This window comes from Hypomesus transpacificus, chromosome 17, assembly GCF_021917145.1.
Source record: "Hypomesus transpacificus isolate Combined female chromosome 17, fHypTra1, whole genome shotgun sequence".
NCBI lineage: Eukaryota > Metazoa > Chordata > Actinopteri > Osmeriformes > Osmeridae > Hypomesus > Hypomesus transpacificus.
In genome coordinates, this window is record NC_061076.1 from 6,747,907 (window position 1) to 6,816,828 (window position 68,922).

Genomic DNA, 68,922 nt, shown 5'->3' on the forward strand with positions numbered 1-68,922 from the left:
ATGTGAAACCAGAGATCAACGTTTCAGCTTTTATTTCCAGGTATTTACATCAGGATCTGATGCACAAATTAGAAAATATCACCTTTTTGTTCGAACCCACCCATTTGTCACGTGAGCAAAAGTATTGGAACATATGACTGACAGGTGTGTTTTGTTGCCCAGGTGTGTCCTATTACATACATTATTCAATCAATAAATACCACTGAATGTCTACACTCAGGTTCAGATTGGGTAAGATAGGTTTTGTCTATGCAGACTGTATTCAGAGGTGAAAACAACATGAAAACCGGAGCGCTGTCTTTGGGTGAAAAACAAGCAATTGTGAGTCTTAGAGAAGATGGAAAATCAATCAGAGCCATTGCAGAAACATTGGCCATAGCCAGTACAACCATTTGGAATGTCCTGAAGAAGAAGAAAACTACTGGTGTACTAAGTAACAGACGTCGAACAGGTAGACCAAGGAAAACATCAGCAGTTGATGACAGAAACATTGTGAGAGCTGTAAAGAAATACCCTAAAACAACTGTTAGTGAGATCAGCAACAACCTCCAGATGGCAGGAGTGAAGGTATCACTATCTACTGTTCGCAGAAGACTTCATGAACAAAAGTACAAGGGCTACACCAGAAGATGCAAACCACTCATTAGCAAGAAGAATAGGAAGGCCAGGCTGGAATTTGCCAAAAAGTACAGAGATGAACCTCAAAAATTCTGGGACAAAGTTTTATGGACTGATGAGACAAAGATTAACTTTTACCAAAGTGATGGAAAGGCTAAAGTTTGGAGAAAGAAAGGAACTGCTCATGATCCCAAACACACAAGCTCATCTGTGAAACACGGTGGAGGTAATGTCATGGCTTGGGCTTGCATGGCTTCTTCTAGGACGGGCTCATTAATCTTCATTGAGGATGTAACACATGATGGCAGCAGCAAAATGAACTCGGAAGTCTACAGAAACATTTTGTCTGCCAATTTAAGGAAAGATGCAACCAAACTGATTGGCAGAGCCTTCATCATGCAGCAAGATAACGACCCAAAACACACTGCCAAAACAACAAAGGAGTTCATCAGGGGCAAGAAATGGAAGGTATTAGACTGGCCAAGTCAATCTCCAGACTTAAACCCTATAGAGCATGCATTTTACCTGCTTAAGAGGAGACTGAAGGGAGGAACCCCACAAAACAAACAACAACTGAAAGAGGCTGCAGTGAAAGCCTGGGAAAGCATCAAAAAGGAAGAATGCAAAAGTTTGGTGACGTCAATGGGTCACAGACTTGCTGCAGTTATTGAAAGCAAAGGATTTGCAACTAAATATTAAGTCTTATTCACTTAAATATGTTTTAAGTATATCTGTTCCAATACTTTTGATCACATGACAAATGGGTGGATTCAAACAAAATGTGATATTTTCTTAGTTGTGCATCAGATCCTGATGTAAATACCTGGACATAAAAGCTGAAACGTTGATCTCTGGTCTCACGTTCATTATTTGATGTCAAGCCCAAATGTTTTCAGTCTACAGCAAAAATAAAGGAATTCGCCTCACTGTTCCAATACTTTTGGAGGGCACTGTATTGACCTTTTTGCATCATACACAGGGGCAAATAGTTGATCACAAATAACCCTAAAAAGAAAATAAACGCGCAGGAAATCCACGTACAGGAAAACAGGTCCGTAGCTTCTTGAAATGTATACATGTAAAAGCCTCTAAGAGGCTTCGCACAGCATGTTCCCATTATTTAATAAATAGGCCATATTCTGAGAATTGTCAATGTGATTGTACATGGATGTTCAAAAAATCAATGTGTTATGGCTTTTAGATAAATAGGCTTTCTTCCTCCAGGCTATGACTAGCGCAGCTTGAAGCCTCGGAAAAAAATCATTAAACCTGCACCATCAAGCATCAATAACCTGGGGCTCCGCGTGGTTCAATCCAGGAAGTGAAGGAGGGGACAACGCCATACCATTAGAGTTTTCTCCCTCTCCATAACCCATCACTGACAGAGTCAACAGTGGCTCCTGGAGTCAGGCTGTCTAATCTGTGCTCCCTGTAAAGCTACTGTCAAGGGTGGTTGAAGTGTTGGTGTCTGTTCACAGTCTGCGAGGCCAAACCGGTCTCATTCCCCCAGATTTAGGTATAGTATTACCTCACTTCTTATCTCTGCCACATCCTTCTCACTGCACAATAGAAGTCCAAGTCTTTAAACACTGAAGCTATTCATTGCGGTGTGAGATTCGTTCTATTGTCCACACGTAGGTTATTTCATCTACAAACAAAAAACGAACGACACGACCATATCGGCCACGTGTGGACACTAACTGTGTATGTAGGCATCAGGCTTTTGGGGGTGTCTAGGCGTGCACTTTAGTTATGTAATTTTATGACAATTAGTCTCACAGGGTTGAAAAGAACATCATATGTGTTTCCTTCCTGCGTGCTTCTTCCTGTGTGTGTGTGTGTGTGTGTGTGTGTGTGTGCACGTCTCTGAATGTACGTGATCTCTCTATCTGTTGTGATTCTACAGCTCTGTGGTTCGACGGGTGTCTCTGTGGTGCTGTGGATGCTAGTGCTTGACAAATATCTTAGAGGCCCACCCCTTTTGCCCAGGAACCTCTCACAGGAGTATAGAGTTACCTTATTATTATAGCCAAGACTGAAGCGACTGTTCCCATGGTCCTTTGCCTGTTGTTGTGTGTATGTACGTGTGTGTGTGTTGTTTTGGAATCTGTACTCTTCTGTTGGATAGCATTTCCTATTGTGTTTCATGCGATGTTGTATGAATTGTCCGCCATCCCTTGTCCATCCAGGTTGTCCAAGAGATGGGGAGGGCAGGAGGTCCTGTCTGGGGGAGTGACACAGGGGTTGGGGGGAGGGAGCCGTGAGGTTTGTGGCTTCCTGGAGATCAAGCCTGGGTGTTTATAGAGCTTTGCTTAAGTACCCTTATCAAAACACATTTTAGTCCACACATCCATGATTACACTATGCTCCATTAACATTATAACTGGGAGAATGATGTTTTCATAAGCCGGGCCTGTCATTTGAGCATTGATACAAGCCCTGTTAATATGTTGTCATCCTATGTGGACCTGCATGAATGGAGGACACACACACCCACCGTGTGTTCCACTACAGAGAAGCAGAAACACAGGCTGGACTTTCAGCAGACGGCCCAGCCGGTGACGTGACACAACTTTGGAAAAGGCTATTTCATCTTCACAGAGTACGGTTGAGAGCGAAAGGCACAATCGGTTGTTTTGACCTGAAACCATATGGCAACCCAACACTCCTTCCAGGCATCTTCTTTGACCTGTATGGGAGGTCAGGAAGTCTGCTCGGAGGTTTAAATCAGCGTTTGGACTTTGTGTTGGACAGAGGACAGGGTTTCCGTTCTTGTCTCAAAAGCAAACCAGCTATGGTTGCATTTGACTGTGTCAGTGACACACCGTCTCTAAAGAGTTTAGAAATTGATCAAGTCCTTGTTTACTCATCACTGATTTAGCTCTTATTCACGGAACAATTTCTACGATTGTGTGGTTTCTTCATTTTCCGTGTGTTCAACAGAATGACTATTGCGCAAGATTCAAGTTATTTATTTTTATGTGTACGGTTTAACAAAGCTAGTCCGTACAATGAAACGCAAGTGCTATTGCGCATGCTGGGCCTCATGTCTGATTTACTAAGAAACATCTGTTCCCATCCCTTGACCTCTCCATTAACTGGATGGCCAGTCTCAGTGCCTGCTAAGTGCTTACTCAGGTAAAAGAGAAAGATGAATTGGAGCACAGATGTTCAACAGCAATGGCTCAGCAGGACGGCATGAGATGCCAGGACCGAGCCTCAGAACGCAGTCATGCAGACTGTTGCTACGCTGAGGATATGAGCTGGCGTGGATGGAGAGACGGGAGTGCTGGGGGAGAATGGTGGAGAGGGGAGTGATGGGGGAGGGTGGAGAGGGGAGAGGGGAGGAGTGGGGGAGGGTGGAGAGGGGAGTGATGGGGAGGGTGGAGAGGGGTGGAGTGGGGGAGGGTGGAGAGGGGTGTGATGGGGGAGGGTGGAGAGGGGAGAGGGAAGGAGTGGGGGAGGGTGGAGAGGGGAGTGATGGGGAGGGTGGAGAGGGGTGGAGTGGGGGAGGGTGGAGAGGGGAGTGATGGGGAGGGTGGAGAGGGGTAGAGTGGGGGAGGGTGGAGAGGGGTGTGATGGGGGAAGGTGGAGAGGGGAGGAGTGGGGGAGGGTGGAGAGGGGAGGAGTGGGGGAGGGTGGAGAGGGGTGTGATGGGGGAAGGTGGAGAGGGGAGGAGTGGGGGAGGGTGGAGAGGGGAGGAGTGGGGGAGGGTGGAGAGGGGTGGGTCATTGTGAACTGAAGAGGTGGAAGCTGAGAAGGGGGGGGACGGAGGGGTGGGGGGGGGTCACATTTACTAAAAAGGAAATTGAGCAAGCATGGATGGGTGAAGGCGCAGGACTGAAGGAAGTGAAGTTGGTCAGTAGAGGGTGAACTGAGCTTTCAGCAAGCAGGTCAAGCATACGACTATTGGAATCTCACCTCAAGGAGTTGTTTGCACGCATGCTTCTCGTTTCATGCCTGAGAAACAAAGAGCAGACGACTCTTGCTCCAGTGCATATGGATCTGTGGATTTGCTCCAAGCACTATTTGTTTGTATTGGTGGGTTTACCGAAGAGGGCTTTTGCCAACAAATGCATGAAAAAAACAAACACATTTCTCACATCCCTCCCTCTTATCTGGTCATTCCCATGGGGGAACTGCAGAGTCGGCTGCAGGGGTCAATGTTGAGGGGGCATCAGATAACCAGGACCAGGGTCAGGCTACCACAGCAGTTATAGTCTACCTCTTCAAATCAGGCTCTCTTATGGCCCCCTCTGAGCTTAATTTGTGTGTGTGTGTGTGCACGTGCATATGCAAGTGAGTGTGTGTGCAGGCATGTGTGTGTGTGTGTGTGCATGACAAGCAGCGCGGCAGGGTGGTCAAAATTCCTATATCGTAAAATGACAAAGGCTCTGCGAGGAGATGACAGAGAGACAGCCAGGGTCTAGATGTCACACCGTCCTGACACAGCCCAAAGCACCGCCGTCTATTGGACCAATCAGGCCCACAGCGTGGCGGGACGTGATCCAGACAGCCACCACTAAACCAGGAAGTGGCCACACAGGGGACCTAGCGTCCAGCTGGGCTGACGTCAAAGCCACTCTCGAGTCCAGACCTCTGGCAAGTGGACGTGAAAAAAGAACCATAGTTCTTCCCTCCGGTGTCCGTCCGTCCGCGTTCGATCACGAAGGTCACGCCGTGGCGGCACCCTCGGCCGCGCCGAATCACCATGTTGGGGTGGGGAGAGCTTCAGCGGCTTTACTGAGCGTGCTTCGCCCCCCCCCCCCCCTCACTCTTTGATCCCGCCAGACCAGACGCTCTTCCCATCTCCATCTCACCTCCCTCCCTCCTTGCTCATTACTGGCTGCAGGAACCCCTCCAGTCGCTCAGACCTCTCTGTCTCCACCGAGATCCCTCTGACGGGACGCTGCGGTCCGTTTACGAAGGACCCTCTTTCTGACACTTAATCCTCGCGGGATCGCCGGAGGACACGTCGAGTACAGCTTTGAATCAGAGCAGCCTTGTCACCGTTTCATGGCCATCTTGTCGGGGCAGCGGTATCAACAGTCATCAACAGTGTTGTCCCCTCGCTCTGGGTTTCCCCTCGGGTCACTTTGGAACGTTAGGGAACATTTGACTTTCTAGCTACGAGGACGGATCAGGACGCATGTACTGCGTTTGGTTTTTGCCACTGCCTCCGCTGAGTTCTTCTGCAATGACCCCTGACCTCAGTCTCCAGACGGTGCCATGGAGAAGACAGACTTGGCGCAGGACAAGTCTCCAAAGCCCCGATGAGGTGGGAGGGAGAGTGGGAGGCAGACCCCAGTGGAAGATGGGGAGGGGGGAAAAGTGTTTTAGCTCTAAGTTTGGTGATGTTGATACAGCTGTGCAAGAAATACATTATGACCTCACTGGTCACATCCAATCCAATTTAAAATAACACATTGGCCACAACCAATCAAAACTGCAAAAACACTGGTCGTTAAAGAAATTGAAAAAGAAAACCCCTAGAAAAGTGAGCTTAGAAAGTTTGGCTTCTTGTAGGCACCACTGAACACCACTGTATAAACGCTTTAATTTGAAAAAATGTAAACAACCACTACACAAGAAACTCAAATGATTCTACCAACACACAGAAAATCGGAATCAGAATCATTGACCAGTAAGAAAACTTGACCAGTGTTTAGGCATTACTCATTCCCCGCTGACATCCAGAAGTGGCCAACACACTTCGTAAACTTAAAGAGATGAGACTTCATGAAATGAGGATGGATGACAAAAGCATGCTGCCCGAGATAGAATTTCTCGTTGAATAGTTCAAAAGGAGTCATGATGTCAAATGGAATCGGTCTCCCTTTAAATGCAATGGGACTTCAGTTTCAATATGATGACTGATGCTAGTTTGTGTGCTCAAGCTGCAGTCTGGGACTGTCATGCTCAGAGAAGAAGAAAAGTCAACGACGTCCATTTACCCGTGGTAAACAATGTCAAAGCAGGCATATATACCTTAGTTAAACACAAAAAACACACGCACACGACTGCACACGAGTGCGTGCATCCACACATGCAGAAGGTGCCGTAGATGTGAACATGTGGGACCGAGTACATTGTGAAACGGGCTAAGCTCTCATTCCCCTATGGAGTTATGGGAACTTCCCTTAGCAGGAATTAGGATGCAGTGCGTGATGGGAAATTCAAAGGACAGGGCCCAGGCTTGTCAGACCCAAGCCTGCTCAGCCTCATGCTCCTCCTCTACAAGACAGTGTGCATGTGTGTGTGTTTATGGATGTGTGTACATGCAAGTGTTTTTCTTTCAGTGTGTTTGTCTTTCTGTTTGTCTGTCTGTTTCTGTTTAAATGTGTGTTTGTGTGTGTGTGTGAGTGTTGTAGCTTTTAGAGGTACCAGTGGTTCATGACCATGGAGCAAGCAGTAATTCTGGATAACATCCCATGTTTATCTTGAAAGTCAGAATTTGGCAACACTGCAGCCGCCTAGAAGAATGCTCCATGACATGACGAACACTGCTGCTGGCTAACACAACGAAAAGCTGTCTTCAATTAAATTAACAGCTCACACAAGTTCCTCTTCTGCAGCTATTGGGAATAATTAAATGTAAGGTAGATTGGGTGAGTCTCGCTGCATGGTTTTATCCTGGTCAGCAAACTGCAAAGGAAGTTGGTGTCATGGACATGCAGAAGATTTGGTTCTTTTCTTGTTGTCGTGTAGGAGCTTTTGGTCAATAACATCTTCATGGGTATTGAGAAATTGGTTCAAAGGCTGTTTCTCGTCATTCCTCTTTGATTTCCTGCTCTTTCTCCTTCCCTGTGTTTCTCTTTCTTTTTGCATTTCTCTCTCTTTCTCTTTTTCTTCCTCCCTCTGTCTCTCTCTCACACACACACGCACACACACGCACACACACACACACACTCACACACACACACACACACACACACACAAAGACACAAATGGATGAGTGTAAGTGACTCATTGTACTGAATTTGATACACAAGCTATCATAATCTAATAGACGGCTGCAAAACTGGTCTCTTATCTCTTCAGCAGCCATTTGATGCAGCTGTGGTCAGTCCTTGTTACCCAATCCTTTGCACTGTTGAACTCCTTGTTCAAATAATGCAGTTTTACTGTAGGTGTCCAACTTTGAGAAACAATCCTATTCTCAAAGGAGTTCCCCTGTAACTCGATGCATTGTGCAGGACTGGAGGGAGTGTTCGTTAGCTTTTTGGACTCCGCTCCATCTGGAGGTGAATTTACTTAATGGCCACAGTGAAATATAGCTTCCTCGGCCCCCACCCCTGTACCCCCCCTCCCTCCAAAGGCCCAGAATTCCAGGAAAAGTTGGACTTCAGTTCTGTCTGCCATAAATCACAGTTCCACTCCCTAGCCTCTCCCTCCCCAGGACCAGAGGTGAAATATCACCCCCCTCCATTCGGCCCTTGCCCCCCCCCCCCTCCCCCCTCCCCCCTCATCCCCTTCTTCTGAGCAGCAGATGGGGGGATGGTCACCTGACCAGGTGCTCCTCAGCTTTGAACCATGACACTCAATCCTCCGGCCTTTACGGCTCTGTCTGTCCCTCCACAGTGGCGTCAACATTGGGCTGCTTTCAATAAACCCTTATTTGACTATTAGCGCCACTGCACTAACCCTGGTGCTGTTACTCTTTTATGGCCTACCATCAACTGTGATGCTGTTCATCTTAACAGAGAAGGGACACACTTACAGATGTGACAGACACTTTTGTTGCTATGAGGAAAGTCTTTTTCTAAATGATAAAAAAAAGCACAGCTAAACTTCAGCCAGGAACTACACGGAAAACGTTGTGAAGCATACTACCTGCCAACATTACTAAACATTAAGTACTTTTTAGGAATGGAGGAAAAACGTTTGAGGATTGGTTTGTGGATTGTGCGCGCGTGTGTGTGTGTACATATGTGTGTAGGTGTGTGTGCATGTGTGTATGTGTTCCAACATAACCTTAGTCCATGTGAGTGATAGACCTGCCCGCACATGCCCATTAGGCTAATCCAGGCAGATTAATAAGAAAGGCTAGGTTCACATGTGAATGACTCATCCATCACAGGGGAGTAGATTCTCTGCAACAGGCCAGTGGCCCCGGCAGAACCTCTCAGCTCAGCTCTCAGAAATAGCACAAACACAGAACATCCGTAAACAGTTTAGAAGTGCTGCCCTAGTTGGTTCCAAACGGGTGGGTGGGAAGTTAGTCAAGAGATGGGGAGCGGGGACTGGATGGGGGGAGACAGAGAGCCACTGCTGATATTTCCTCCACGGCAGCCCAACGGGGAGGAGCAACTTCAGCCTCCGAGCTCCTCTGGGACGTTCTGCCTGTACAAACAAACCAACCCCCGGGCCTCTGGTCTAATGGGAACCAGATCTGTCCGGGCACCGAACCCCGTCTCCCTCCTTTTCTCCCTTGTGCCCCTGCTCTCTCTCTCTCTCTCTCTCTCTCTCTCTCTCTCTCTCTCTCTCTCTCTCTCGCTCGCTCTCTCTCTCTCTCTCTCTCTCTCTCTCTCTCTCTCTCTCTCGCTCCCTGCCTCTCTCGTAATGGCCCCGCACCCCACCCACGCACACTCCAGCCGAGGGACGCACTTCAATTATTACAAACAGACCTGAAACTATGGCCTCTCCCTCCTTTCCCACACGGCGCTGACTCATGACGCTCCACCTTTTCTCCGTGACCCCGCGGCACACAGCGGCCTTCGCTTGCCTCCTCGACTCCTTTTTCTCTCCCTTTCACGTGACGTCTCTGGACTCTGCGTCCTGTCCCGTACTCGTGCTCACTCCGTGTGACACTTTCCTTTTGGCACGTTGATCTTTCATAGGTCATTTTTCTCCGCCTTGACTCTTGTTTCTTTGAATGACTTTCCAGAAAGTGAGATCATGTCATTAGGGTAGTGATGCATCGCACGACATGCTTTGGCAGCGGGAACACAATCTGATAATCAGCTGGTGAGTCAAACTTGTTATCATCACGCGCTGCTTCCAGGCTGCTCGGGGAGAGGAGGCCCCATCTTGCGCAGAGAGTCGCTGAGCGAGCGTCGTTCGTTTCGACGAGGACGTCTGAATGTTCACATTGTGTGGGTTCAGAGTTTATCTGCGAATGTCCTCCCCCCGTCTCACGGCTGGTTTTATCTGAATGCTCTGTTTCACTGGAGCATGAATAGTCAGGGGGAGTGGAGAAAGACCCCTTAAGCACATCAAGTCTCCACATGGACTGGATGTTCAATACAGACTCGTTGTGAGAGGAACTGATGACGGCTATTTCCCAATACACAACGTTCTGTTTTCTCTTTATGAGTAAGCCATTCCTGTGTCTGAACAATTTGCATGTCTCAGGGAGAAAGAGTGTGGGTTACAGCTGCATGTGTGTGTGTGTGTCTGAGTGTGTGTGTCTGTGTGTGTGTGTGTTTGTTTGTCAGGGTGGATGTGAATGCTCTTCAGTTCTGCCTGTCAGAATCGGCACAGGGTCAGTGATGAAGTGCCTGGAAGCTGCAGATCTGTTATGTAGGGAGAATGGCTGGAGAGAGTGGCAGGGATCCACACCCTCTGGATCAGACTGCCAGTTCAGTGTCCCTCCCTCACATCTGGGCACAAGCCCACCAATGTCCCTGCGGGCAGAAGGCCAAGCTGAGCTGGGGTTGGAAGCACCAGTGAATGCACCTCCAGTTCCTCCATCTCCTCCCTGGCCTGCCCCCCTCCCCTCCCTCTGGGCGCTGCTGTGGGGCTTCTGGCAGAGCTGCTCTCTTTGTGTTATGCAGACCGGGAGTGGCCAAGAGCGGACGCACCCCTCTGGAACTGTGAGTGAAGCTTCTGCAAAGTCAGCTGAAAGCCACCGGTTACAAACCTGTTGCAACTCAGTCACGATTCCCCTTGACGTGGAAAGACAGGCAGGTGTGTCTGTGAAATGGCACTGATAATGAGGATTAGTCAGTGAGTTATACTGTATATTTGAGCTAGTGTGAACACACCAGCCACATGATAAAACAGGGAACGGTATTTTGTAATTGCAATACTCACTCAAAGACACCAAATCTATCGAGAAGACAGGGCCAGGTGGGTGTTTTTGTGCCTGCTGAGGTCTAGTTGAGCTGCTAGTGTTCTTCTGACGTCATATTTTGAGGCATCTGGACTGGCAGGAACAGGCGAACAGTCAAGGTCGTTGACATGTATCACATTGAAAAGTTCTCAGTCTGTCTTTGAGTCTCCCTGATTTGGGGCTACCCATAGAAATGATCCCACAGCGCACTACAAACTAAAGCTAATGCTCAGCTATCGGTCTCCAACTCAACTTTTCATACTGGACAGACCCCCTCTCCCTTCACATTGTTCCATCGCCACGTGGCACTCTGCCGTCTGGAAGTTAAAGATACCTGGATCCTGCTGGGTTTTCCACAGTCTGCTCTCTGCTTCCAACACACTCCTACACTCTGCAGTCATGTGATAATGATGATGATTATGATGTGGTGTGTGCGTGAGCCACTATTGAGAATCAAGAGTTAGGGGCCTCCACACCCCCACAGCCCGCCCCTGCCAGCCTCCCCGCTGGATCGAATATTCAGGGAAGTGTGGGATTACTCTCACAAGAGGAACACGAACCCCCTGACTTCCTGCCCACTGATGAGGTCACCCGTCTCCGAGGGAGTGTCTGTGAAATGCCTGCTCAATAACAGCCGAGTGATGGCAGGGGCGAGGACGAGAGAGAGAGAGAGAGAGAGAGAGAGAGAGAGAGAGAGAGAGAGAGAGAGAGAGAGCAGGAGAGGGGGAGGAGAAGGACGAGGAGTGGAAGGGGCGAGAACAGAAGAGGACCAGAGGGAGGCTGAAGGAGATCGGCTGAAGGGGGTGGGGGGGTGTTGTTACTGTGCCTGTCTTCAGTCTCCCCCAGGCTCCTGGCCCAGCACAGCATGTGCTCACGTTATGGAGAGCTCTCGGTTTTCTCTTAAAAAATAGGCGAAGGGGGTGTGAGTGTGAAAAAGTACACACAGCCAGGAACATTTTAGAGAGAGAGTTCCAGAGTTGGCCAAGAAACTCTCTCTAATTGATCTCCAGATGGCTTTTGGAGGGTTGTGAGCTAGTCCACAGGAGTGCTCAGTCTGGCCTCCAATCTTCTTCCTGACCCGTGGGTAAAGATTACGATCAGAACTCCATTTGCCAACATGCTCTGCTGCTCCCTGGGGCTTTGCTAATGATATGTCAGACAATGGAAGTACATTGACAAACCAACAATTGTCTTCTGCAAAGACAATCCAAGAGCTCCTACACTGATATCTGGTCAGAAGAGTGCTTAAAGAGGGCCTTTCACAACGTACTTTGTGGATGTATCGTGACAGGTTTTTATCCTGCTTCCTTTTGGCCAGACTCTTCCTGAATGTTTGGATGATCTAAGCCCGTTTATGAGAGAGGGACCTGCTTTGCGTCTCAGTGAAGGTCAGATGAGTACTGAGAGCTGCTCTTGGCTGCCCATCACGACCCTGGCAGCTGGGCTGCTGTGGCGTTGACGACCGGGGGAGCACCTGGTGCACTGTGCCCGGGGCTTTAGGGTCTTGGTGGGGGTGAGGGTGGGGGCCAGGGTGACTCCCACACACAAAGCCATCTTGTTTTAGGCCAGGCCCAGATGGAACTGCTCTGTTGCCAAGGATCTCAATCTCTACATCCTGCCACTAGCGAGTGAATGACCCAGTCTTCAAACAAGTCCCAGGAACAAAGAGTGCTACAGTACGCTGGAGCCATGGCACATGCTCACACTCTCCTCTGTGTGTACTCGGTTTCACCATCCATACTCTCTCCCTATCTGTCCACATCGCCATTCCTCCCCCCATTTTCTAACCGTATCTCTCATTCTCCCTCAAAAACAAACACTTTTTTTTTTTTTTTTACTGACTCGCACAATAACTCATTAAATGACTCTCTGGAACAAACACATACACACACTCACACACACACACACAAACCCCCACTCTGTTTCACCCTTGGGCAGTAAGCATAATGCCTTCCAGATGCTGTATTCTCCACCCTTACCCAACTTGGAATTGCCCCCCTCTCAGGGCGTTAATGGTGCCCAGGAGGCCTTTGAGGGGGGAAGGGGTCAGCAGGCCTTTCAAGCTCCTACAGTGTGTGGAAAAGGGCCCCTTCTCTGCTTTCCTGTCCCCCAAAACCCTCCTTGATCTGCCCCTCTCTGCCCTCATCTGCAAGGGTATAGAGCTACATGCGAAACATGGGTGTGGTTTTACGGCTATCCCGGGGGGGGGGGGGGGGGGGGGGGGGGGAGCAGAGGCAGAGGCACACACCTAAACACCACCCGCTTCCCCTCCCCCCATTCTCCTGCCAGATGGGGGGTGAAGGCATGGTTGGGTTTCATGTGTCGGCTTGGGTCATGGTGGACGTTCCATGGTTGGGTGTCTGGTGTCTGGTGCGTCCATGGGCTGTATCAAATCACCCACAGCCCTGGATGCTTCTAGTTCCTCCCATACTGTGCTTCCTTATCTCTAGCAACGGACACCCTCTGTAGAGAATCAAAGAGCAGTCGCAAGGGCCAGCTTATCCGACTGTCGCCCCTCCTCCCCCTTCCTAAATCGTTCACCCTGACCCCTGCCAAACGACCCTGTGTCACACAGACTCACGTCGGGTCACATGCTGTCGTCCACTAATGGGTGAAAAGCCTGATCGTCGGCCTCTTTCCACTCCTTAGTGTGGAACCCGGGGGAGCAGGGACATCCACAGCTCCTCCAGGCCTGCTTTATCATGTTAATCCTCTGTACCAATTACCCCCGGAGAAACTCATTTAGCCACCAGACTCCCACAACTGGTTTATTAATGTTGTTTTGCCAGACATCCTCAGGGTGGTTGGAGGGTAAAACATGAACATGAATGATTCAGAACTGCTTAGAGAATGGGAGGGCAAACACAAAAGAAGGCCAAATGAAGGAGTGGGTTTTCACTGTGTGGAAACAGGAGAAGAGTCACAATACTGGTGGGATTGGGGTACAGCGACACCGACAGGGACACTGACACAGAAAACATCTTGGCAGGCCAATGGTTCCAGTGAGACCAAGGGGCAAGAGTGTGGCCAGGACCTCATACCAGGGCTGGGTTGGGCTGGAGGCTAGGACCCCAGACCAGGGGAGAGCGGGCTGGGTTGGGCTGGAGGCTAGGACCCCAGACCAGGGGAGAGCGGGCTGGGTTGGGCTGGAGGCTAGGACCCCAGACCAGGGGAGAGCGGGCTGGGTTGGGCTGGAGGCTAGGACCCCAGACCAGGGGAGGGCGGGCTGGGTTGGGCTGGAGGCTAGGACCCCAGACCAGGGGAGGGCGGGCTGGGTTGGGCTGGAGGCTAGGACCCCAGACCAGGGGAGGGCGGGCTGGGTTGGGCTGGAGGCTAGGAACAAGCTCCCGGTTGAGCAGCTCTGTGAGAATGTGTCCATCTGAAGAGCAGGCTGGAGACGGCCCAAAACAAACATGCTAAAATTAAACCACAGCAAGACCAAGCCAATCTCCATGTTTAAAGTACTCACAAACAGGGGATTACAATGTTAGCATCTCCAAAGCATGAATATATGACCAATTCCAAGGTTAATGTAATCACAATGCGGCTAATGGCTTCCCTTCAGAACTAATACACAGAAATTGTTAGTACACTATTGATGATCAATGAACAACATAGGATTGACGTGAGAGTATGGACGTGTGGGCTGAATGTACACATGCTATAGAATTGCGATGTCTGCATTGGATGCATTTAGATTGGTCAATCCAGAAATGACGGCCACAAATATATTTTTTCGTCGCATGCTGTTTGCACCTATACTCATCAGATCAATAATGTAACAGGAAATGTGTCTCTCTGTGTTTTCTATCCGGTTTAACGATTCTTTGGATCCGTACTTCTGATGTGTTTGTCGAGAAGGAGAATCATTTGCTGTTTCCTCATGGCTTGGATTAGACTTGCCGGGGGAGGGCAAACCACACATTCTTTTTCTCGCGGACAGTGATTAATTCAAGGTGAATGTAAGAAACAGGAACTCATGCTGGGAACAAGTAGGCCCTGGCCTCACTAATTGTGTTCCCATGAGCTTCGTTACAAACATGACCTCGGTGTGATTGTGTGTCTGTGGTTGTAGGGGTCGCCACCGTTGCAGGTTTTCAAATCCAGATGATAAAGAAGATGTTGTTGTTGAAATCCCCCTGCTTCTAGTTGAACCCAACAAGAGAAAGGGTCGAGAAAGGGAGAGACAGAGAGAGACACAGAGAGAAACGCACAGAGAGATATGTAGAGAAGGGTAGTTTTCATGTTGTCTGCAAATTTGGAATGCATTAGCCTGCCATCTAGTGGCCACTGCACATCTATTGAATTTGATTTAATTTGTTGACGTCAAAGAAATATTAAAGGTACATAACCACAGTTTCAGAATAATAAGCCAGGTACCAAGTTACGTAAAGAAAACTGTAAGGGTAGGATGTAGAATACACACAGAGGAGAAATTACAAATCAAACTTAATTTAACTATTTTTGTCTGACTTGGAATATAACGCTAAGTAAATGTATCTATAGATACGTGAATGTTAATGGTGTACAATACTATAGCTATTGTGGTCGTCTTTTTAGCACTGGTGTTGTACTGGTGAGTACTGATCATTATTTATTAAAAAAGCTCTATTAAAGGTGCTTATTTTCACATAAACAGAATGTTTAAACTGGCTGGTAAAGTGAACAAGTGTATATCCTTATCCCATATGTTCATATAAGATATGACTAGAATCCTAAATCCATACAGTTACACCACTGTTGTCTTTTAGTAAGAAGTCTGGTCAACTCACTTACAACATCTCAATCATTTGTGGTCAGGAGATACTTTGACATGTTCCCTATCCTAACACTCTGGATTGTACCTGCTTACTTACTTCCTTAGCACATCCAGTAATATATGCAGAAGGGAACATTACGTATGTAGCACATGGATGTATCACAATTCTATAATTTTACATTTGTTTGATCAATCACTGAAACATGTTGTGGCATTCCTTGGGGAAGAGTGTGACTGAGATGTGAGTTGGATTTACACAAGAGGGAGCCAGATACCATCAACAATGTGAATATCGAGGTCATTATGACCTCATTCACTGTAACCACTGAGGGAATGTACCCCTTGAACTCCATGCAGCGTTAGGACAGTGTCTCCAGATGCTGTGGGAGGGTCTCTTCACTCAAGTGAAAAATATTTCTTATTTATTAGAGCCTAATGCATCTCATACAACTGTAAAAAAAAAAATCCTCTTGAATTAGGGCGAGGTACGGGCTTTCATCAGAATAAGAGTTAATTGTTGAATAGGAAGCAGTTTATTCCCTAGGGAGGGTTCAAAAGAGTTGGCTCAGGATTGATTCTAACCAGTACCAGATGACTATGATGTCAATAAGATGTATGATTCCGAGTGGACAGCTTTTCTTGTTCTGTTGCCACAGTACTGCATATTCCTCCTCCTCCTTCTTTTCCACCTGGGACATACTAGCTGATTCAACTCTTCATCGCCTGGGAGGGAGGATAACAGTCCTCCTACGCGGGAGAGAGAGCAGATTGTTCAAGCAGGAGCATTCTCCCATGACTCAGAGTGACTAAAGTAAAGAGGCCCTCTTCTCTGAAAGCTTGTGATCACTCCCAGGGAGAGCATAGCTTTTTGTTCACTGTGACATAGACCTCCATTTCCAGAAATGGAGAAGATGTTCTTCAAAAAAGGGGAACTTAGATAGTTCATAACAGATTTAGAAGAAAACTATGACGGAACGGGGGGGGGGGGGTCATAGAGAAAAAGAGAAAATGGGGATTGATGATTCAGCAGAGGGATTGGATCTCATGCCATCCATTCAGAACCTATTCAGATGAGTACATTTACTTGAAAGATGGGATTTGTGAGCAACTCAGATCAAATTAAGTTTCACTCCAATAGGATCTTGAAAGAGAAGAACAGATACCTAACCGTTACAAAACATAGACGATTCTTACAAGGAAAAATATCTTATTTGGACATGCAGGTAGATGATAGAGAAGAGCAAGAAAGTATTCAACTGTGACACCAATTTTCTGTTACTGCTTTAACGGGATTTCCTCGACAGGAAGTTTCACAATTCTTCCTGTGTCTCACACCAATCAAGTATATACATGAATATTTCCTTTCTGTTATCTAGTTTCCTTCATGTACTGGCCTTCCTCTATATCTACTCTTTAGCCTACAGCACACTAATGGAAAAAGCATTTAGAGTTTCAAAACAGGTTATGATTTCCTGGAATCCAACAGGAAATCCAGTGATTGTTAAACCACATGACTCACCACAATATTAAACAATGTACAAACAATCCGACAATAATTGTATATTAACAAAAAATAGTTATTTTCTTTTTTATGATGTGTACAGATTCACACTTTATTACTCAAACAGTTGAAATAACAGATTTAACAATCTCCAGCTTCTTACTTTTCTTCATTTACATTAACATGTAGTCATTTAGCAGACACTCTCATCCAGAGCGATTTACAGTAAGTACAGGGACATTGCCCCTGAGGCAAGTAGGGTGAAATGCTTTGCCCAAGGACACAACGTAATTTGGCACGGCCGGAAATCGACCAACAATTATTGATTGATTGACTGATTAATAGTTCGACTCTCTAATCGCTCAGCCATTTGATCCCCATTTTTTATTCTTCATTTTATATTCTTTTGTGGTCCCCTTTCTCAAGAATGATGACAAAAAGGCCTAGTCGATCTGTCCACTCCCCTCTGACAGTCTCTTTTCATTGCACTATACAAACTCCTCATACCTGTGTGTGTGTGTGTGTATGTGTGTATGTGTGTCTTTCACAATGGCCATTTCCCTGTCCTCCTTGGTCCTTCCTCAAGGGTTTTTTGGAGCCGACTGGTTCAAGTTGAGTGTTACAACCTGAACTGCCTGACCTCTGAAACAGCTCAATTAGTATAGTTCATAAGTGTGATTGTTCTGTTTAATCATTGCATATGGAAGTTACAATTATCCTGAGTGTTATTTATTGCCCAGTCTCTGGGATACTCTACTAGATATGAGCCAAACTTCTCATCTGCCATGCATATTCGTAATGGCCAAGACCGTCTCTAAAATGTCAGTAGCCTCATAAAAAATCTGTGGACACAGAGGCACCTCTGTTGAGCTCATGTATTCTCAGTGATCATATTACATAGTGGTCTGCCTCACTGCAAAACTTAACAACAGCTACATTGTTTGTAAAAGACTGACACTGTATGATTCTCAACAGTTACAACTCTACGTTCTGTATGCTTAAATGACTTGGCCTACTGTTATATACACATTTGCTGTTGAGCGGGTATCTGCACTCAGATGTGAGAACTGAGCATCTGGTCACCACGGATGACGTGGGCTTTGGTGATAAACACAAGGTCAGTCTATGTTCAGGATCCAAGTATTAGGCTAATTATCCACCACATTCTGACTGGTGTGTACATACTCACCCTCTTTTACTCCAACATAGTTTTACTTCAAATATCCAGAGTCAATGTGTCCACACCCATCTGAAAGCGTTCTGTTTTTTCCTGGCACTCTACAAGCTCTCCATACATTTCCCTTTCCCCTTGGTCCTATCTCTAGTAGCACATACCGTACTTTTCAGTGTTGAACTATTGTTATTCCTGTTACCAAGTCTTTGTTCCGCACAGATAATGCACAGATAACGATGGGTATTTTTAAAAATAGGAATAAGGTGGAGGAGAATTAAATTCAATCACAACCACCTGTTGTGGCTAATATATAGTAGAGTATCACAGAGTAGGACCAGTAAATAACCCTCAGGATAATTGTAACTTCAACATGCAATGATTAAACAGAACTATCACACTTATGAACTATACTAAATGACCCCTTCAGGAAGGACCAAGGAGAACAGAGAAATGGCCATTGTGAAAGACACACGTCCACACACACACACACACACACACACAGGTATGAGGAGCTTGTAGGTGGTTGTGTTTGAATTAAATTCTCCTCCATTTGATTGGATATATAAATCTAAACAAATATCCAACCAATGATGGAAACAATGACAGAAAGCTAACTTTGTAGGGTAAAATGGGAGCTCATTACTGCGAGCCATGTGCAGTTTACTGAACAGACTGTGTTGCAGAGGGAACAGAAAATATTTTAGGTTGACCCAGTTAGCCACAAATGTATCAGCGTCCGTCAGGCCTAATGCTTTATTGAAAGAATAGAGACTTTTAACTCAGCACTCATGTTAATGTGACTGGGGGAGTGCTCAGAGTTTGGACACTCACAGCTTGAGTGCTGCATAGTTCTGTCTTATTTGGCAGTTGGTTGTTTGGTTAGTTTGTGCCTTTGACCTTGTTGCTACATACCCCTTATCTTACTGTAATACAACCATTGTTTTCTTCTGCCTGGTTGGAGCATAGGATGTTCAATTGCATCATTTTTTATGTGTTGTGTGAGTGTGACTGACCATTTATAAATCCAGTAATAGACTCACTCAACCAATTTATGAGAAAGGGGAGAGTTTTAGAGACATGACTGGAATTCAGATGTTTGTTTTCTCAATACCAATCCACTGTCGAGTAACCCCCGTGTGTCCTCCTCAACACATCGCTTGTTTGTTATGTCCTGTAACACTCTTTTTTCTCTGCGCAAGTCAAACTAGCCTTTAACCTGTAGGAACTACTAAGGGATTGCAGCTGTTTTACATACTTCACTTTTATTTACATATCCTTCGTCAATGATTGAAGACTTACCTTAAGACCATTAGAGATTTGACTGAACCACCATATACTAACATGTGACAATGTGTTATTTGGGCTCCAGAGGTATTTGAGTTAGTTAAAATTCAGCTTTTGTACGACTTTACTTGTGCCAGCCTCTTGTGCCAGCCTTGTGCCAAGTATTGCTTTCGATGTGACAGTGTTCTTTATCCTTGTACTTCAGAGCTGCTATTGCAGATGACATCATCACATCGGCACTGCGGACACTGCCAGAGGGTCAAGTTAGTCACCATTATGAGCCACATATTGAAATAGAAATTGTCTTGTAGAAAAGAAACCACAGATTCAAGGTTATTTCCAGATGGGACATTCCCATTGATAACATAACAAAAAAACAAAATGTAACTGAATTAAACTGAAATCAATTACATCTAAGGCAGATATGCTATAGTTAAATATAATTTTAACATGATGTGACACAGGAGCCCTGTTGGTTAAGTATCTACAGCATCACACATTTTTTCACTATCTCAATACTAACTTGTCTGAATACTGTTTCGTAGAAATCAATCTGTAACTGGTGAACTCGTGTGGAAGTGTGGGCATGTAGGCGAACAGCCTGAGATATCCAACTGTAAATAGCATCATTTCACACACACACACACACGCACGCACGCACGCACGCACACACACACACACACACACACACACACACACACACACACACACACACACACACACATTTGGGAAATTCCGAAAATGTTCCTTCCTATTTGAGATGTGTTGGTCTTGGCCAGTATAGTTACTCGAAGGGGATGTTCCAGTACAACACGTGTTTTCATTCTTCTCAGTGTAATTCTATACAGAACCGAATGGACAACGAGAGCTTTGCACCAACCATATAGCTGGTATATGCGTGGGACTGGACATTCGAAATACATCCAACATCAGAATCTATTTCACGTGCTCTATACATCAAAAGAAAATGCGTAAAACATTTTTTTTTGTTTTGATGATCCAGTTAGGTGTTAGAGGTAAGATGCGTTTTATAGTTTACGCTATATGCAATCTTCAAATATTCATATTGTTCTGAATTCTCTTTACTTATTTCACTCTATACGGCATTAGTATAATATGAAAAGTAGTATTGCATGAAGCATGGGTCCTACGAATTTTTTGGTACCCCGTTGTTGTTAGGAAAAAGTTAACAAGTAGCCTAGAACTAGTAAAAAGGCATTTATGTGAATTAATTGCCTGAGGAATAGGCTATGCTCTTTGTTCGCGTCGTGAGGCAGAAGTAGATCGAGACTTTGAACAAACTTTTGTTTAGTGCCAGAGGAGGGCGATATTGTCCTTTGAACAACACATGAGGTTCGTGTCCTGTGTTCGTTTGAGCTTTGCTGCAAATTGGCAAACAAATATTCGCGTCTAAAACAAATAGACTAATACACTACCCTCTTTTACGACCACAGTAGGTACAACTTGCCTATATCCTTTGGAGATGAACCCTTCCAGATTGGTGGCGAGGCATGGAAACTCAGTTTCAGTCAACTGCAGCACATCGGTAGCAGACCTTGAAGGCATGGGCTGGGAAGCATCTGATGGAGGCACAGGCTTGGTTGACGACGTCACATGGCTCATGTGGACAGTAGAGAGCTGGGAAGACTGGAATGGAAGTCCAAAGTGCTTCATCAATCTCAAGAATGGAGATCAGTGTGAGGAGACACTTGGGGTCACTCTATACCGTGAGTATTTTCTGGCAAGAACCACAGTCCCTTGTGTAACAGAAAAGGAACAACTTGACATGCATACTCTATCTGTAGTAAAGTAATTGTCCAATTTCACAGGAGAGGGGTTTGATTGGTGTAATACAAAATTGGTATTGTGCACCCAATGTTACATGCTCAATTCTGGTATAGTAATGAGGTCGACAAATGTTTCTTTGTGACAAAAATGTATCGACAGAACTTCCAGACGATGTGTCCATCTCTCCTCTGAACCACACTGGACCAATGGTGGAAGGGACAGAGTACCAGCTGCAGTGTGACATCCTCAATGTTGCTCCTGTCCAGAACCTCACTGTGACCTGGTACAAAGGAAATGAAACCATAAAGACAGACTCTTATAGTGACCAGAGTAAGACACCAGTGAATGAGTCATCTATTCTCACCATCACCCCAAGTAGAGAAGATGACGGAGCACTGTACAGATGTGAGGCTCAACTCAACCTTGGACCAGAGGGACCACAATATTCCAACACATCATCACACTATCCTATTAAAGTTCATCGTAAGTGAGATCCCACTATTGTAAGTCCATTGTTTACCTACGGTTCAGTCGTATTTTAAGAAAGAAAGCTTTGGAAGAATTATAACAGTGACCTCTCCTCTTTCTAGATGGACCAGACATATTCTGTTCTGATTATGGCATTAAAGAAGGGAGTAGTTTGGAAGGCTTCTGCTCCACAACAGGAAATCCCTCTCCAAGAACTCGCTGGTTGAAGGACGGACAGCCCATGAATGCCCGAGCTCCTCTCAGTAGGGGACAGGAAGGAGTGTATACTTTAGAAGCTGAGGGTCGTACCGTGACCAGGAAAGAAGTACGGGTGTCTGTGTTGTGTGAGTTTCACTTTCATTTACTCTCCTTCCTTTTACAGCGGTCGATCCTTTAAGTTGAGATGGGAAAATGCACCAAATACATTGGTATGAATACATAAAGTACATTGCTTAAAATGAAGATTATTTCTGATGACACCACTAATATTTCTGCTTTTTCTCGCAGACGGCCCGGAAATACAGTGTCCAGAATCATACGTTGCTGCTGAGAATGCACCTCCCAAGTTGTACTGTGAAGCAGTAGGTCATCCTCCACCCGAGATCACCTGGTTTAGGGATGGAGAGGAGGTGACCCGTCCTGAGAGTTTCAGTAGGAGGGAAACAGGACAGTATGTCATACGTGCCACGATCAATTCAGCGAGTGTCCACCACACGCTAGCAATTGACATACAATGTAAGTTACTATGAATACAAATGATCTCCCAAGTTTACATGGCTGATGCTCCAAGGAAAAGGGATAAGTAACTGGTTTAACGTTTGGTTTCTACTCCCGTGTCTTCAGATCCACCATCAGAGATATTGGAACTGGAGGACACGGAGGGTAATATTGGTTTTATTTTGGGACTTAAGTGCTCCTCCAAAGGGAATCCTCCTCCTCTCTACACATGGATTCATAACTTCTCAACCGCCAACAATATAAAAGAAGAACATGTAGATGGGGTGTCTCTGCTCAAAATCTCAGATGCCACCATGGAAAACATAGGCAATTACACGTGTCATGCTGAAAACAGCCAAGGATCTGTTACAAAAACAGTCGGGATTACTCTAAAAGGTAATATAACTTCTGCATGAACAACTCTAAACGAAAATGTTTTATTTTGTTTTTGCACATCTTTGGTTGGTTTGTGTTGAACCATCAATCCTCAAGTCCATGTGAGCAACTGCCCGCTTATATTTTTATAGGCATGCTGTGGGAATACATTTAAACATGTAGTGGACTATTAGGGATAGTGATTTAGTTACTTTCTGATTTTAGTATGTTGTCTAATGGTATCCACCACAAACAAAAATAGCCTTTCATTACATTTTGTAGATGTGAGGCTTTTTAATATGACCAAAGTGTCCAAATACAGATAAGACTGTTGGCTATTAAGCTGGCCCTAGTGTATCAATTTTAGAAAGATCCTTTAACGCTCTCCTCGCTTATTGGGGGAGGGTTTAGCTAGGGAGGCTATTTAGCAGGAAAGCTTGACGTTAAGACAACAGCTCGGTGCCGCGTTTTAAACTACGGTACTTAAGGAAAGAACTCAAATTTGGCAAACGACGGCACTTTATTTATCAGACAGGCTATAAAGCCAGATTTAAGGGAATGGCTATGAGATATCAATACTGGATTCGGATTATTTACATCTTTTTTACTTTGGAACTACTGTCGCTGTTGAATAGTTCAGATTTAAGTAAGTTTGTTCGTGTCATATTTCGCATATCATAGACGCAAGCGACATCACGGTGTAATCAGCATTGTCCCAGTAGACCTATGTAAACACACTTATCGTTGAGAAATTAAATTGAAAAATCGTTGAAAAAGTTTGTGTTACTTTTACATACATGCTCCACACCGTAGACAGAGTTGAAAGGATTGAAAGAAGAAAAGTTGCGCTATTAATAGACCTGGACAAAGATTTCGTTAATGCCACTGTATTTGCTATTCCAATTACTCACAGTTGGTTATTAACACCCGCAAACAGGTAGTACAATAATGTGAGCCTTTTTGTAACGGTTCGACGTTTACATTGGTGGGGTTGGAGGTGTACAATCAACCAAAGAATGGGAAAACATGTCGGGGGTGGGGACATCCTTCCGGAATGAAAATCAACATTTTTCAGTTAGATTTTTTTTGAGTTGAAGATTAGATTAGTTGAAGATTAGATTCGTTTTTCTGAATATTCTAGTATCCTATACTGTGTCCCACAGAGCCTCCAAGTGTGTCCATCTCTCTTCTGAGCCACACTGGTCCAATGGTGGAGGGGAAGAAGTACCAGATGCAGTGTGACGTCCAAAATGTTGCTCCTGTCCAGAAACTCACTGTGAGCTGGTACAAAGGAAATGAAACCATAAAGACAGACTCTTATAGTGACCAGAGTAAGACACCGGTGGATGAGTCATCTATCCTCACCATCACCCCAAGTAGAGAAGATGATGGAGCACTTTACAGATGTGAGGCTCAACTCAACCTGGGACCAGAGGGGCCTCCTAGTGTGACGTCAAATCCCCTTAACATCACTGTCTATTGTAATTATTCAACAGTATATATTACAAAAACAATACATTCATTTTTATATTTCATTCAACAGTAGTCATATAAACTGTCCCATCTCTTTCCCTAGATGAGCCATGGATTAATACCACAAAACTTCCTGCAAAAATACCAGTTTTCCGGGGTTATCCTGAGAAACTAGTGTGTGAAGCAGAAGGTTACCCACAGCCAAAGATCAAGTGGTTGTACAATAATATGGAGATTCATGACGCTATCGAGGCTGGAGGCAACCTCACAGTCACAGAGGGTGGACTCTACAACTGCACAGCCACCAATGATGTTCAAACCACCTTCATTGTGGTCCAGGTGGTTTTAAAAGGTAATGCGTCTACTCACATTAACTATGGATTTAACATTGCAGAACTCTGACAATGTTCAGACAATGTTGGAATGCAACCCATCCCATGCTAGTACAACCCTCTGCCGTGTTTTGGCCATTGTCCCTGCGTTCAAACTGCTGCTAAGTCTCTGCTTGTAAGCTAGTAATAGGTTAGTCTCACCAGTCTAGTAGTAGGATAGTCCCTATAAGCTAGTTTAGTTAGTCTCTAGTAGTCGCTAGTAGTAGGCTATAGGTGTCTCTGATCTTGCCTTCTCTACCATTATGAACTGCTGGTTAGAATAGGCTGATGGGTCAGCTCAATTATTTACAGTCATATTGCCAGTTCAAGATGAGTGTTGGCTAATGATCAGCGTTGTATCCTAGTTGTCGAGTAACCTAGCACTCTCGCTCTAGAAAAGATAATGATTAATGGATTTACTGTGTGTCAGACCCTCTCATGTCACACATACTGTATACATTTGGGGTTTGGTCATTGAACTATTTTGTTTATGAAGGAGTCAAATACTCTGGTCTTGAGCTTTGTCTTGTCTGACCTGAACATGAGCCAGTGTGGTTGATGGCCGTGATTTGTCTCTCTCATCACAGAGGACTACCTTCCCCTCATAGCTGGCTTTGTAGCCATCACGGTGGTGGTTATCTCTGTCATCTTCGTCTTCATCTACTCCATCTACTACAAGAACACCAAGATGGGGCGCTACAGCCTGAAGGACGCCAAGATCGACAACACCCTGAAAGGAAATGTGGCACAAAATGGCCGGGGGACACCTCTCCCCTTGACCAAACTCTCTTAGCCAAATAACTGTTTCAAGGGGGAAGAAAATCGGATGGGATTTTTTTCCTTGTCACCATTAACTAAAGGGGCTGACTCAGGGCTTGATTCTCGTCGTTGGGGAAGGACTTACTTGCCCTTAAGACTGAACTATTTTGCCCTCCAGCACCATGTTCGCCTTCTATTTGCATTATTGAAGAATTTAAGGACGGCCAATGACGCCTGCTAATGACAACAATAAATTACTACTGAAGAGTATACTACCACAGAAGAAGAATCAGAAACAACAAATCTCCATCTAAACAATTGCTTTAAAATGTATTTTGTCTTGATGGTATAGAGAGGCAGGATCATTATGGTTGCATAATACAAAGGGAATTGTATGTCATCATAAACATTGATTAGCTAGGCATCATGATCTTTAAGTCGTGTACTTGACTTCATGTTATGCAAATTGCTTTAAAAGGTGAAAATCACATTGTCTAGATCTGTTGTCTTTAGAGGTATTTGGAGTCAATGTTAGCTCTCGGTGGCCAATAAGCTCTCCTGATTGCTTGATGTCTGATGTCTACATAACCTTGTTAATGATGCGTAGACATGACGCCCTGAACCCACCCACCACATCCAAATCCAATGCTTGCTTTATTGTAGAGCAAATAGCTTGTCAATAGCTTCTTCTCTGTGGACTGGCCACCAGTTTACACTACTACACTACTACTACTGACACACTGTTTATTGGATACCAGTGATGTATATGTAGATTACCACTGTTATGCTTGACTGCAAGTATGGCTGTGGTGTGTGTGTGTGTCTAAGAAGGTGTCTCACAACTGCAAGCCCCGTGAAAAAAGATGTTATAATTGTTTATTTGAATGTACAGGTAGCATAACATTGTTTATTTATTTGAATATAGATATTTAGTTCTAAGAGTTTTAGCGTAAATGGCATTTGGACTGCATGGGGACAGTTGCAAGATTGATGAGATAAGGGGAAACGGTCCTGTGCCTGGATCTGAAGTTTTGCTACATTATGTGTATTAAAATCCCTGTATGTTGTTTATAAGTGCATATGCAGTATTATTTGGAAGAATATGCATACTTACACGAAGAACAGTAAGCCTACCACAGATGACTCTTTGGATGGACCTCCTAACTGGTTGAAACAGTTTGGCGCTATGAAATGTGGGAAAGAAATTGCTGCTTAGTATTTAGGCCATCGGTTGTAGTTAGGAACATTCGAAAAGTGTGTGATGTTGGGTTGTTACACCATTGTCAACCTGACATTAAACCCTACATTAAACTGGCATAGACTAGATTACGTTTGTTCTGTAATCTACAGTTTACATACTATTTAAATATGTGACTACTGAAATAAAAGTTTGATATTATTGAAGGAACTTGCAGATTAAACACTTTCATCTCAGTAGTCAAATGTTTAAATAATGTATTAAAACTGTAGATTACATTTTAAAGTGTAGGATGAGAGTGCAAGGAAGAGTGAATGTGCAGGTACCAACTGGATGAGGGGAGATCAAGTTACGGATCCGTGCAGTAGGGACTGCACTGTGGCAAAAAGCAATGGGATAATTGCTGGATTGGAAGGATTTATCGGGCGCGCTGTAGTGTTAGGGGACAGGTAGTGGTATCGGGGTGTCGGAGACAGCGGGGTTGAAGTGGGAGGTTAACCCAAATTGCAATCTCTTCATGGGGCCTAAGAGGGGAAGTGGTATGGAAGAGGTTACATTTTGGGCAACATTACTGAATGCAACATTGAGGATTTTAGGAAAGCATGGTGCATGATTGTTTAAGGGGTTCAGGGTAAAGTAGACTGTGGAGCAAGTGTTGATGCATTGTGAGGTGTATGATGTAGACAGGGAAGGTCAGGGGCGCCGTATAGGGGGGGAGGTTAAGACGATTCTAAGGGCCCTGACTGACAGGGGCCCCCAAAAATTGAAAAACTAATAGAAATTAGAAACTTTTTTTTTTTTCATGGGGCCCAAAATTTCTGGCGGCGCCCCGGAGAAGGTAGAAGGTGCTACGCAAAGGAATGTGGCTCAGAATAGCCAGAAAAGCATGCCAGCTACATATGATACTGCAAAATGCGACCTGATGCAGTAGGACATAATGATACACTACATTTTTGACACATTGGCTGTTTATCAATCAGAAGAACGCTAAGAACGTAGGCCTACTTGCGTTCTTGAGAAAAACGTTCTTGCCAAGCGTCTTGCGAAAACAGTCTTTGCAAGACCGCGACTACGGAGAAAGATTTGAGATGCATGTGTTCTTGCAATGACTTCTGGGAAATCAGATGCGTTCTCGTTGACCAAGTAACATCCACATAAGTAAGTTTGTCACCCGGCAACCCCCATTTTGGACTTATTCGCTGGACCGTCATGACCCCTCCCATATCCAAATAAGGGCGTCCCATGTGTTCCCAGATTTCGTTTTCACTACCAGTAACCTGGTAGATCACGTCATTAACAAACTACAATACATTTCCTGCTATTTATGCTTTGACTGGATTGCGTGTATGATGGTTAACGGGATAGTAGGATTGTTCAGTTGGATAATTGTGGTAACAGGTAGGAATCGGCTTATCTCGTGTTGGACTTGAAATTGAAAGTAGGCTAGCAAAAAAAGCTAATTGATCGTAATTTAAAATCGACTCATACCGACCAAATATGTAGACCTAGAGTTTAAAAGAGGGTGGGGTTTTCCCCGACCCATTGACCACGAGTAACACAATGCAAACAGGCTGAATTGTTTAATTTAATTCCTCTTTCCTCCAGGTTGTTTCGTTAGTTTTGGTTTATGGCTGGCCACAAGTCAGGAAAACAACGCTCAAATTATGTGTGTTCGAAAACTAATGTATCCGTCCGTTCGTCAAGTTATCCAAGCCATGTGATTTTCCGTAGGTTAATGTTAGTGCAATGGGTGGTCCAATGGGCAAGCGAAAGTGTATGTTACGCTTCCTTAAAATTGCTTGTAAAATGTAATCCAAAGGAGCAGACTTGAGTAAAGGTCTTATCTGTTGATTAAAAAGAGAGAGATAACCGAACACTTAATACAGGAAATATACAGAATGTTGTGCAGACCACTTTTGTTCTCACATGTATTTTCAACTTTGATCTACAGGTGGACTTACACAGACTGTCTCTTATCTGGAGATGAACCCTTCCAGATTGGTGGTGAGGTATGGAGACTCAGTTTCAGTCAACTGCAGTACATCGGTAGCAGACCCTGACGGCATGGGCTGGGAAGCATCTCAGGGAGGCACAGGCTTGGTCGACGACGTCACATCGCTCATGTGGACAGTAGACAGCTGGGAAGACTGGAATGGAAGTCCAAAGTGCTTCATCAATCTCAAGAATGGAGATCAGCTTGTGGAGACACTTGGGGTCACTCTATACCGTGAGTATTTCCTGGCACAACAGTCCCTTGTGTAACTGAAAGAGATTAGCCCTGACAACACACACAGTCTCTATCTGTAGTGAAGTAATCACTCTATCTTACATGTGACAAGGGGTTAGATTGCTGTAATACAACATTTGAAGCGCACCCAATATTACATACCAAACTATGGTCTAGTAATGAGGTCAACATTAACCCAAATGTTTCTTTGTGACTCAAATGTATCGACAGAACTTCCAGACGTTGTGTCCATCTCTCCTTTGAACCACACTGGACCAATGTTGGAAGGGAAGAAGTACAAGCTGCAGTGTGACGTCCTCAATGTTGCTCCTGTCCGGAACCTCACTGTGACCTGGTACAAAGGAAATGAAACCATAAAGACAGACTCTTATAGTGACCAGAGTAAGACACCAGTGAATGAGTCATCTATCCTCACCATCACCCCAAGTAGAGAAGATGACGGAGCACTGTACAGATGCGAGGCTCAACTGAACCTGGGACCAGAGGGACCACATCCTTCTCCTGTTAATACATCAGAACATCATAATATGTTAGTGCACTGTGAGTATTTCATAATCCTGATGTTTCAGTTAATGTTGACAATGGCTTCTTCCATTTTAACTTTGTCTTCATCTGTGTAAAACAAAATATTTACACTTTTGCCCCCCTAGACCCACCAGTCTTCCTCAGTTCCAGCCCCAAGACCTTTGAACTTAAAAACGGGGATGAAGTCACTTTTAACTGCACTGCCACAGGAAACCCTGCCCCTGTGTACAGCTGGCAGACCCCACAACCCCAGGAAAATATGGGGGATCAACCTCTTTTTACCTCATCCTCCCTACTACCAGGAACCTACAATTGCACAGCCTCTAATGATATTGGCAAACAAACCAAGCTGTTCATCATCAAGCGCAAAGGTAAGGAAGGGACAGTTTCATTCACTTTAAAAGATAGTCTGCCCTAGTCCCCCTCCTCCTCAGTAGTATTACTAGCAGTACTGTTCTAATCACACGTGGCTCCTGTTTTTGTTTGTTTTGTCAGGTAGTAGCTCTGGGACTACTGCTGGAATTGTGATGGCTTTGCTGGCTCTTGTTGCACTAGTGTCTGTGTGCATGGTGTATCAAAAACAGAGAAGCACTCTGGTTACTGGCACTGGTATTGCAGGGCCACAGCCTTATCCAAGGCTTAGGCAGACTGGTACATAACCCTCATTAACCACACCCCTTTTCCCTACAGGGGATCGGACAACATTCTGGGCTATTTTTTTATCATTCTTGGGCCTGGCGCTTGTGATCACCGGTATATATGCAATCTACAAATACAAAGCGGGCCCAGATTCTGTCATATGAACAGCTCTCTGTCTGGAGAGTTGAGGAATGCCTCATCAAAGATTAGGAATCAAGATAATGCAAGTATGTTTTTATATGATGCTAGCTTTAACCATGCAAATCTTTGTAATCGAACATTTATTGTTAAAGGTAGGACCGGTATTGTTGTTGAGACACTTTGTGCCATTTGTGTGCCGACAAAAAAAGTTCTCATCCTGATAGCAACCTATAAATCTAAAGTTTTGAGAGTAAAATTGAAATAAATCTGTGAGCATCGCAGGACTGCACACGCCCACTCATTTAGTTTGGACCAAACTTCATGATTGAAGGGTTTTGGATCAAATGCAATGATCCCAGCAGTTTCAGGCAGCATGTTCATGTGTTTGGGGGGAGTGGCTTTGAAGGGGGTGGGATATTTTAGTGGTTTGAATTATCTCAAATTCAAGCCAAAGTTGCTAAATTTGCAAAGCTTACCAATCCTACCTTTTTAAATCTGTGTTTTTTGTGCCAGATAAGTGAGTTGACAGTTCAATTGCTTTTTCCCTGGCATGTTTTTAGTGTTCAATTTCTCTAATCTCAAACCAACTAATCTCAAATACTGAGGGTGCTTTTCCACTGCTTAGTAAAGGCATGACAGGACCTGCCTACTTGTCTTTTTGGGTTTTCCATCAGGCAGATCTAGTACTCTTTTTTTTTTTTTTGGTGTGTGTGTGTATTCTTATGGACTACCTCCCATAGAGAATCCAAGCGGGCTCAGGCAATACCCAACAGTGATGTGAAAATACTGCAGACTGCTGGTTGGTCATAGAAATTGCAACATGGGACATTCTGCACAAATCTGCAGTTTAAAAAAGGCTAAGCTACAATTGCTGCTTTTTTTTATTTATTAATTGGACTACCCAGTTAAATGGCAACCAACAAAACCATGCCATAGTCAATTGAGGAGGTGCAGGTATTGCTTTGTTTGGTTGCCAACAAAAATGATCCAGTGAGATCCAGCACATTTAAGACACCGTCACAGCAGTTTCATGATGCATCGCTATGACAACCAAAGTACCTGGTACCAAAAGCAAATCAAGTTGAGGCACTACCAAAACCGAAAAGTGGCTTAATATATATTTCACCCTGAAGCCTGCTAAATACATAGTTTTAGAGGGCATATGAATATTAATAATAAAAGAGTGTGGTGGTTTACTGCCGGTACTTAAATGAAGATTTCAAACTTTAAGTCCATCTTCTTGCAAATGTTGAACTCTATGCATGATTTTTAACGCTATCCACTATAGGTACTGGACATCGGTAGGGTAGCTCTATGGGTGTGATTTTTTAAAATATAATTAAGATGTGGGAAAATGCTATATTGATGCTCAAGGATTATCAGGGATGCATTATACCATATACTAGGTGTGATTGTCTGTTGTTCTAACCCATGACATGCATTATCATTTAAAACTGTATTTTTAAAGGGATTTTTTTTGTCAGTTGTCTCATGTAATTGTGGTTTTACTGCTTGTTTTTCTTTACTAAAAAAAATATGTATTTATGTTCAAAGTTTCAAGTTCTTAAAAACAACTGGTGCAAATATGAATGTAATTTTTTATGTACAGCATTTCTGTTCAATTTCAGTCAACTATCATGCCAGTCATGTATGTTTGGAGGGAGAATGCTAATCAAGTAAATAAGTATGTTTTAGTGTGCCATGTTCTGCTGTCTTTTGTAGGCCTTGTTGGACCATTCTCTCATTGTCTATCCAGCTTACATCACCCGAGCCCCAACACTGCCATACTAATCAGTACGGAACAAAGTGAATGTAAAGTAAACCAAAGTCCATTTGTTTTCCTGTCTATGGTGGCCCCTATAATGACCTCCTTTTCTTGAATTTGTCGTCTGTGTTAATTTTTTTCCAAATGGGAGACTTTTGGGGGGGGGGTTTATCATAAAAACGGTATGGGCCTACTGTGTTGCTATAACAACCTGGCAGTAAAAAATATTCAGGGCAGCTTGCCAGCACAGTGCTGAAAAATGTCTATGAGACAAGTCACACAAAAAGATGGTGGAGTGCATTGACACTGTGCAACAGGAATCTACAGCTGTGTTTCCTATGTACCGGAATGAGCATAACAGTACCAAGTCATGTTTTGCTGTGGCTGCTATAGGCTTACATTCTTTTAACAGTGTGAGGCCTACAGACTTTATGCCGGACAAACGTAATCTAGCTTTTACAAAAACAAAAGCCTGCAAGCAAATGTTAGAGAGTTCTCATTGCAACAGCATTCCACAATAGATCATTGTGAACAGAACAATCTAATTAATTAATGTTAATGTGAAAATTAGGGCCATGTGACATCCCTAGTAAATTAAATGCCCCTTAGTCTTGCAAAAAAAGCCTTTGGCCGTTCAATTGTTATGAGGTCAATTAAAAATGAATTTAGTTGTTCAAATAACTTTACTGACTTGATTGTGTAAAGGTGGCAGTTGGTTACCTTCAGAGTGGCATATGAATACTGTCAATATCCAGCCCCCTCCTGTTAACTCCCCCTCGGGGCCCTTAAGCCGAAAGAAGGAATGAGGATTCAATCGGTGAGGGAGGGCTTTTGTTGGACCACTTTAGGGTTGCCTAGCAGGACACAAGGAATTCCACTGGCTTTTCAACTTTGACCATTGTGGACCTAAAAAATAAAGTTTAACGATGGAAAACAACTTGAAATGGATCCTAACATTTTGCATGTTCTATGCGGGTAAGATTTTCCACTTGTACTACCGATTGGCTAATGAAATTACGTAATAGTTTGTTCTTCGATCACAAACGCTAAAACATTTGTCAGAAATGTCAAAGCTAAGGTTAGCGTAATTATAAGCCTGCATAACCTATAAAACTGCGCTGCCTAATATTTCATTTTCATTCGGTGTGACTTGCACTACCAGCACCATGCTGACTAGCGATTCCAATAGTCTAGTGATGCCCAGACGAAACACCTACTACACCTGTTGCCTAATTTGAACAGTATCCATCATTTTTTATAGTTTGTAAATACAACACAACTCATCGAAGGAATCAGGTTCATATGTATGAGTATGTTGATCATAATACTTATGTCCATGTCTCAGTGTCTGGTGAGGGGTGCTCTCTGGAGATAAAGCCATCCAGGGTGGTGGTGAGGTTTGGAGAGCCTGTATCAGTAACCTGTGAAGCCTCTCGTCCAGTACGTGTTCTGGGCTGGGAGTCAGCCATCGGTGCTGCACATACCCAGCAAGACCTTGCTGTCCTTTGGCGGGTAGACAGTCTGATTGATTGGATTGAAGAGCCCATTTGCTATGGAGTCTTCTTCACTGCTCCCAGACAGTGTGAGGAAAAGCTCAACCTCATTCTCTACAGTGAGTCAACAATGCCTTAACAAATGTTGGTATGTAGTTGGGACTGTATTTTCCAAGAGTAGCAAATGTATTCAGTGCTACGCACAGGCATGCGTATAAACACAGCGTCTATCTTCCTCAGAGACCCCAGACAGTGTCTCCATCAGCACTGTGAACCACACTGGGCCTATGTTAGAGGGGAAAGAGTACCAGCTGCTCTGCGAAGTCCAGAACATTGCTCCTGTTCAGTACCTCACCCTACGGTGGTACAGAGGGCAGACTGAAGTTTATACCCACTCATTTTCGGATCTTACTCCTACCTCACCTGTTCAAGTATCATCTATTCTCTTGGTTACACCCAGTGTAATTGATGATGGAACTCAGTACAGGTGTGTGGCAGAACTGGACCTGGGACCCGAGGGGCCACAAACTCCCCCAACTGTGACATCAGAACCTCTCAACTTTTCAGTGCTTTGTAAGTCTGTTGGTGACATTTTATATTTTGTTGTTGTCACCATTTATATTTCCCACATAGATAGCGTTTCATGTGCTCCCATACTTTCGCCGTAGACACGCCAGCCTTCATCAATCCCAAGCCTGAGACCTTTGTCCTTGGAGAAGGCATCGAAGTCACTTTTAACTGCACTGCCACAGGAAACCCTGCCCCTGTGTACAACTGGCAGACCTCACAACCCCAGGAAAATATGGGGGATCAACCTCTCTTTACCTCCTCCTCAGTGCTCCCAGGGACCTACACTTGCACTGCCTCTAATAAACTGGGCAAGAGGAGTAAGCAGTTCATCGTGGCGACAAAGTCTAACGGTAGGACAGCACAGTAAAGTGCAACAGGATTTAAATCCCCAATACATTTAGCAGATTTGTTAAAGCCTTGGTCTTGTTTTGATCTGCTTAGGTATTTAATGCAAGTGATCTCTGAAGGGTGCAAAAACACAGATTGACAGCATCATCAATGTAAGTTAGGTTGGGTAGGTCCATGGAACTTTGCCTATATAACTTTAGGGATTTGAGTGTAAACAGATTTAATTTTTCCTCCTTACTGTCCCCTCACAGCTGTGAAAACGTCCATCTGCCAGACCATCTCATGGAGACAGAGATCAACTTCACATTTAAAGGGCTCATTCAATAGTTTGTCGTAATGTATGATAGTTGAATATTGCTGTTATTACAATGTTATATGTAGTGTGTGGTCCCTCTCACCTCAGTGTTCGACTCAAGTAGTAGTGCATAGTCATTTTAGGCACTTGTCAAATATTATCATAACCTATTTTGCTTACTGAATAATACTAATAAAATGGCGGCTATAAACATTGTTATACTGTAATGACCAATTCAACTCTTGATTTGAACAGAAATGTCCCTGTTGCTATCTGGTAAATATGGCACGTCGAGAGTGTCAGGAGACAGATTTTACTTTCCTTTGAAATCTTTTATTCTGACCAATGTTTACTGCGAGTAATGCACCTTTAAGTTGAATGCGATAAGCCAATCAAATTAAAAGAAGAAGAAACGTTGAGTAGTACGTACACCGTGATTTTACGTAGTGACGTAAATGGGAAAACTTGAAACGTTTCCTGTGTTGTGTTTTGCGTTAGAGCTAAATGGTTAGCTGCCCACCAGTTAACTGCTCACTTTTGTTTATGAGAAGGAAAGGACTGTAACCTATTCATTTAGGCTTGCATACGATATTACTATCGATAGGTCAATACCATTTGGAATCTTAATCTGTAACTATCTGTAAAGTGTGACTTTTAGACTGGTGAAAAGGAGCTAGGAATTTTAGCCACCATGTCGAGAATTGACTACAGCGCATGGGACCACATTGAGGTCTCCGATGATGAAGATGATACTCATCCCAACATCGATACGCCCAGCCTTTTCAGATGGCGACATCAGGTAACGTTAGGTAGTAATATTGACTTGAGAGATTACTGTAAAGTTGAAAATCAGACCTCCTCCAGACCATAGTGACCTAGCTAGCTAGCTATAAATGAGATTACAGCGTTTAGATTAGCTCGTTACAAGCGTTCTAGAACCATCTAGCTAGCCGACTAGCCAGCTAACGTAGTACTTTATCGATTGTACTATTAACTTGCTTTTGATACGTTGTCAGTAATTAATACGGCTTGCTAAAAAAATAATAATCAAGCACTAGTTACATAATTATACATTTGGCGATCGCTTGATTCCACTATCAAATTATAAGTCTATATTCATGTGAGATGTTATTTCTTCCTTTTGCTACAGGCGCGTGTTGAAAGAATGGATCAGTTTCAGGCGAAGGGTGATGAGATGCAGAAAGGTCTGACTGAGTGCAAACGCAAGCTGGCAGAAGCACAGAAGAAGTTGAAGGATATGTCCATCTCGGCTACAGATGATGCCAAAGCTGATCTGAGCAAGGCACAGGCAGAGGAGAAAAAGCTGAAGAAGGAGGAGAGGGACTGGGAAAAGAAAGTGGAAGAGTATCGGCAAGAAGAGAAGAAAATGCCATGGAACGTGGACACACTTAGCAAGCCGGGCTTTAGCAAGGCGAGGCTTGATTCTGATTCCTGATGCTCCTTCTGTACAATTCTGATGATCGATTATCATTTGTCTGTTGCTCACTCCCTATGTGTACCAACAGAGCCTTGTCAATTCTAAACCTGACGCATCAGAGGAGACAGAGGAGCAGAAAGAGAAGAAGCACAAGACATTTGTGGAGAAGTATGAAAAAGAGATCAAACACTTTGGTGAGAATCACAACCCCATGTCACTGTTTTTATTTTGTTATTTTTTGGGTGTTGGATGGGTGTCAATGTCTTTTTCTTTTCCAGGTATGTTGCGACGCTGGGATGACAGCCAGAAGTACCTATCAGACAACTCTGACTTGGTGTGTGAGGAAACTGCAAACTACCTGGTCATCAGGTGCATTGACCTGGAGGTTGAAGAAGTAAGGACTACACTGTACAATACTCCTTAGTGATGGAATAAAATCCACAATCAAACTATTTCTGTGTGTTTATTTGGCCCGAGTGTGTTTCATTAGGCACGGTTCTCTGTTGTCCATTTTCTACTTTCAGAAACATGCCTTGATGGAGCAAGTGGCCCACCAGACCATAGTCATGCAGTTTATCCTGGAACTTGCAAAAAGTCTTAAGGTGGACCCCCGTGGTTGCTTCCGCCAGTTCTTTGCCAAAATAAAGGTGTGTGTCAGCTAGGTTCTCTGTACGTATTCTCAATTATATCAGACTAAAGTGCACATGAGATGTTTTTGTACACTTTCAAAAGTATAACCAAATTGCAATATTTACAGACCGCAGACCAACAGTATCAGGACGCTTTCAACGATGAGTTGGAATCATTTAAAGAGCGGGTTCGTACCAGAGCAAAAATTCGCATTGAGAAGGCTTTGAAGGAGTATGAGGAGGAGGAGAGGCAGAAACGCCTTGGGCCTGGAGGAATAGACCCTGTAGAGGTGTATGAGTCCCTGCCCGAGGTAAGTGTACCGCTGCCCTTAGGTTTACCACAGCCATTCGGCCCCATTCATTCACACTGCATTCGATTCCGAGCAAAGGGTAGATAAAAGAGACTCCACTCTACTTGCAGGAGATGAAGAAATGCTTTGATGACAAGGACATTCAGATGTTGCAGACTGTTATCAGCAAAATGGACCCAACGGTAAGATACAAAGGGGAAGATGAATGCAGTATTTATAATCCAGACTTCATTTTTAGAATGGCCAATTAAAGGCATATAAAACGTACCTATACCATTTTTAAAAGAATAGAAGCATTCAAAGATGGTGGTCATTCTTACCAAACGACATTCAAAGTGGTATTCATGATGTGATTCCCAACGTAAAGGAGGCAAAGGCCCACATGAAGAGATGCATAGACTCCGGGCTCTGGGTCCCCAACTCGAGGACAGATGATGGAGATGACAAGGATGAAGAGGGTACTTATGAGGAATTGAAACAAGATGTGGAAGAAAACAAGACTGAACCCTGACCAACTGTGACTTAATGATGATGTTCCATTGAATATTTTCAAAACAACATCGTATGTACTCACCCAAACTATTGCTGTCGCTACACCCAATGTTTCTCATTTGTGGTTCGAGCTTTGAAACGATGCAACTTCTTCCTGTTTACCCTCTTCAAGCTACATGATTAAAAATAGTTCTACAATATTGCAGTCATACATCACTTGCTTTCTTTCTTTGCTTTATTCTTGTTTGGGCTTGAGGAAAGACACATTTATATGCTTGTCTCAACACACTCAATTTTTATTTGATTTGGATAGCCCTTTTTACAATCAGTGTCACAGGGGGCTTCACATATGCTCATAGAGCTTATTCTGTGTGTGAGTCTATCATGTTTATGTTTTGGTTGTAGTTATCAGAGATATGTAATGATTTCTACTGTTGTGATACCTTAACCCGGGTTATGCATGTGTAGAACAAGGAAATGTGTGAGCTACTTGTCCAGATATCACAATACCTAATAAACAGTATCCTGAAAACTGACTTGCTTCATAAATTCAATTCTGAGCTATTTCATGAATGGGTTCAAGCTTGTCTATCATAAAAAATAAATGGTAAATGTGAAGGTTAAACGTCTATTCTGCATTTTATTGGACCACTAGGTGTCACCTTTCACCATTTTGATAAGTTTACTTAATTCATATTTGTAAGTACGTGTATTTTGTTTAATAAGACTTGTAAGTTGCATAGGAAGTCATGCACATATATTATGGATTTTCATTGCAGTTCGCACTTGGCCTTTAAATAGCCTACCTACCATATGGTTCAAGGGGAGTGGCCGCCTTGCAGTTTTCCTCATACAGTAGGCTACGACACTGGAATGCGTAGGCGTGGTGAAAATACGCATCACCGTTGGTAAAACAGAGAAAATCGTTTCTTGTTACAGCTTTGTTTGGTATTTCATATCCGAATTTAAACATCTAAATGGTAAGACACTTACAAATATACATTTGAAAGAAATACGCTATCTTTGGTAGGATTTAATCAGGAAACGAAAGCTAAAGTCATGGGAAATACAGGACTTATTATATTTAATTATTATATTTAAGTATTATATTAATATTTAATACTCCTAAGCTCCTAATTTAGTAAACTTGTATCCAAACTGATCCGCCAAACGTTGAAATATTGTTTACAATCACTTGTTCTACAGTTGGTTCTACTGTGTTTACCTACAAGCTTAATACCCGGAAGGCCTTGTTAGAATAGTATGTATCGGGAAGCATGTGCATAGCACAACATATAAAGAATGCTGACGGGGAAGACAATAATTGAGTGTTGAATGTAATTAATCAGGTGTTGTCGAAAGTATCATTCCTTTCATTAATTGAATACAAACAAATAAAATGATCAGAATTGTTGTGCCATCAGTAAGGAAAATATACAAAGCGAACTTCCTTCTTTACTTGAAAATGCCACCTTCCACCTGTAGGATCACAAGTACTAATGAATCTAATGCTTCCAGTCTTGTGTCCTTGTGCTGTCATAGTGATAAATTGCCTATAATGTATCGGCGTGGGCGCTTCAAGAGTATTAAGGCAGCGGACTCCACTGGCCATTGTGAGCCCCCTCAGAGTCGCGGTATCCATGTCTACCTTTTCTGGACCAAGGAAGGCGCGCGTTATCTGTCCCACACAGACTGCGAGGTCACAGCTGAGGATCTGTGCATCTCTGCAGCCCAGGCTGTTGGTGAGAATTGTTGTTGAAAAACTGTTTTGTGCTGTATGTAAAAATGTAACCACGGTTCGAATTACGGGGGGATTGGGGGGGTTGACCCCCCTACCCCCCCCAATTAAGACTTGGACGGTGGACGGACCCCGCCGAAAGAGATAAAAACAACAGGTTGGGGGGATTGATACATTTATATATCGTTCTTACCTGTAATCGTAAATATTACTTTACTCCTTGAGGAAGAAGTTGACCCCCCCGATTTTCATTGTGTGATTCGCACTCTGAATGTAACCACAGATGATCTTGGCTGCTTGAAAAATCCTCATTCATTTGTGTTATATTCTCCAATGAGTGTTGCTGGTAATGTCTGTTGTGAGCCTCTTTCACAGCTGTGTAACCTTAAACCCAACTGTCCTCCTGCCCAATAGGGATCACTCCATTGTGTCATGCTCTGTTTGCCCTGTATGATCCCACATCCCTCTGCTGGTTTAGCCCAAACCACATCTTTAACCCAGAGGAAACCTCAGGCCTTGTGCTTCACTACCGTATGAGGTTAGTATTTGTAAGGGTCCAAACTGTATTAAGAATCTGTACAATCAATTAGCCCATGGTGTCCATAACAATGCTTGAAAGGAAATTCTCTTCCGTAGATTTTATTTTAGGAACTGGCATGGGCTTAGTGAGCAGGAACCTACAGTGCAGCGCTTTGCCCCACGGTCAGGTGAACAGGGCTGCACATCTCTGCTTGAAATGACCTCCCTGGAATATCTGTTCGCTCAGGTGTGTTCATTTGATTCCATACAGAGCCTAAGTGTTGTGTTGTGTTGTGTCAGTCTCAAGACTACAAACCCGAGACGGAGTGACTTGAGAAACCTTTCTGGAGAGAGATTGGGGGACTCAGGATGTTGGGTTTTTGGTATTGTCATTCTCATGACGAGCTGGTTCTGGATCTCCAAGGGTTGACTTGTGGTTTTTGTGTGGTTCGCATTAGTGGCAACCCTATGACATATACCCACTTCACTCCAATTCTAACTTGTTGCACAGACTTACGATCTGCCATCTGTTTTATTTGCTGCAGGCAAAGTATGACTTTGTGAATGATGTAGCTCCAATGGAGGAAGCCCAGGGAGAGGAGGAACTGAGTCGCTTTAAGAATGAGAGTTTGGGGATGGCTGTGCTTCAACTCTCTCATCAGGCTCTGCAAACAGACTCAACCTTACAAGAGGTGACCAAGTCTATCAGGTAATGACTGACTTGTATGTGGAAATATCAGTGTGGCTTGAAGCAAGTCCTTTTACTAGTGGCAAGCTTTATATTTTGAGTACATTTCAAGGCCGTAATCATAATACATATTGGGGGGGACACTGCCCCCCTAATATTCAAATCTGTTCAAAATGTCCCCCCCAATATATTGATATAAAAATATAACTGTGCTACGCTACGACAGGCAACCACGCATGCTGTCCGAAATTATCATAAAAAATTAATTCGTCCCCCCCAATGTTGACTCCATGGCTACGGCCTTGGTACAATTAATTGGAAATATAGTAGCCTTCATTTGAATTCATTTTCCACAGCTTCCTGCATTGCATTCCAAGATCCTTCTCCAGACATATTGCCAAGGACAATTTCCTGACCAAGATCCGTATCCACCATGTGTTCTCTGACTTTGTGAGAACCTTCCAGAAGCACACTGTTGGCATTGGCCGGCTAGGCTCTCAGGAGGTCATGTATAAGTACATCTCCACACTGGAGTATCTGGCACCTCGCTTTGGCACGGAGACCTTTGCTGTGTCCCACCTGGAGCTGCGCTCCGACGACGATGGGAGTGGCACCTACCTCAACTCCACCCACGCTCAGGGTGCCACTGCAGTCAGCTTTCGTACTAATGTCACGCATGAGATCATGGTGTCTGGTTGTAAGGGAATTCAGTGGAGGAAGGCTTCAGTGCAAAAGGTTTGTGTCTGTGTGAGAGCGAGAATGTGTCTTGGCTTTTTGTGTTAAAAAAAGATTCTTCTTATTTTTTTTTTTAAGCGTGTTCTACCTCGTGTTTCTCTAATAGGCTCAGGCCAACAGTTACCTTGGGAATGACTACTTGGAGAACAGAAAGAAAATGAAGCCGCAGCCATGCCAACAGGATGTCAACTCTCTCGATAAATGGACCCTTTTCTGTGATTTCCCGGAAATCTCCCATGTTGCCATCACTGGAGACTGCATCTGCATCAGCAAACAAGACAACCACTCCATGGTCAGAGCACCTGCTAAGTTGTTTGTCAAGTACCTTGCAATCCACTCCCTTTACTCTCGACGTCACTTCGGACTTAGTCTCAGACAGACTGTATTCCTTTTGCCATGGTGTGTGTCTGTGCACGTGTGTGTGAGAAGGCAGTGACATCCTGTCCTTTTTTTTTATGAATGGAAGAGATCTGCCTGTGACACGTGGTACTGTATGGAAGTGGGAGGCGTGTAGGGTCTAATGGTGGAATGTGTGTTTGTATATGAGTATGCAGGAGGTGCAGATGAAGTCTAGCCTGGAGGCTCGCTCCCTCGTCTCCCTCCTGGATGGGTATTTCCGCCTGACGGCAGACGCCCACCACTACCTATGTCATGAGGTGGCTCCACCCAGAGTGGTGCTGAACGCCACCAATGGCATCCATGGACCTATGCAGTGAGTCTTACTCTCCGTCTTTCTTTTCCTCGGTTCATATTGTCCGTTTTTCCCACTCACTCACTGTGCTTTTTCAGTGATGACTTTGTGCTGATGAGGCTAAAGAAGGAGGCAGTGGAAGAGGGACCCTTCCTGGTGCGCTGGAGTGTTATTGACTATCATTGCATTATACTGGTTGTTCTCAACAGGAGTCAGGTAAGTTTAGAGTGCACTCGTACTGTCAGGACCGTGATTTAAGTGTGGGGAAAACTCACGTGATTTGGATGAGACTATTTGTGTCTTTTTTCCTGGCATCACACAGAATGGTGAAGGTTCCATCCACAAACAGTTCCGGATTCACCAGAAAGGCAGTGTGTTTTCTCTGGAGGGCTGGGACAGGGAGTTCTCCTGTGTGAAGGAGCTTACAGAGAGCTTGAAGACATACGTACTGAAGTCAGGCACAGACAATTTCTCGGTCAAGAAAAGCTGTCCACCCCGGCCTGGAGGTTGGCTTTATGTGTGGCTGAAATGTTTGTGTGAAAGTTGTTCCTCTTAATGTCAGTGTTCTGCTGTTTTCTGGTTTGCCTCTGTTGAAATGAAAGTGTGTGTGTTGTAGACTTGTCCAATCTCTTAGTGAAGAGGCCAGGGGCAGATTTCTCAGTCCAGCCAGACTCTGTGACCCTCGACCTGACCCAGCTGCGCTTTTATCCAATCAAAGACAAGGAGATCATACGGGTGACAGAACCACCCTCATCTGAGCATCTGTTTCACTACAAATATCCCTCTGACTAGATTCTCCCTTAGGGGTCATTGCTCTTAATGGTGTGTTTGGTTCTGTAACTGTAATGTTTTGTCCGTGAAAAGGAGCACCATTTGGGACGAGGCACAAGAACCAATATCTATTCTGGACGTCTGCTGGTCTGGGATGGAGGGGAGGATGAGGAGGATGAGTGGAACAACAACAACATCCACAATGATCGCAAAGGGATCAGTGTGGTTCTCAAGATCCTGGATCAAAGCCACAAAGACAAAGCATTAGTGAGTTCCCATGATCCTAGGCATACCCAAACACTTCGGATCACCCAAACACGTCGGATTTGTAGTTCTCTGCAACTGTCTCTAGTTTGCTAGTCTTATTCAGTGTTCAGATCTTGAGAGGTACAAATGAAGTGTATAGTAATGTGAAGCTGGTAAAATGTACACACATATTCTAAATGTTCCTGCAACCTTTCCTATTTGAATTTCCTAGGCATTCTTTGAGACAGCAAGCTTCATGAGTCAGGTGTCCCACAGTCATCTTGTCTTTGTTCATGGAGTTTCTGTGAAAGGATCAGAGAGTAAGTAGTGTCACTTTTGATCTCACTTCCCCATTCTATCTAACTTCTTTTCTAGCTTTCTCACTTCCCTTTCACATTGTCAGTTTATAGGTAAACTATGAGAAAAGGAACTGCTGGTTGATAAATAAAACCTGTATATGTGACAGAATACATGTGTCATCATGTCAGTAATTGTTGATAATTGACCTTCACAGACATCATGGTGGAGGAGTTTGTGGAGTTTGGGCCTCTGGATGTGTTCCTACGTAGGGAGAAAGCACTGGTTACTCCTCAGTGGAAATTCACTGTTGCCAAACAGCTGGCCAGTGCCCTCAGCTACATTGTAAGTTGACCCCTGACCTCATCATGTGGCAACAGAGACCATTGCCATCCCATTGCCACCAATGCTTTCAAAACCTATTCTTTGACCTGAATCAGAATGGGATTTATTTTCCATTAAAGTTTGCACAGACAAGGAATTTGCTTTGGCAGGAAGGTGCATACAATTAACATATAGGAACCAAAAATGTAAATATGTGGACTATCTATACTAAGGGTACATAAACTGGCAGTACTATGTGGAATTAGAATAAAATAAAATATACAGACCTATTTGAACCCTCAGTTCTGTAGCTGTTGAGTTGCATGTGCTGTGTATCCTATGATGCAAACCTATTCCCTTTTGTAGGAGTCCAAACGCCTGGTTCATGGAAATGTCTGTGCCAAGAACATTCTGGTGGCTCGTCGTGGTCTTGAGGATGGCACCACTCCTTTTATCAAACTGAGTGATCCTGGCATTTCTGTCACTGCTCTTTCCCGAGAAGGTCGGTACTGCCATTAACCTACCCACATTACTTCTTATCCTAGCACTGTACATGAATGTAATGATTAAATGTAATCGTTATTTGTTCATTTTACACATTAACACAGTTTCCTTGTTACACTGCCTTATTCATCTGCTAGAGATACTTCCTGATGTTCTCTATCTTACTTCCTGTTGCCTCATAATGTCACGCATATCAGCACAAATTGAACAGTTTAAAGGTGTTATAACATGCCATACATTTTTCATGTTCTACATGTAACGGATGGTTTGACTGTCTTCAATACAGAGCGCCTGGAGCGGATCCCATGGATTGCCCCAGAGTGTGTGCCAAACGGGGCCCCCCTTGGGAGCGCTGCAGACCAGTGGAGCTTTGGGGCCACACTGCTGGAGATCTGCAATAACGGTGACCTGCCCATGAGTCGCAGCACACTGTCGGAGGTAGGGCCTGGTCTGTCGCCTCCTCTTGGCTTGCACCCACTTTTCCTGGCTTCTCGTTTTCCAAGTCACTCCTTTTGACCCCCCCCGATCTCTCACCCTGACAGAAAGAGCGTTTCTACCAAACGCAGAAGCGCCTCGCCGAGCCGTCCTCTCAGGAGCTGGCCAGCTTCATCAGCATGTGTTTGACATACGTGCCCGTGGAGAGGCCATCCTTCCGCATCGTGCTCCGTGAGCTCATCGAGTTACAGAACAAAAGTAGGTCCCCCTCCTCACCCTCGGAGTCCTCTCTTCCTTTTCGCTATTTCTTCTGATAGACGGTTATGTCCGTAGTGTCCGTGAGTTGATGACCTTGTCTGTCCAGATCCAGACATATCCCCCAGTGAGGCTCTGCCAGATGCCGACCCCAGCGTTTTCCACAAACGCCACCTGAGAAAGATGCGGGACCTAGGAGAGGTCAGTACATGCCCCAACGTGTCCGTTTGCCCTAGTTATTGCCAGTGTACCACTCAGTTGTGTGATATTCTGACATACCTTATCAGATCACAGAATTATTTCAATGTACACTGGAATCCAAGTCCAGAGGAACACTTTCTGACTGGTCATACAAGAATAGTAAAAAGTGATGTAAGCTCAATGTCTCCCCCTGGAGTCAATAGAGAGAGAAACTATATTTCACACATCTCTCTTGACCAACACTTAGTATCTTTATGCTTTGTCTCCAGGGTCACTTTGGGAAGGTGATGCTGTATGTGTACGACCCTGCCAATGACGGGACAGGAGAGTGGGTGGCAGTGAAGACCTTGAAGCATGAAGGAGGTGGACATCTCCATGAAAGCTGGATAAAGGAGATCAAGATCCTGAGGTCCCTCTACCACAACAACATAGTCAAGTACAAGGGCTGTTGTTCGGAACTCGGTAAGAGCAGTCTAGATGTGGCCCTGCCTTTCGTCCACCAGCAACCATCATGCAATGTGCTGTCAACACCCAGATGTTTTGTTTTCATGTGAAAGAATAATAGGAGGGGCATTATGGTGGGGTTCGGTGTGTGTAAAGGAATGTTTTGGCTCCCTGCAGGAGGGCAGGTATTGCAGCTGATCATGGAGTACCTCCCCCTTGGCAGTCTCAAAGAGTACCTTCCAAAACAGCGCTTGGGTGTGGCACACAGCCTTCTCTTCGGCCAGCAGATCTGCCAGGTAAATTCTGCCCCATCGGACACTATAGAAGTAGAATTTGGATACCTATGTGCATGAAATAATTTGTCAATGGAGGATGATGCCGCCCCATCTTAACCTCTAACTTATATCTTCTTTCTCTCTCCTGAACATCCCTTTGTCCTCTCCTATAAAGGGGATGGATTACTTACACTCCAAGAGGTACATACACCGAGACTTGGCTGCACGGAATGTTCTGGTGGAGAATGAGGGTTTGGTGAAGATTGGGGACTTTGGCTTGACCAAGTACATCCCTGAGGGAGAGGTGTACTACCGCGTACGGGAGGATGGGGACAGTCCAGTGTTCTGGTGAGTTCTGTAGGACTTGGAACAGCCCAGAGTGGGAGCTGATCCCAGACTCTGTTACATGTGGGATTTGACATTTGTCTTATTTTTTTTTTGCAGGTATGCACTTGAGTGTCTCAAGGAGAGCAAGTTTTCCTTCTCCTCTGACATTTGGTCTTTTGGTGTGACGCTCTATGAGATACTGACCCGCTGTGAAAATCACCAGAATCCCCCAGCAGTATGACATTCTCAGCTTTTTCTCATTGACTGTTTTAATCTTTGATGTAGAAAGACAATCTACCTATGTAGGGTGTGTGTTCAAGTTATAAATGTATATTTTTATATCCTTTCTGTAGAAGTTCTCAAAAATGATGGGAAATGAAGACGGACCAATGACACCGATGGTGTTGATAAAACTTCTCGAGAGAAACAGGAGATTGCCCTCCCCACGCGACTGTCCTCATGAGGTAAAACGACCATTTTACATTTACATTTATCAGACACTTTTATCCAAAGCGACTTCCAAGAGAGAGCTTTAGAAAGTGCATAGGTCACTGATAATAACAACAAGCATTTCGGGTTGCCAAAACAAGCACACATTGTGAACAACCCAAAAAATAAGTGCCAAAGGGAAAAACCATAAGAGCATGTAGTTTAAACAAGTTACAGTTTAAACAACATGAATATGAAAGTGCAAATTTTAAACTCCCAAATTTTCTGTTGGTCTCATGTACTTTATGCAGCCCTAATGCCTCTCTTTCCTCAGGTTTACATGTTGATGGAGCGCTGTTGGGATGTTGACCCCTCTCGACGTCCAACTTTTCAATCTCTCTTTGAGAGTATTGAAGCCATTCGGCGGACATATGAATTTCAGCCCAATGTTCGTTTGGCCCAAATAAGTCAGTAATGACTAAACCACTTGGGACTTCACCTCTCTCTTTACCTCAGACATTTGCTATCTAAGACTTTAACTAATTTCTTGAACTTTTGTATTCTTCAGTGTCTTCTGTGGTCGGGGCTGTTTAATAGGTTTAAATTGATTTATGAAATTTCAATAAATTACTGATACAGGAATACTTGGATTAAACAAATATTTGTTTGTACAATGATAATCTGTCTGTACTATTGCCAGAGATAATGAATATTGCCATTAAGGAATGCATAGATTAGGCCTACAATAAACAATACCACTTTTATTCAGTAAATTACACTGTTGGCGTTTACAGTTTTAACTTTATATATTTGCCATAGTCTGTATTTCCGTTATGATTGCTTGATCTTGTAATGTACAAAATAGTCATCTTGAATAAACGTGAACACAATTTCCACAGCAAAATGTCAAGTTAACACTACACAACATTGCTTTATTTTAGTTCATAAATATTTGGACAGTGACAGTTTTCATAATTGTTGCTCTGTACGCCACCACAATGGACTAAACTGCATATCGGTTATTTTATTTCAAGTCCAGCCTTTCCGCTTTAATTCAAGGGGTTGAATAAAAAATATTGTAAAAAATGTTTAGGAATTGCAACCATGTGAATACACAGTACCCTTATTTCACGGGCTTGTGGGGGTTAAATATTGTCCAAACAACCAAAACTTATTCCCCTATGGTTTAAAGGAAGAAGGGAAACTAAACAGTGTATAGCATGAACAAAATAATGCAAATACATTTAATAAAATTGAAATCAATTACAAGGCAAACTCGTCACAAATTAAGGCTTTAAAACTTACCTACTCTAGCATGATGATTGGAAATCAGAGAGAAAGCAAGAGGTTAGCAAGGAGTAGGATGGTAGGACAAGCCAGAACTGAGGAGAAGGTCTCAGGAGATGGAGAATCCACAGAACAATGCTTCACATTTCCTTTAATACACAAGGACAACCAATCAGACCAAATCTTGACTATTACTTAACATGACTAGCATGACTTTACTAATTTGTGATGTGTGCCAGGCCTTTACTGCAACTGTCTTCAGTTGTTTGATTTTTAAGAAATCACGAATTATTTATTTGTCGACTTTTTCTAGCTCTGCAAAGTCATTTTGGCGCATCATATGATATTAACTGTGAGGAACACATAATATATATGCAGTGCAGTCATTTTTTGAACCATGAAATGACTGGAAATGTACTGATGGGAGACAGGATATCCAGCAAGCCTGTCCATTTACCCGCCTCTGCCTGCTTTCTGCTCACGATTTATAAGCCGGAGTCCACCTACGTAGGGCTGTATGCCATTCAGCTTTGTCCACCTTTGTTATCTGCATGTGTATGCAATTACTCGTTTGCGTTGATCTCATTTTCTATCTCGATGTCACACCACGAAAGTCACAATCCAGTGCAAATTCCGCCCACGACATGATTAGCCGGCCAGAGCTTAGATACAAAACAAGGACACTCCAGTTACGTTGCGTTGCAGAAAAAAAGCATCTTTCTCTCGTCCAATGAGAAGCCGAGTCTCGCCCATGTGTGTATTGTTTAAACTGCTCAAATCTATCCGGTACCGTGTTGTTAGAGTGAGTAAACTTCCAAGCTGAATGATGGCGGCCGCAGTGTCCGTTAGCGCAGCTGCCAGAAAAGAAACCCCAATAGGGCTCAATTTTACACCCCGTCCACTTCACGAAAGCTTCGATCCCGCTGTTGAACACGAAAACGTGGGGTTTGATGACCGCGGGGATTCTGAACTCGAGGCGAATGACGATGATTCAGCCACGGGGTATGAGTGTCCACGAAGGGTCGACGAAGAGTTGACAGCACTTAGCCCTGAAGAGATTGGGAGTCGTTTGGAGAGAACACGTAGAGAATTTTATAATCGTAGAAAAATGATCATAAAAAACCTGCCATCCGACGTCAGTAATCAGGTAAGTTTGATTTAAGATGCTCCTAATTTTTATAGACTGAATTACTCGTTTCCAACTCAGGACAGTACTGTAGGATGATGCTAGCTGGTCCAGGCCATGACATATGTTTGACCGAGGACAAACCTGCACTACAGCATCGTGTGTAACAAGTGCACATCCCTTTTAAAGGCCAGCATTAATATTGCTGACCAGGTGTCCACCCAGTCCACAAAGTTGACAAGTCACGGCAAAGTTGCCAAGATGGCTAGGAGCAGGCAAGGATTGGAGTGGTCAACTGGTCCACGGCCTGTGCCGTGTGTGAATGATGCTGCCTCGGTAATCACGCGTGGTGAAATGTGTATGACTAGCAAACACTTACCGTACTTATGGCTGAAATATACGTTAACATAACCATTTGAACGTAAACATAAATATCTGTTGGTTATACAACCTTCAATTGTGGTTTGAGTGATTTGCATTTGTGAATGAAGGGCTGATTTTGTTACATTGTTCAGGTTTTAGTTGACAAGTTAATTTGGGCATTGTTTAACCGAAGTAGAAACCTTCCAAGTTAGACCGACGTTAATAAAAACTGTACCTAGGTCATCAGACACAAATTTCGGAACATGCCTGACTCGTGGGGAATGGTGGCCTGTGCGCATGGCATTGTTTGGATGGGTGTATATTGGGAGTTCGAGATGGGAACGGGAGTTGCAATGACAAAAGGTTGAAGGCGTAAAGACAAAACGTTTCAGAAAATGCTAGACAGCATTGCAGTTCGTTTGTGGAACAGAGAAAGCATTGTGACAGCTTGTTACTATATCTCCTACAACAATAAGCTAGTTTTTTTTTCCCCACAGGCGCTGTAGCTATGACTGTTATTGTTTCTTGAAATGCAAAAGGCTGTTATAAGTTAACGTTAACAAGTCATTTTTTGTTAATGTCATTATTTATATATACTGTAAATTAAGTAACCTTTTTTATATTGTTAGAGCTAAAGTAAAGATTTGCACTTCACAATTTCATGTATCTTTGTCAAAAGTAGTTTATGTATTTTGATGAGAAACTTGATTGACACCTCAAATGGTCTTTTCAGTTGTCTTTCCAAACAGCATGTGAATGGTATATTTGGATATACTGTAATCGCCACATTTGTCTTTTACAGGAGGTGCATGAGATGTTGAGCAATTATGATCTCAAATACTGCTTTGTGGACAAATACAAGGGAACAGGCAAGTCTGACCATTTAACATTTTGAAACCTTTAAGTAGGTAAACAAAGATTATGATTCTTGTCTTCCTTGAGGGTTTAAGTTGGTTGAGGGGCAGTTCTATGGGCGCATGTAAAGCCCTCTGTGACATGCTTGCGTGTAAAAAGGGCTATACAAATACATTTGATTTGATTTTTATAGTATTTTAATATTGACATTATTGCAAACTGGTGGTAGATTTTCATACCAAGCTGATGTCAAGTTGAATAGCTTCACTTTCAATGTAAATAATGTTATCCTAGACAACCTTGAAGTGCTGGAAGCCACTTGCCGGATTGATTACATTATCACTTTTAAATCACCAACCTTGCCTTTCATCAACAACACCATAAAACTGACTGGTGTCAGAACGGAGGCGTGGTTTCTGTGAGATCTAGGCAAGCAGGCTTTACTCACCGCCTTTGAGCTTGTCACCCTCACTCGCTCTGTATGTGGCTAATGTAACCTCCCCCTCACTCCTTGGCAACATCTTAGGGTATGTTCTCTTCTCTCTGTTCCCTCAGCCTTCGTCACACTGCTCAATGGGGAGCAGGCGCAGTGTGCCATCAAAGAGTTCCACCAACACTTGCTGCGGGACCGGGAGATTTCTGTGCAGCTGCAGCCCACAGACGCTCTGCTGTGCATCGCCAACCTGCCTCACGCCTTCAGTCAGCAGCAGTTCGAGGAGCTGGTCCGACCGTTTGGCAACCTGGAGCGCTGCTTCCTGGTCCACAGTGCCTCCACTGGCCACTCCAAGGGCTACGGCTTTGTGGAGTACATGAAGAAGGACTCGGCGGCCAAGGCCAAGTCGGAGCTCCTGGGGAAGCAGCTGGGCTCTCGTATGTTGTACGTCCACTGGACCGAGGTGGGCTCGCTCACCTACCCCCTCCTGCACTCCAGGTGCCTGTGTGTGGACCGCCTGCCTCCCAGCCTGCTGACCGCTCAGGACCTCCGCAACGCCCTGGCCGACACGCACGCGCCCATGTTTTGCCAGGTCAAATGAATGAGCGTGCGCGCGCAAACACACACACACACACTCTTAGTCAGACGTTTTCTTGCGCTGGGTGAAAGCGCTGCAAATATTGGTGTCAGGGGCTCATGAATACTACATCGTGTTGTTGTACCCTGTGTCTCTGCTTTTGAGTAGCAAACACAATATGCCTGGTACATACTTGACAGCGTAATTGCTTTTGGCACACTTATTTTTGTAGCTCATTAAAAGTTAAGTACTTAACTGCGGCTAGTTGTGTCAGCGGGAGGATGTTTCCCTCATGGTGAGTGTCCTTCTGAAAGGTGTGTTGGTGACGGAGCCTGTTCGGTTTGAATTGTGTCGGTGTAAGACTCAAGTGGATGGTCTACGAGGAGCTACATTCGAAGTTCTTTAGCGCACTACAAAGACGTAACATTTGAAAAGAAATTCTACGTAGCTTTTTGTTTTTAGATCTTTGTGGGCCTCACCTTTGCCCTGCTTTGCCTGTGGCCACTCAGTTTCTATAGCAATGAGCATTAGTCGTTTCTATAGTGATAACCACCTGACTCTCCCAGGTGGTGTCATTCAGCAGGCCTTTGGCCCCGGCGGGCCTTTCTGGAATGAGAGAAAAGAAGCGCCCTCTCGCCGTGACCCCTCCACTCAGCTACTTTAGGACACCGTAGTGAGAGGGCTTGCCATCCACCGGAACGGCTCCAGGGTAGTTTTAGGCATTTCAGCACTTGTTTGCCAATCAGCAGGTCAGAAGGTCGACGTGTTAGCCTGTTGAGCGATGATCCTCTGGTTAGAAAAGTCATGAAGCATTCGCATCGTTTAAGCTGCCAGAGCCAAGTACAAGAAGGCCTATATCAGATGTCCTTCACCAGAGTATTGGTTGTTTTGACTAGATGCATTTTGGGAACAGCTTGAAGACATCTACTGTTTTAAGGAAAAGTGGTGAAGATGGTGCCTCTTTACCATTGCCGGAAATGATCCGTCATCGATAGCAGATGGTAGATGTCAGATTTTTTAAGAACACAAGTAAAGCATGATGGGGGCTTCACTTGGATAACGCGTTGCCTTCTTCTCTTCAGCTGGCTCAGGGACAGGACGGAAGTTTCAGGCGCTTCGCGGTGTTGGAGTTTGCCACGGCGGAGATGGCCGAGGACGTGCAGAGAACGACGGGCTCGAGGGTGTTGGGCGGCACCCCCATCAGGGTCTCCTTCTGTGCCCCTGGACCCCCTGGGAGGAGCATGCTAGCCGCTCTCATTGCTGCCCAGACGATGGTACAGCCCCCCCCCCCCCAATGATCCACTCCCCCAATAGGTGTGTTCGACTTCATGCAGCGCCGGCGTCGCCTGTAGCCCAGCTGACTTGAAGCAACCACTGGCATTCTCAGCTTCAAGGCAGCCGCCGGCGTAGCATTAAGTCGAACACAACTATTGATCCACCCCATCCATCCCTGTCTGACTCCTCCCTCTCCCCCGCTAGGCTCTGAACCGAGGCAAAGGGCTTCTCCCAGAACCCACAGCCATGCAGATCCTCACGGGGCTGAGTAACCCTGCCACCCTCAAGATGCTGCTCAACCCCATGACCCAGGGTAGGAAACAAGGTGAGAGCCTTGTGAGAGCCCCCCCCCCCCCCCCCAGACGCTGTGCGTTGAGCTGTGAGTAGGGCTCATGGTGCAGGCATACAAACGTCTCAAAATCAACCTTTTTTGAAACCAAAATGGGTAACCAACGTGATTCGTGCAGATCCCATGAGAAAATGGGAGGGGGGGGGGCCATGGCCAACACAGCATTTTACCCATGCTTCACTCCTAATGCCTCTAAACCTCACAGCCAATCAGAGGCAGAGAAGAGAGAGGTTTACAGACCCATCTAGTAGAAACTATTTTAATACCATATAAAAAATTATGTCTTTTGGATGTGTGTTAGCTTTACAGTAAGTGATGCTTGATGACTTATAGAATATAAACACGGGTAATCCTGTTTGTTGTAATTTTTTATGATGTATGCTATACAAAAACATTATTTATGGTTAAAAGAACATGAGATTGTTTACAAGAGCACAGATTCTACATTGATCTAGCCTCTTAATTTTGCTTTGAAGGTGCACCAGATTGATCTGTTTAACTTTCAAATCTAATAAATAAACCCCCTAGGCTCGGGGGTTCGCCATATCCCTCTCACCTTTTTTTAACCCCTGACCTGTTTGCATGCCTGATGGTGTCTCGTTCTCCAGGTCTCCTCGGTGCAGCTCCCACAATGCCCCTCCTGGCCAACCCTGCCCTTTCTGCAGCTCTCCTCCAACTCCTCCTCCAGAACCAGGCCCAAGTCCAGCAGGTAACCGTCACTCCCATCCTGCTTGTCTGTGTTCCACCTTCTCCTTTCCATTCTTTTCTTCCTTTTTTTCTTTTTCTTCAATTTTTTATTGGCGCCATCTTCTTTCTAATCCTTTCCTATCAGCAAGCCTTTTTAGGGAATCATCTTCTCTGGGCTCAGGTGCTGCACAATAAAGAGAACCGCCTACTACCTTGTGTGAGTGAACATGGAGTGGGTTTGATTGTGTTGCGGTGGTAGATGTATAGGTTTGTTTGTTGTGGTTATGTGAATTACCCTGGGTTGGTAAGTGCTCTTCCTTCTGTTTTCTGGGACTCGAATGTCGTGGCTTCTTGTCACCTTTTTTTGTTTTGTTTTTTGAGGGAAAATCTCATTCTTATTCCTACATTTTGGTAAGTAAATGTCTTGGGAGAAAATTCATGAGCCAGGTTGCTGTGTGTATGAGACCCATCTGTGACCTCCTGTTCTCCTTGGCCCCTCTTCCCCCCCCCCCTGCAGGCAGGACTGATGGGGGACAACCCTCTGGCTGCTTTACCTCTCCAGCAGGGACTCCATCTGCTGGGAGACTTGGCTCAAGGTTGGACATCCTCTCTACTCTCTCTCTGTCTATCCTATCTAGAGTCTTTGCCCAAGCCACATGATCCTGGGTGCCTTATGTTACTCTGATGGCCGGGCGATTGTATGTTCTTTTCCTCTCCCCCCCCCAGGAGGTGTAGTTCCAGGTCTCAACCTGCAGACTGACCCTCTGGGCCCCGTCAAGCCCTCTTCTCTGGGAAGAACGCTGGGCAGGGAGCAGGAATCCCCCACAGCACCATGCAGCTTTTCTCAAACCCCCTCCCCCACTCTGCATGGCCTCTCCATGCCCCTCCTGGGGGGCATGTTGGGGGCAGAGGGCCTCCCAGCACCCACGGTGAGATGGGGGGGGGGGGGATGAACCACACTGCTTCTAACACCACCTCTCTACTAGGGGTGGGCAGTATAGCGGTATGAACGCGAATACCGGTATGACGTTGTGCTATGATATGGATTTTGCCATATCGCGATATATTAAATATATTAAGTAAAGTGTTTTCTGTTTGGTATAACATAAGTCAAGTGATACAGCCTAGTGGGCTAGTCCAAATTTGTATCTTTTACTAAAAACAACATTTAGGCATGGACGCTGCATGCATTGTGCCAGCCAATGAAAGTCAACAAACAAGCTAGTTCAACTCCAAAGGAATCAAACATTCATTGGCGTAATCTGCTTTTGTTGGCAAGTGTAAGCAAGCGTTAATGTCTGAAAATATTAACGCCAGTGGGGTTGATTTGCCGGACGAAGAAGAATTGGTAAGAAAAGGGGGCCGGTTCTGTTGTTTGGAAAAGGTTTGGTTTCAAATTATCTCACATTGACCAACAAACGGTAGCCTACTTTCAGTTGTGTCATCGAATTGTGCTAGCCAAATGTGGAAACATTAGCAATCTTTTTCACCACCTGAAAGCCATGCATGTGCGCGAATATGAATATATGTATCTACTAGAATGCGTTTAACAAATCCAATGCCAGGTTGGTTAGAATTGTGAAATGTTTATTGTAGGCCAACAGAATCAAGTATTCAGCCATGTAATCATTGTTTATAGTTAACTCACTACAAATATTTAAGTTAACTCACTACAAATATTTAAGTTTTCTTGCATTCCCATAAATGTTGAACGCTAAAGTCGCTCTTCCATGGCAAAGCACTGCAAAAGTTGTAAAATTCAACTCATGCGACACACCGGAGTTACCCAATCTAAATCCGTCCGAGTGCGGTAGATTAGCCGCTGCGGTGCGGATTGCATTGTCATGACATTTTAAGAATAACTAAAATATTGTGATATATAACGTTAACGTCAGTGCTTACGAATTATACCGTGATAAACATGCCATGCCGCCCAGCCCTACTCTCTACCCTCTGGTATGGGCCTGTGGACATCTAGTAAAACATTTATTTTTTCATTTTCCCCTCCTTGCAGCTATCTATTTTGGGAGATCCACTTAAAGATGTCAATCTCTCCCAGAACCTCTTTCTCAATGCCCACAGCCTGTTCCCCTCCTCAGGTGAGTCACCCATCAGACGAAACCCTCCATGGCTGTGCCTCCTTGCTCTGTAATCTCTCTGCTGTCCTCGGTTTTCCGCCAAGGGTTTATTTAGGCTTGACCTTTTCATGCTTCTGTTCCCACTGATGCAGGCGCGAGCTGCCGGCCCCACCCCTACAGGAAGAGGCCGACGCTAGGCAACGCGTCCAACCAACGGGCAACTCACAGCATCCACTCCAACTACAGCTTGCGTTACCAGGAGTCCTACACCCCAGACTACCATCCGCTGCACCAGGTAAACGCCTCCCTTCTGGTGCCAATCACAATGGACCCTCCGTACAGGGCTGGCCTTGTGAGACTTGTGACAGAATGCAGGGTCATTGATGTGTGCTTTGATGCTGGGGAACCCTGTTGTGTCAGTAAGGTCACTGAGACCACTAGGGAGGATTCCCCCTACCTGCGTCCATCTCGAGTCCATAGCTGGTCACTGCCAAGTCTGTTATGATGGTGCGAAATGAATAAATGTAAATAGTGCTGAGCTATGGCGAGTATCTTTTGTGAGGGTGTTTTTTTTTTTTTTTTAAACCAAATCATGTTGAGTTATGAATTTTCACACGGAGGCTTAAAATATCAGGGGGGACATTTTCCACTCGTCCTTTGGTTCTGCTGTGTGACGCCCATCTGTCCTTCCTCCCAAGGACCCTCTGGCACACCTATACGACCAACAGGAGGTTCTGGAGATCGGGGCGCTGACAGGGTTCGGACAGCAGGTAAGATAGCACACGTGTTCCTTTTTTCCCCCCCCAGTTTGGATGTCTTCTGCCCTAAACCTACAACCCGACTCTTCCCGTCTTATTTCCCTGCAGCGTTCCCACCTGGTTGGGTTCAGCGAGCTCTCCCCCCCCTACAGCTTCCCCCCCAGCCTGCCCCTGTCCTCCCACTTCAACTCTGGGCATGGAGCCCCCGGCCCTGACGGCCTCCCCTCCAGTCATCTCAACAAGGTAGGCCTCGCTTCTTCTTCTAGAAAAGTCGGCTCGCACTAATGGACTATTGACGAACGTGTCGCTTGCCCCGCACCAAAAGCCATTACTGCACTAACTCGATAGCTCTCACCTTGGTGTTTTTACTTTGATTATTAATTGGCTTAGAGATATGCCCTGTGCCAGAGCCCCAAGGCTGTATTCAGGAAGGTGATTCAAAATGTTTATGCATTAAATGTAAAGGTGTTTGAACCACCGCTTTTAATGGGGAAGCTGTGAGACTCTTATCAACCTCAGCATGTGGGTTGTTTTTTGGGGGGGCTTTTTCCGCACGCTTTCACGCTCAATGCTTAAAAAAAAAAGAAGAAAAAAAAAGATACGTGTTTATTTGATCTTTTCTCCCTCCCGACTCTGAAGGTGGTTGGAATGCCTCCTGTTTGCCACAACAGTTACCCTCCTGGTCTAGGAAATGGGATGAAGGTAATTTTAACCTCAGTCAATTGCATGACTTTTTACACCATTCATACTTGAGATGTATAATATTAAAATAAATATATATATTATTCAAAGCGTTTGGGACAGAATGTATTTCCTTTGTCAATCGCAGACTCCAATCGGTGGCCACAAGCGCCTGTTTTCCCATCTCATCCCCTCGCCAGAGCCAAGCCCTGAGGGGGCCTACGTGGGCCAGCACTCCCAAGGCCTGGGGGGTCACTATGCTGACTCCTACCTGAAACGCAAGCGCATCTTCTAACCCAAGCCAAACCCCCGCTTCCTGTACCGAGTAGCCAATCATTTCCCAGGCAATCCCTTGAGCTAAACCAATCAGGATGTTTAGCTTGGGGGGGGGTCAACTCAGCTTTCAGCTGTGAGCTCATGCTAGCGACCCCTGGAGGGCGCTGTGTGGTGCTGCTGCCTGTCGCTATTAGGACAATTGCGCGTCAATGGGAGTTTTGATGTGTTTCTGTATATATGATTTCAGTGCGTTTGTAAACTAATTTTTATTTTTTAATCCCTTTTTATTTTCTGGAAACCCTCATGTTGAATACTGGCATGATCTTGTGTAATCATCGTATATGAGCGAATTTGAATTGAGTCAAAATATTCCCTTTGGTCGATTGAACTTTTTTCATTTTTTTTTTCTTTTTCTGTTGTGATGGTGTATCAACGGGTTTCCTTCATATATATATATATATATATATATATATATTTTAAATCGATCCTCCCATGTTTGTGGATATAGTTCATTAGTTTGTTTGATGGGATGGTGATCCTTTCTTTCTACTTCTACAGTGGTATGGGTGTATACTCTGGACAGGATTTAGGCCTCTCTCCATGGCTTTGTATAGAACTGTTATGCAGCAGTACTGCTGTCTGTTTTTCTCCAGTCCCTGGAAACCAAAGCTTGACTCATACTTTCAGCCTTTTTACTTTTCACTTGTTCTGTCCCTGAGTCCCGCCCCTCCATCTTGTTTGTTGGTAATCTGCACCACCTGAGAGTTTGTAATGCACTCGGGGGGGGCGTGTTGACGTGTGCTCAGTTCTCACCTTTCATGTCGTGTCTTTTTTTTTTTTCTTTCAAAGCTGTTCTCACTTGTCGTTTTGTGCAGAAGTTATATGCAGAGGGTTGGGTGTCAGCAGAAGTTCTTGCCAGCTGAAACTGTCGTTCCATTGTTTTGGTTTCATCACCACTGCACTTGATTTTCTCTAGTAAAGCAAGGAGTTAAGGGTGCTCTCACTGTTCTGCTACTATAAATATGAAATAATAATACCCTTATTCCCTCAATTCACTTAGTTGCAGCCTTGACCTTTATTTTTCTGTTACAGCTGCCAGGGTCAAGCTCCCATGAGCATATCCCTCCTGCATACCAGTAGGGGGAGTAATTCATGATGGGTGGGTGTGGTGTCAGATAAAATGACAAATAGCAGTTTGGCTTTTCTAGCCAAGTAGATGAGAGTATGGATGACACAGGGCCTGTGTTAAAACTTTATGAATATTTTATCTTTTCTTTTTTTTTCTCCAATGAATGATGACTTTCCAGCCACCCAATCAGTGGGAGGTGTTCGTGAAGCTAGCAGCATCTGATTGGTCTGTGATGAAGTTCTTAGTCTGTGAGTGTGTGTGTGTGTGTGAAGAATAATCTGGTTGACATTTTGATTGTGAAAACCCATTACCTCCTGATTTATGGGAACTGCAATTACACTTGAGCCCTAAGTATTTTCTGTAATCTCATTTTGCCTAAATTTACTCATTTTCTTTCTGTTATTTGCTGTGTACATAAGAGTGATTTCTTCGTAGTCTCAATCTCGTTTCTCAAATATATCTGCCTTTTGGTCTGGTGTTTCCGAGATTGATACTGCTGCTCATAGTTTGTTTGTTTGCTTGTATGTTTGAGTGATTTTGTATATGACCAAATGCGGCATCGTGGTAAATTCACTTATGTTCTGTCTGGCCCAAGAGCTGCTGCTGCTGCATAATCTTTCAATTGTCAGATTGTCTATTTAATATTCACAACTGCCATGTCATTAGTCATCTACTGCCATACTTGTCTGTGTGTGTGTGAGATGTGCTGTTTTTGAGCAAGTAAATGTTATTTAAATTCGTCTGTTGGTGTTTCTTCCATGTACACTATGCCGTCATGATTCACCTGACACTTGCACTGTTTTTGCCATTACTTTGGACCAAACTTCTGGTACTGTTAGAAACTATAACTAAACACAGACATTTGAAAACAGTGTCAGGGCAAATAAACATGGTTATAGTAATGGTAAAATAACCCCGTTAACTGTCCTTGTAACTTAATCCTGGATCAAGACATTTGGTAGACTGAATGTCCTCAAAGCTGAAACCGCACCTGAGGCCCTGTCCACCTAAAGCTATAAACATTGATCTAAAGAAGTCAGTTGTTTGCTCCTGAGGTGTCCTTGAGGCCATTATCTCGGATGACCACATCTTCATGTTACACATTTGGTTTTACACTATAGAATTTCTATCCTTTTACAACGTAAACCCCGGATTTGATAATTGCACTAGGTTTAAAATGGACAGTCTTGTTTCAGAATTGATTTATTAAAGTCAAATTGATCATATGCTTTTTTTCTTACTCTTAAATTACCAGAAGTATGAAAGTGTCATGCAGCTGGCTAGCTAACTTTGGGTTTCGAACAACTGCAAGATCGAAAACGGTGGCAAAACTAGACATTAAAATGGATCAAATGCCAGCAATACCATAGCCTACCAACTATACAAGAAGTACTATCATTTATAGTTAAAGTTTTTGCTGAAAATTGAAATAGGGTCTTGAAAGCATTTATACAATGTTTCTTTAAAATATTGGTTCTGTTGCCGGACCAGAGACATCACGAATTGCACAATAATAATAACTTTTCTCCGTTTCTTCGTGTGCGAAAATAACGATCAACAATACAATTGTTTAACCGTGTTTTTTATTGATACAACAGAGATGCTGTGAATTTGATAAAGATAGGCAACCCTGTTGCAAGTATATATTCTCTGCCATCTGGGAGGGAAGGGAGACGTTTGTTTGCCTTTTCTGTTGGTTTGTTGTTGTGCCTCAAGGCACAGTGCAGCTCTCCCACATGCACAGTGCACACAGACCCACAGATCAACACAGGCAGAGAAGGATATGTCACACTGGAGATGCCGTGAACCGTCTCTGGCCACTGAAACCAGCTACCACAGTCCAGTTTGAAAGCTTGCAGACAGATGGGCTGTGTTATTTGTCAGTTCGAAAGGTTGACATTAAAGATCGCTTTTCTTATCAATGAACACACCCCAACAGTGATTTATATCTCAGTGGAAAGTAAACAAAATGTCAATACAACACTCCGAGTGAGAGGGGCCAGGGATACAAAAAAAGAATGCCATTAAAAAAGGAATTTAACAATGACAGTGAGACTCGTGACATTAGTTTGTGAAAAAGCTGAAATGTCAACTGTTCCTCCTTTGCTTGGTATTCTCCAGTTCTCCCTCTTAAGATAGGAGACGAAGCGATGCCTTATTTATGCCACAGTCGGAAGAAAACATCTCGGAGATGTCTGTGGAGCGGGCACGTGCCCTGTGTTGTTGCCCTTCACCCAACAGACTGTGGCAGGAGGACAAGGGCCCCAGAAGAGCTCCTCTACCACTGTAATCAGACTAAAAGGATTCTGATTAGCTGTTATTCTCCTGGTCACATTGGCCGACGAGGAAAACAGCTAAGGTGATTGAGTGTTCAGGAGATGATTAAACGTAATGATTAGATTGGGATGTGTAAAACACGATTTGAAAAAAGCTCTTCTGCAACATGGTGAATTGGTTGACTTTGGTCGAATTGAGAAGAAAAAAAGATGGACCTTAATTCATGTATATCCTGGTTTTTAGTGTACTGCCTTAATATCAGCTCTGAAGCCTGCTGGCTTTCTACTCAGAGAGCTCTTGGGGAACCACTGTAGCTCAGTGGACGCTGTCAGACACATTTAGATTTTCTGCCTTTCATATTTCCACCCACACAGTCACCCTGCACAGTGGCTGTTGAATGCTACAGAAACCTGTGATTTTCCCAAATACACGAGTAAGGGAAGAATACAATCTCCAAAAGCAAAAGCACTGCAGCATCAACAGAAGCAGACGCACGAAGAATGTTAACATATCCGTGCTACTGTACACCCACAGACATAAGGTGTTCTCAGGAAAGACTCCTAGACACCCTTTCTGACTCATGTATGTAGGTACGCCGAACAGACTACTGAACGTAGTGGCAAATCAAGGACTTCCGCGAATCACGCACACACATGATTTTGGATCAAAATAATGGAGGACTGTGGGCCATTGCTGCTGTTTAAGCGGCAAGTACCACAACCACAAGTTTGAGCTGACTTGAATGCAAATGTTTAAAAAATAAAGGAAAAGTACATTCTGATAGTGTCATGCACAACAACAGAATAGGGGTGCTACCATGTTGCATGAGCTTCAGTGCTAATTCAATTTAAAACAAGTCATGGAAGTGCATTGGAGTGCAGGCTATATGAGAATTGATCTGCCTTGTGGTTGCCCCGATACTTGATCACAATCTTGAATATCCACTTTAGCTCCTCTGCCTCAATTATATTGGTTTTGAGAAGCTTCAAAATTTTGTTAGCGAGCCATTTAAGGCCTCAGTAGTACTCAGCATGTCCCTAAAGTACACCACGGTCTCAAGGTCTCACATTTCTTACTTCATGACATCATCCCTTTGTCTGTCCCCATGCCTTACACACAGAGCATACATGCTGCAGTGTATCGTAGGTTCACATGGAGTTTAGAGTAGGAAGCAGGTATGAAATAGACTAACCAACACACTGCTCCACCCCCACTGCAGCACTGCAGACAGAAAATGCGTACACTTCACGAGAGGTAATTTTGGCATCTTTGTTTCCTCATAAAACAAATGAATCAGATATGTCGCTCGCTGGAAGTCGGCTGCTAAGATACGCAGATGCTCTGAAAATCTTTGATGTTCATTTCCACTGTTTTTGTCCAACACGTGCACATAAACACTTCATTCTTACAGCCCCTCCATCCACCATCCTCACACATTAATAGAGGCTAGACTATTCCTCACTGTCAGGAAAGAGGTGTGGATTAATATTTCATGGCCTTCCCATGGAGGAGAAGGGAGCTCCAATTCCTAGCATTCTCTCGTGTTTACTCATCAGTTTGAGGCCAGACTTCTTGGCATGACTCAAATCAAGCGGATTGACTTTCATGTGATGTGTATCAAAGAGAAAGATGTAGCATCTTTGACTGAAATAATCTAAATACCGGATGGCCTTTTACAAAACATCAAGCATACATATTCCTGACCTGCTTGTGCAAGTAACCCATGTACACCAAAACATCCATCCATCCAACACCAAAAATATTTCACTAATGAGAAACCCTGTGCGCTGGAAGAATGTGCATAACTGTCAGCAATATTTCACAAGCAGAATGCTTTGGGATTCTTCTGATAGTTAGATTCAACCAGACAATATGAACCTGGAGAGCCATTTGTCCGAGTTGGTCATTATAACTCAGTCACCCACTAAATTAACTGAGCAGAGATGCATCTTATTTTCCCCAGGCATGAGTTAAGCATATTCTAGAAAATATAGAGGTATACAAGTGCACTGGCTGGTTTGCTTTTGCGGGGATCTTTTCATCCAGTGATTCACCATGTACAGATGTGTCATGGATGCACATTGTAAGGGGATGAGGAAAGATAGCATAGGAGGTTTTATTCTAGACAGGAAGCATCATCACAGCCAGCTATTTCAATTCCTGCCAAAAGACCCTCTGAACTAGGGGACCCTTTCACCTCCGGAGGAAATCTAGAAATTAGACTAAGTGAATCTGCATATTCAATTTCTGCAGGAAGTTTACCGCTAATGCTTCAGAGTTACTTTGATGTGATTTGGGCATGCCTTTGGATCTCGCTGTCCTACAATGCACACTGTAGCCAATTAGGGCATGGATCCCAAGCTTCATAAAGGTTACAATTGTGACCTGTTTGAAAAGTAACATAATTAGTTGGGATAATTTTAGGCAGAATAACGATGTCATCAGAATAACTGACTGTTGTCATTGACCGTTAATATGATCGTATTTTTCGTGAAACCTAACTGATAATGATGGCCAACGTTTAATGTGTTTACTGGAAGGATGTTGGTTTAGTGCCGCAATGCTATCAAGAGTAGCCTATCGGTTTCAACTCCAAACCCATCCATATAATCCAATTACGCTTAAAACGGTCAAGGAAATCAAGAGTGACAGCTCACTTCAGTGGAAATACTGCGATAAGTAGCTAAAATGAGGACTATAAATATGGGTTTAGAGTCAAATTGTAATCCATTTTTTGTGGCTTACACTTTTGACCATACCCGTCGCCCGTGGAACAGTGGTATTATTTTATAGGATATGATAGAATGTGTCAGTTATGTTGATAATCTGTCGGGGACTTCTGGGCAAACACATACCGCTGCTCTACGTTAGGCTACATTTTAGACCATGGTACCGTTGAAGATGTCCTTGAAGTGTGTCCAAGTGTATGTTTGTGTGCATGTGACAGAGACAGAGAGAGAGAGAGAGAGAGAGAGAGAGAGAGAGAGAGAGAGAGAGGGGAGAGAGAGAGAGAGAGAGAGAGAGAGAGAGAGAGAGAGAGAGAAGAGAGAGAGAGAGAGAGAGAGAGAAAGGGAGAGAGAAAGGGAGAGAGAAAGGGAGAGAGAAAGGGAGAGAGACGTGCGTTATGGTTATTGTAACACTTGTATTCGAGGAGAGGAAACGGAAGGGAGAATAGGTATAATCCCGACAGAAATTCCCTACCTCGACAGTTAATCATTTTGTTTGCATTTTTATGATGCATTGTAGCGTAAAATCAAGAAGCAAAGAGCAAAGAGAGGATAATCACGTGGGCTTTGGATATCTACAGAACTACATAGGCTACCAACATGATTTAATTAGTGTCGATGGCTTGAAGTACTATTTATTTACTAACTGAGGCCACTGGATCAAACGTTTTTATGGATGGGCAAGAGACTCTGGGCTCCGCGCGCGCAAGTCGCTGTAGTTCAGGTGCACAACCGTCTTCAATGTGATACTTTATTATGGCTCCAGCCGGAGACGGGAGCGCTTATGAGCGTACATTGACAGACATGTGCAGTCGGGAGCAGCAATAATAGCCTACCCCGCATCGCACTGGAGCCAGCGCCAGCGGTCCGTGGTTCTGCAATAAGAGGCTGATGAAAGCAAACAAATTGTAATGTAAATAAGTGATCCATTGCGCAATGGGCAAGGAGCCGTCAAACTTCAGGGGAAGCAGAGCTGGCAAGTCTCTCATCACCACCCGCGCGAATGGCCTTTTCCAACGACTGGATTGAACAGTAAAGAAGCGGTTTGTCTTCAAAAATATTAACTTTTGTATGGATTTATGTGGTAGCCAAACACAGTTAAAACTAGAACTCTTTTTGGATTATAGCCAAGGGGATCTGTTTGCCATTATCACTGTGAGAGTTAAGCTATAGAAAGATTTTGTTACAAGACGGACAGATATATCGGACTGAACAGGAGTTGGTCACTTTTTAAAAACAAATTCAGGAAAGTGAAAATAATGGACATCAAAGCGGTTTTTCATTTGAAGTCGATAAATATATAGCCATATTATATTAGATTTTTTTTGTCAATAAGTCGATATATAGGCTATAATTGCACTATGATGGAACCGCCACCATGCTGCAAGAAGAGCCTTTCTCTCTCGCTTCCAGTTCCCCGGGAGCAAGCGACCCTGAAGCCTCCGCAACATCTATGGAGGCAGCCAAGGACCCCAATCAAAATCAAACACCGTGGATATTCTGACACAGACCGGCATCACCATCGGCAGATCGAACGCTCCAATGCAATGGATACGAGCGATCGACCAGGGCTTAAGAAGTCTCGGATGTCTTGGCCATCCTCGTTCCATGGAACGACAAACACGTCCATCGGCAATTGTGTTGGAAATAAACGGTATGATGTGCGTCCTGACATGAAACATCATAAAAACATAGTTCAGGAAGATGACAAATCATCAAACCAAATGCATAATGATGTTAGAGTATGCCCTAGGGGTTAACAGAAACGAAGTGTTTGGGAGGCGGGACGCGTGGGCTCTCGGTGTGATGCGTTATGCGTCTTGGACATGTCAGAGAACATGAGAGTTTAAGGCGTTCAGAAATCGGACTGTGAGGAAACCAGTCCACCCACTCAAAAGCAGGGTAACACTGGAAAATATCCATAGGACAGTTTAAATTCGTGTCCAAAATACACATACAAACAGAGATACACAGTAAGCTAGTTTCTAGGTGTATTTTCGTCTTCTTTTCGTTTTCTTTTTTTCTTAGCTAAATTAAGTGTTGCTTGTGCGTTTCAGTAATTTATGGGGGCACATTTTTGTGTGTGTATTTTGCATTTTTTGGGGAGGCGACGACGACGACGTGTGTGTTGGGGGACGTGTGTGTGTGGGTGTCTAGATTTGTGTTTTCCACCTGAACAGGTGGACCAGCAGCTTTTCTTGGCAGAGGCTAGGTCTCAGTTTATTGGTGGAGAGAGGTGGATCGAAGACTAGCCTACCTTTTTCTAATAGGAAGGCCAACAAATAGGCCTACTAATGACTGAGGAAGGAACTGAGAAGGCCATTGAATGCCCTTTACTACTCCTAGCTTGTGAAAAACTACATTGAAATACAGCTCCGTATAGCTATTCAATACATGATTCATTTCAGTAGGGAATATGCTGTATCTATCAGAAACGTATCAGGAATTTGGATAAGGCATTGAAATCTATATCTGACAGAATGTCTCAGCAGTGAACAGCAATACACTTTACAATGTCAAATCTAAACCCATCAAATTGATATAAGATGACTAGGCACCTCTTGCTTCTGTTACAAAATTGCCTTCCCTGTGGCATAAAGGCCATCAGTTACCAGACAAATTCTCACATTGTGCAGACGTGTTTCAAACACCTTTGACTAACTGTAAATGTTTTTGGGGGATATTTGATAATGGTGTGTGCGTTTGACAAAGAGAAGCTGAGAGAGAAATAGATGCCAATGCTGTTATGGCAAGCCATTCTTCCTGTGTAGCATTCTGATATCCCCAGATGTTTCTCCTGAAAGTGTGTGGGCGTCAAAGAGTGTGTTGGAGTGGCTGTGACTCCATACAGCATCTCTCTCTCTCTCTCTCTCTCTCTCTCTCTCTCTCTCTCTCTCTCTCTCTCTCTCTCTCTCTCTCTCTCTCTCTCTCTCTCTCTCTCTCTCTCTCTCTCTCTCCTCCCTCTCCCTCTCTCTCTCTCTCGTTCCCTGGCCGAGAAAGGCCAAATCTGTGGCTTCCGGAACAGCGGCACAGTAAACAGGGTGATTATTACAGTAATAACACAGCCCAGTTCGTTTGGTGGGCCCCCAGGCCAGCCAGGAGCCCAGTCCTGGCTTCCTTCCTGTCAGGTTTCTTCTGTGCCACAGACGGCCTGCTCGGCAGGCTCCTGGGAGGAGGGCCAGCTCCGGCTGACTGGAGTGGAAGGGCTGATTTGTATTCTAGTCCCCAGGACACGCTCACAGCCAGTCCAAGCATTAGTGCATCGGGGCTGACTCTGCCTGCCCTACTCTTTCAGTGGGCGGCACGACGCGAAGAGAGAGAGAGAGAGAGAGCCAAGTCGGCGTGGAGAGTGAGAGGGTGTGTGTGTGTGTGTCTTGAGTTGCCTGTGCACTTGTGTGTGTTCATGTGTGTGTGAGGTCAGAAATATGTCTGTGTGAGAATGTGGTTGTGCACGGACACCTTAGGTTATCATCAGTGAAATGGTATGCATCTGTTAGTGGGTGTTTGTGTTGAAGGCCAAGCAGAATAGTACAGTTTGAACAAATGTGTGCTAGTGAATAAATATGCCGGAATTTGTATGGGTTCGATCTGTATTTTTCCAAATGTGTCTATCTATAAGTTTGAGCGTGTGTGCGCGAAGGGGGAAGGGGGGTGGCAGGGATGAGGGACCACTTCCGTTGCACGGCAACATTGTATTTCCTTCTTTTCATTTATTAGGCCAATATTCTGCCTCCACACTGATGTCTGAATAAAGGAGGCTGTGAACTGGGTGCCTCTGCCCCTGTGTGCTGCATTTATCAAGCTTTATTAACAACTATTTGGCTCCAGCCACTCTCCTTGTAGCTCGGGGCCATCTGTCTATGGGGTCCAGGGTAAGGAGCACGACTTCACGCACAGATGCGCTTTCCCTCACTCCTGTTCTGAAGGCACATGCTGATGCTAGCCTCTGTTTACATGCTGTTGTTTACATGCTCTGGCGGAGCACTTTGAGAAGGGAAACCGCCCTCTCCTGCTATTTCAACCTCTCGCTGCTCCAGCCTTGAGTCGCAAAACAGTATTTGACTGATCCTGGCGTGTTCTCCTCTCATCTGAGACCCTCACCTGTGGATCAGCTGCAGACCTTTCTAGACACAAATCGATCTCAGTTGTAAGACTAGGATTGAGACTGGGATCAAAAGCAGAACTGCATCGATGTAGCTCGGTTGTTGACGTTAATTGCTTTACCGGGCATTCCGTTAGCTAGTGCCTGCCTCAGTGTAAGCATTGCTATAAGGTTGGGTGGACAGACTCTGGTTAAGTGTTGTTTCATAAATGATTCAACTGTATGAGCGGTAGTCTTTTCCTGGGTGTATATTGTACCGTAACCAGCAGAATGGCAGTCTGGGTAGTGTTCTGTTTACCCCAGTGGATGAGTATCCTCTCCCTTCACTTTGTTTTAATGACAGTTTTGTCATCTATTTGTCAGTTTATACTAATGTGAGTTTATCTGTCATCATGTCCCACTCCCAATGCACTCTGGGAAGTTAGCGAGAAGAAAGAATGACCGACACTGAACCGAGCAACAGTTCAGTTCGTAATTCTGTTGCTATGGCAACATCCACTTTAGCGGATGTGTATAACCGATACATTTACCCAAAAAGGCAAAGCCGCAAGGCACTGATGGTATTACTGTATGATGTTTCAGCACGTACCATCAGGCATACATTATGAGTTGGGGTATATAAAGAACACATTGAATAATGATTTTCTCTTCCTTGCTGGAAACCCCCTGGTGCTGAGTCACCAAGCAATGAAAGTATCTTACTCACTCCTCTCCAAGTTTCAACCCCCCCCCCCCCCCCCCCCCAGGAATTCTCTACGCCTCGGTCTCCCCAGCTGGTATCCAGGGGTGAGCCATAAGCTCCAGGCTGCTCTTTTGGCTGCTGATTGGCTTGCTGCCATGATCATTTAGTACTTAATTAGATACACCTACAATCAATTACTACCACAGCCGCATTGTAATCTAAGCACACGTTCACTGTAGACTACAAACATCAGCATTTTTTTTTAATTATAATATGGAATTATGTCAATGTTACAGTGTATTATTTCACCATTTCATAATTTTATACTTAGTTACAGGTTATGTTTTTTTGTCCTCATACAGTTTAATATGTTTCCCGTCAACCTCTTGCTCTAATTAGTATCAAGGTTTTTTGGTGTTTTTTTTGCTGCACTCTTTGTAGCTGTTCACTCCTGCTGATCCAGGGATCTCAGGCACAAGCCTTGGAGGTTTCCATCGCTGACACCAAACAGGTTGTTCTCAACAGGGGTCCTATTGGGGGCCTCCAGGGTCCTCCACATCTACGCTTCCTGCTCATTACGCTGGATCCTCTGAGGTGTCTAAAGGCTGTGGTTTGGCCTTCCTATGTTCTGTCTCTTGATCCTGCGTTGCTGGCACATCCCCCTGCCTCCCAGTGCTTGAGCTGTACACGGTGGTTTTTTCATCACAAACTCGTTCAATCGTGATCCGCAGCATTTTGATCCTTTCCTATATTTTACAGTTGACCTCCTGTGGGTCAGCATCTTTTATCATTGACCTTAGACCTACACAGTTGTCTCCTGTGGCTCTGGTCTCTCCATGTCAGACAGTGTACATGAGGCTCCCTGCTCCACGCCTCACCCATCTCTCACTTCACTTCCAGTTTGTCAATATGCGTGCACGAACTGATTTTCAAAATGTTCGTCTCTAAT

The 68,922-nt window shown here is 44.3% G+C and overlaps 6 protein-coding genes across 10 annotated transcripts; all 6 read left to right on the top strand.

The window, feature by feature from the left end:
• Positions 1-20,145: 20,145 nt before the first annotated feature.
• On the top strand, positions 20,146-26,656 carry LOC124479966 (hemicentin-1-like). 2 transcript variants are annotated; one of them, XM_047038941.1, is made up of 9 exons: positions 20,146-20,406; positions 20,845-21,117; positions 21,338-21,661; positions 21,769-21,990; positions 22,154-22,381; positions 22,490-22,759; positions 23,902-24,219; positions 24,315-24,563; positions 25,170-26,656. In XM_047038941.1, exons 1-9 carry the CDS (start codon positions 20,358-20,360, stop codon positions 25,373-25,375), a joined length of 2,139 nt encoding a protein of 712 aa, XP_046894897.1. In that variant the 5' UTR covers positions 20,146-20,357; the 3' UTR covers positions 25,376-26,656. The 2 variants fall into 2 exon arrangements, with proteins under 2 accessions (XP_046894897.1, XP_046894898.1); XM_047038942.1 differs by having other exon boundaries at positions 23,902-24,144.
• A 1,116-nt stretch (positions 26,657-27,772) lies between these two features.
• LOC124479968 (vascular cell adhesion protein 1-like) lies at positions 27,773-31,791 on the top strand. 2 transcript variants are annotated; one of them, XM_047038944.1, is made up of 5 exons: positions 27,773-27,937; positions 28,491-28,766; positions 28,998-29,327; positions 29,438-29,683; positions 29,808-29,996. In XM_047038944.1, the coding sequence occupies exons 1-5, from the start codon at positions 27,886-27,888 to the stop codon at positions 29,969-29,971; spliced, it is 1,068 nt and encodes a 355-aa protein (XP_046894900.1). In that variant the 5' UTR covers positions 27,773-27,885; the 3' UTR covers positions 29,972-29,996. The 2 variants fall into 2 exon arrangements, with proteins under 2 accessions (XP_046894900.1, XP_046894901.1); XM_047038945.1 differs by lacking the exon at positions 29,808-29,996 and adding an exon at positions 30,003-31,791 and having other exon boundaries at positions 27,775-27,937.
• Positions 31,792-31,966: 175 nt separating this feature from the next.
• LOC124479969 (synaptogenesis protein syg-2-like) lies at positions 31,967-34,882 on the top strand. Its single transcript, XM_047038946.1, has 6 exons — positions 31,967-32,832; positions 33,203-33,469; positions 33,591-33,923; positions 34,019-34,270; positions 34,362-34,420; positions 34,520-34,882. The coding sequence occupies exons 1-5, from the start codon at positions 32,784-32,786 to the stop codon at positions 34,367-34,369; spliced, it is 909 nt and encodes a 302-aa protein (XP_046894902.1). The 5' UTR covers positions 31,967-32,783; the 3' UTR covers positions 34,370-34,420; positions 34,520-34,882.
• A 100-nt stretch (positions 34,883-34,982) lies between these two features.
• Positions 34,983-37,969, top strand: cdc37 (cell division cycle 37 homolog (S. cerevisiae)). The gene is made up of 8 exons (XM_047038943.1): positions 34,983-35,362; positions 35,714-35,995; positions 36,090-36,195; positions 36,280-36,395; positions 36,526-36,648; positions 36,759-36,941; positions 37,052-37,123; positions 37,309-37,969. Exons 1-8 carry the CDS (start codon positions 35,255-35,257, stop codon positions 37,450-37,452), a joined length of 1,134 nt encoding a protein of 377 aa, XP_046894899.1. The 5' UTR covers positions 34,983-35,254; the 3' UTR covers positions 37,453-37,969.
• Positions 37,970-38,275: 306 nt separating this feature from the next.
• On the top strand, positions 38,276-47,206 carry tyk2 (tyrosine kinase 2). Of its 2 annotated transcripts, none has more exons than XM_047038940.1 (24): positions 38,276-38,413; positions 38,952-39,175; positions 39,586-39,709; positions 39,808-39,937; positions 40,236-40,399; positions 40,735-41,113; positions 41,220-41,405; positions 41,668-41,825; positions 41,903-42,020; positions 42,127-42,310; positions 42,421-42,539; positions 42,669-42,842; positions 43,054-43,141; positions 43,336-43,463; positions 43,809-43,944; positions 44,233-44,384; positions 44,489-44,639; positions 44,746-44,837; positions 45,107-45,299; positions 45,459-45,577; positions 45,732-45,904; positions 46,001-46,118; positions 46,237-46,347; positions 46,647-47,206. In XM_047038940.1, exons 2-24 carry the CDS (start codon positions 38,992-38,994, stop codon positions 46,785-46,787), a joined length of 3,522 nt encoding a protein of 1,173 aa, XP_046894896.1. In that variant the 5' UTR covers positions 38,276-38,413; positions 38,952-38,991; the 3' UTR covers positions 46,788-47,206. The 2 variants fall into 2 exon arrangements, with proteins under 2 accessions (XP_046894896.1, XP_046894895.1); XM_047038939.1 differs by having other exon boundaries at positions 38,976-39,175.
• A 1,189-nt stretch (positions 47,207-48,395) lies between these two features.
• Positions 48,396-58,926, top strand: raver1 (ribonucleoprotein, PTB-binding 1). Of its 2 annotated transcripts, XM_047039005.1 has the most exons (15): positions 48,396-48,746; positions 49,891-49,957; positions 50,499-50,968; positions 52,036-52,227; positions 52,433-52,553; positions 53,186-53,286; positions 53,410-53,481; positions 53,782-53,860; positions 53,991-54,193; positions 55,279-55,363; positions 55,495-55,637; positions 56,041-56,112; positions 56,209-56,343; positions 56,740-56,802; positions 56,930-58,926. In XM_047039005.1, exons 1-15 carry the CDS (start codon positions 48,423-48,425, stop codon positions 57,074-57,076), a joined length of 2,274 nt encoding a protein of 757 aa, XP_046894961.1. In that variant the 5' UTR covers positions 48,396-48,422; the 3' UTR covers positions 57,077-58,926. The 2 variants fall into 2 exon arrangements, with proteins under 2 accessions (XP_046894961.1, XP_046894960.1); XM_047039004.1 differs by lacking the exon at positions 53,410-53,481.
• Positions 58,927-68,922: the final 9,996 nt, after the last annotated feature.

What these genes read in the sequence shown, in the direction of transcription:
- LOC124479966 (XM_047038941.1), top strand. Translation starts at nt 20,358, where the DNA reads ATGCGTAAAACATTTTTTTTTGTTTTGATGATCCAGTTAGGTGTTAGA. An exon ending in ACTTGGGGTCACTCTATACC is followed by an intron (nt 21,118 to 21,337) that starts GTGAGTATTTTC and finishes ATGTATCGACAG; the next exon opens with AACTTCCAGACGATGTGTCC. An exon ending in GCTAGCAATTGACATACAAT is followed by an intron (nt 22,382 to 22,489) that starts GTAAGTTACTAT and finishes CCGTGTCTTCAG; the next exon opens with ATCCACCATCAGAGATATTG.
- LOC124479968 (XM_047038944.1), top strand. Translation starts at nt 27,886, where the DNA reads ATGATGGTTAACGGGATAGTAGGATTGTTCAGTTGGATAATTGTGGTA. An exon ending in TTGGATAATTGTGGTAACAG is followed by an intron (nt 27,938 to 28,490) that starts GTAGGAATCGGC and finishes TTTGATCTACAG; the next exon opens with GTGGACTTACACAGACTGTC. An exon ending in ACTTGGGGTCACTCTATACC is followed by an intron (nt 28,767 to 28,997) that starts GTGAGTATTTCC and finishes ATGTATCGACAG; the next exon opens with AACTTCCAGACGTTGTGTCC.
- LOC124479969 (XM_047038946.1), top strand. Translation starts at nt 32,784, where the DNA reads ATGGAAAACAACTTGAAATGGATCCTAACATTTTGCATGTTCTATGCG. An exon ending in GCTCAACCTCATTCTCTACA is followed by an intron (nt 33,470 to 33,590) that starts GTGAGTCAACAA and finishes TATCTTCCTCAG; the next exon opens with AGACCCCAGACAGTGTCTCC. An exon ending in TCTCAACTTTTCAGTGCTTT is followed by an intron (nt 33,924 to 34,018) that starts GTAAGTCTGTTG and finishes CTTTCGCCGTAG; the next exon opens with ACACGCCAGCCTTCATCAAT.
- cdc37 (XM_047038943.1), top strand. Translation starts at nt 35,255, where the DNA reads ATGTCGAGAATTGACTACAGCGCATGGGACCACATTGAGGTCTCCGAT. An exon ending in GCAAGCCGGGCTTTAGCAAG is followed by an intron (nt 35,996 to 36,089) that starts GCGAGGCTTGAT and finishes GTGTACCAACAG; the next exon opens with AGCCTTGTCAATTCTAAACC. An exon ending in AGTTCTTTGCCAAAATAAAG is followed by an intron (nt 36,649 to 36,758) that starts GTGTGTGTCAGC and finishes CAATATTTACAG; the next exon opens with ACCGCAGACCAACAGTATCA.
- tyk2 (XM_047038940.1), top strand. Translation starts at nt 38,992, where the DNA reads ATGTATCGGCGTGGGCGCTTCAAGAGTATTAAGGCAGCGGACTCCACT. An exon ending in CATCGAGTTACAGAACAAAA is followed by an intron (nt 44,640 to 44,745) that starts GTAGGTCCCCCT and finishes TTGTCTGTCCAG; the next exon opens with ATCCAGACATATCCCCCAGT. An exon ending in ATCACCAGAATCCCCCAGCA is followed by an intron (nt 46,119 to 46,236) that starts GTATGACATTCT and finishes TCCTTTCTGTAG; the next exon opens with AAGTTCTCAAAAATGATGGG.
- raver1 (XM_047039005.1), top strand. Translation starts at nt 48,423, where the DNA reads ATGATGGCGGCCGCAGTGTCCGTTAGCGCAGCTGCCAGAAAAGAAACC. An exon ending in ACGCGCCCATGTTTTGCCAG is followed by an intron (nt 50,969 to 52,035) that starts GTCAAATGAATG and finishes TCTTCTCTTCAG; the next exon opens with CTGGCTCAGGGACAGGACGG. An exon ending in GTCTAGGAAATGGGATGAAG is followed by an intron (nt 56,803 to 56,929) that starts GTAATTTTAACC and finishes TGTCAATCGCAG; the next exon opens with ACTCCAATCGGTGGCCACAA.